The sequence below is a fragment of the Lithobates pipiens genome, unplaced genomic scaffold, assembly GCF_037356315.1.
Source record: "Lithobates pipiens isolate NorthernLeopardFrog02 unplaced genomic scaffold, aLitPip1_a1.2 Scaffold_27, whole genome shotgun sequence".
Taxonomy (NCBI): domain Eukaryota; kingdom Metazoa; phylum Chordata; class Amphibia; order Anura; family Ranidae; genus Lithobates; species Lithobates pipiens.
The window spans coordinates 11,646,881-11,718,969 of record NW_027507788.1 but is presented as its reverse complement, the minus strand read 5'-3'; the positions used below and the strand labels follow the sequence as shown (position 1 = coordinate 11,718,969).

General features: G+C 44.7%; 4 protein-coding genes across 4 annotated transcripts in view; 3 read left to right on the top strand and 1 right to left on the bottom strand.

Moving 5' to 3' along the window:
- Positions 1-17,651, bottom strand: part of LOC143933523 (venom peptide SjAPI-like) — a 19,997-nt gene extending 2,346 nt beyond the window's left edge. The window contains exons 1-3 of the mRNA XM_077456435.1: positions 17,536-17,651; positions 17,397-17,449; positions 11,211-11,237 (exon numbers count right to left, since the gene is read on the bottom strand). Of these exons, the coding sequence (XP_077312561.1) occupies positions 11,211-11,237; positions 17,397-17,449; positions 17,536-17,609 (154 nt within the window). The 5' untranslated portion in view covers positions 17,610-17,651. The remainder of the gene's footprint in view (positions 1-11,210; positions 11,238-17,396; positions 17,450-17,535) is intronic.
- A 5,186-nt stretch (positions 17,652-22,837) lies between these two features.
- LOC143933522 (E3 ubiquitin-protein ligase TRIM39-like) lies at positions 22,838-24,330 on the top strand. Its single transcript, XM_077456434.1, has one exon. It carries the CDS (start codon positions 22,859-22,861, stop codon positions 24,275-24,277), a length of 1,419 nt encoding a protein of 472 aa, XP_077312560.1. The 5' UTR covers positions 22,838-22,858; the 3' UTR covers positions 24,278-24,330.
- Positions 24,331-34,038: 9,708 nt separating this feature from the next.
- Positions 34,039-43,483, top strand: LOC143933521 (chymotrypsin inhibitor-like). Its single transcript, XM_077456433.1, has 4 exons — positions 34,039-34,181; positions 37,586-37,646; positions 39,360-39,392; positions 43,073-43,483. The coding sequence occupies exons 2-4, from the start codon at positions 37,610-37,612 to the stop codon at positions 43,273-43,275; spliced, it is 273 nt and encodes a 90-aa protein (XP_077312559.1). The 5' UTR covers positions 34,039-34,181; positions 37,586-37,609; the 3' UTR covers positions 43,276-43,483.
- Positions 43,484-60,708: 17,225 nt separating this feature from the next.
- Positions 60,709-67,966, top strand: LOC143933520 (serine protease inhibitor swm-1-like). The gene is made up of 4 exons (XM_077456432.1): positions 60,709-60,867; positions 64,057-64,117; positions 66,378-66,410; positions 67,297-67,966. The coding sequence occupies exons 1-4, from the start codon at positions 60,724-60,726 to the stop codon at positions 67,671-67,673; spliced, it is 615 nt and encodes a 204-aa protein (XP_077312558.1). The 5' UTR covers positions 60,709-60,723; the 3' UTR covers positions 67,674-67,966.
- Positions 67,967-72,089: the final 4,123 nt, after the last annotated feature.

The following is a 72,089-nucleotide window of genomic DNA, read 5'->3' as shown; positions in this document are numbered from 1 at the left end:
TAACATACGCCATTGGTTAATGCGACAAGTGCAATTGCAATAACAATTCGCTTGACTTTGAATTTGTAACGAATGAATTTGGATTGGACGGTGTGGAGTTACTGCGCAACTTTATTTATGAGCTGCATTACTCATTGTTTAGTTTATCAATTTGCAATTGTTACAAATCTGTTCTGTGGGTGATTTGCCGATTTGACCTTCACCTCGCTTGGAAGATGTGTGCAATTATTTAGTCAATTAGTAAAGACGCCATTGTTCACCTGGATCTCTTATTTGCTCTGCTGAACTGGTGATAGGTGTTCTTCCAGCCTCCCCCCCCCCTTTTTCTTACCTGAGCCCGAACGTTCCAGTGACGAGCTCAGCAGCCCCTGTCTCGGTTCCTCTCGGCTCCCGCTGCTGTCAATCAAATCCAGTGACACGGGATCCATGGGGGCGGGACCAAGTCCTGCTGTCTGCGTCAATGGACGCAGCAGCAGAACTCGGGAGCGTGCCTTCACAAGTGCCCCCCCTATGGAAAGCGGTTGTCCATGGGGGCACTCGAGAAGAGAAGGAACCAGAAGCGTCAACGGGGCGAGGGACCCCAGAAAAGGAGGATCGGGGGTTTCTCTGTGCAAAACCATTACACAGAGCAGGTAAGTATGACATGTTTGTTATTTTTAGAGGAATTTTTTTTTTGACTTTTTAATCACTTTAAGGCCTGTACACACGATAAGAAAATCAAAAGTGACATTTTGAACGAGGAGCGATCGGCCGATTATCTGATCGTTAGTAGAGTTTTTTTTTTCGATAGCCGAATTTGACTTTTCTGATGACAAAAACTGTAGGTGCAGGCTATAATTTTTTTTTTAAAGTACGCAAACGCAACGTCTGATTTTCATTCAACCACTTCCCGCTCCACCGTATAGCAATATGACGTCGGGGAAAGTGGTTCTGTTATCCTGACCGGACGTCGTATGACGTGATCGGGATAAAAAGCCGCCACGCGGGTCGCCGTGCAGCGCGGCGATCGCTGTTGTGGTGTGCGAGCCTGACACACCGCAACACCGTTTTCGGCAAAGAGGCTCTGACAGAGACTCTTCTTTACCGCGTGATCAGCCGCGTCCTATCACGGCTGATCATGTTGCAAACAGGAAGAGCCGGGTATCGGCTTTTCCTCGCTCGCGTCTGACAGACACAAGTAGAGGAGAGCCGATTGGCTGATCTCTTGACGGGTGGAGGAGGGGGGTCTGTGCTGATTTATTATCGGTGCAGCCCCCCCCTCAAGGATGCCCACCAGGGATGCCACCAGGACCACCAGGGATGGCCACCACTGATGACCTCCAGGTATGCCACCCATGGCCACCAAGGGATACCAACATACATATGATGCCAATGTGTGCCCACATTTGATGCCAATCAGTTCCCATCAGCAAAATACATGCCGGTGCCTCCATAGCAGTGATACCCATCAGTGCCATCTATTAGTGCCCATCAGTGCCACCCATAAGTACCCATCAGTGCAGCCTTTCAGTGCCCATTAGTGCCTCCTATAGGTACCTATCTGTGCAGGCTATGAGTGCCCATCAGTGCACTGGTGGGGGGGGGGGGGGTGTCTATGCCACAAGACAATACAGTACATGTTTTGAGCCCTTATGGCTACAGGAAAAGCAAGACCTCCTTAGCTGGAGATGTGTATAAGGTTTCATTAGAACAGAAACTGGTTTATATGGACAAATAATTATAATAATCAGTAATATCTTCCTAGATAAACGACTGAATACAATTAGTGATGGACGAACTTCCGACGGGACGTTTCGCGAACGCGAAACGCGAACGGGCACAAACGTTCGCGAAAACGACCGTTCGCCGCGGGCTCCATTGACTTCAATGGGAGGCGAATTTCGCAAACCTTTAGGTCGAATTTGCGGCCACGGGGTAATTATTAGGGGGTAGCACGTAGTCCCACCACCTGGACAATAGCATAATACATGTATGAGGTGAATTTGGGATCGATAACTACAAGCATTTTTTTTTTATTTGGGAAATTGTTCTGACAATTCAGGACTATGGAGCTAATGAAGGCAATGGAGGAGAGGGAAGGTCAGGGACCAGGGTAGGCAAACAAGAGGGTGCAGGAGATACAGAGCACTGACAGCAGCACCGTAATACAGAGCACTGACATCAGCACCGTGACATACAGCGCTGACAGCAGCTCCGTGACATACAGCGCTGACAGCAGCTCCGTGACATACAGCGCTGACAGCAGCTCCGTGACATACAGCGCTGACAGCAGCTCCGTGACATACAGCGCTGACAGCAGCTCCGTGACATACAGCGCTGACAGCAGCACCGTGACATACAGCGCTGACAGCAGCTCCGTGACATACAGCGCTGACAGCAGCTCCGTGACATACAGCGCTGACAGCAGCTCCGTGACATACAGCGCTGACAGCAGCTCCGTGACATACAGCGCTGACAGCAGCTCCGTGACATACAGCGCTGACAGCAGCACCGTGACATACAGCGCTGACAGCAGCTCCGTGACATACAGCGCTGACAGCAGCTCCGTGACATACAGCGCTGACAGCAGCTCCGTGACATACAGCGCTGACAGCAGCTCCGTGACATACAGCGCTGACAGCAGCTCCGTGACATACAGCGCTGACAGCAGCTCCGTGACATACAGCGCTGACAGCAGCTCCGTGACATACAGCGCTGACAGCAGCTCCGTGACATACAGCGCTGACAGCAGCTCCGTGACATACAGCGCTGACAGCAGCTCCGTGACATACAGCGCTGACAGCAGCTCCGTGACATACAGCGCTGACAGCAGCTCCGTGACATACAGCGCTGACAGCAGCACCGTAAGCAGCCCCAGGAGGAAGTCAGCACAGCACAGGGATGGTGTGATCCCCTCATAATAAGAACCCCCAGGAGGAAGTCAGCACAGCACAGGGATGGTGGGAGCCCCTCATAATAAGAACACCCAGGAGGAAGTCAGCACAGCACAGGGATGGTGGGAACCCCTCATAATAAGCAGCCCCAGTAGAAATATGACACCGCTCAACCTCTTCAAAGAGGAGGGTAGGGGCATATAGTACGGTGTGCTTTTTTGGGTCAGGGAAGTGAGCCAAATGAATTAAGAAGGTCTGTGTGCTTGATTCCAAAAATTGTTTATAGACATATACATGGTCTACTGATCACATGTGTTGAATTCCTCCGAGATCCATGCCTCATTCATTTTTAGAAATGTGAGGTAGTTAACACTGTGGTGAGCTAGGCGAGTACGCTTATCGGTCACAATCCCCCCTGCTGCGCTGAACGTCCTTTCGGACAGGACACTGGATGAGGGGCAAGCCAACAGTTCGATTGCAAATTGGGCAAGCTCTGGCCAGAGGTCAAGCCTGCCCACCCAGTAGTCTAGGGGTTCATCACTCCTCAGAGCGTCCACATCGGCCGTTAACCCAATGTAGTCGGACACCTGACGGTCTAGGCGTTCCCTGATGCTGGATCCGGATGACACCTGTCGATGGGTCGGCTGAAAGAATGACCTCATATCCGAAGTCACCAACACATCTTCAAACCGGCCTCTTCTTGCAGGCGCTGTTGGATTGGTACCCGCAAATCCTTCTCTGGGAGTGGGAATTGCTCCTCTGCCAGCGCACGCAAAAGCAGAATGCAGCATTTCTCGAAGCAAGGCCTGGAAGTGCTGCATTCTGACAGCCCTCTGCGACGGCGGTAACATTTCCGCCATTTTGTGTTTGTACCGGGGGTCTAAGTACGTTGCCACCCAGTACTGGTCCTTGACCCTCATGCTTTTTATACGGGGGTCCCTATTAAAACACTGGAGCATGAAGGCCCCCATTTGCACTAAAGTGGAAGCGGTGTGGTGGCCTGGCTCCTGCTCATCATCCAGGATAATGTCGTCCTCTTCATTCTCCTCTCCCCATCCTCGCACAACAGGGATCCCAGAAAGGTTTAAAGCATGCTCTTCTTGCTCCTGCTCATCCGCCCCGGCACCATCCTCCTCTGACTCCTCATCAGACTCCTGTTGTTGACTTGTCTCAGATAGAGTAGCCCCCCCTGGGAATTCATCCAGCATTGCGACTTCCTCATCTTCCCGCTCCTGCTCCTCCACAGCCTGATCAATGACACGACGCAATGCACGCTCCAGAAAGAAGGCATAAGGTACCATGTCACTGATGGCGCCATGGCTGCGACTGACCAGTTTGGTGATCTCCTCAAATGGCCGCAGAAGTCTGCATGTGTCGCGCATGAGCAGCCACTGGCGCGGTGAAAAAAAACCCAGCTCCCCAGAACCGTTTCTTTCGCAGAGTTCATACAGGTAGACGTTAACTGCACGTTTCTGCTGGAGCAGCCTATCAAGCATATAGAAGGTTGAGTTCCATCGCGTCGGGCAATCGCAAATAAGACGTCTGACCGGCAGATGGTGTCGCCGCTGAATGTCAGCAAGGCGAGCCATGGCCGTGTAAGATCTTCTGAAATGGGCCGAGATTTTCCTTGCCTGCCGCAAGATGTCCTGGACCCCAGGGTATTTGACAAGGAATCGCTGCACGACCAAGTTTAAGACGTGTGCCATGCACGGCACGTGCGTGATTTTGCCCTGTTTCAATGCGCTAAGCAGATTGGCACCGTTGTCACACACCACTTTACCAACTGTCAAATTGAGCGGTGTTAGCCACTCATCTGCCTGTGAACGCAAAGCTGAAAGGAGTGCCGGGCCAGTGTGGCTCTTTGCTTCCAGGCACAACAGACGCAGCACGGCATGGCAACGTCTCACCTGGCATGTGGAATAGGTTCTGGGGAGCTTGGGCGGTGCAGTGGAAGAGACGCTAGCAGCGGAAAAGGAGGAGGCAGCTGAGGAGGAGAGGGAGGAGGATGGAGTAGGAGGAGGAGAAGAAGAGTCAGGCCTGCATGCAATCCGTGGCGGTAAAACCAAATCTACACGGGTGCCACGGGTTACATGCTTGACGGCCGTCAGAAGGTTCACCCAGTGGGCAGTAAAACTGATATACCTTCCCTGCCCGTGTTTGCTAGACCACGTGTCTGTGGTCAGATGTATCTTGGCACCGACACTGTGTGCCAGAGATACATTCACTTGCCGCTGAACATGGCCATATAGCTCTGGGATGCCCTTCTCTGAGAAATACTTCCTTCCTGGGACCTTCCATTGTGGTGTTCCAATGGCCACAAATTTGCGAAAGGCCTCCGAGTCCACCAGTTTATATGGCAGTAGTTGGCGGGCTATGAGTTCTGACAAGCCAGCCGCCAACCGTTGGGCAAGAGGGTTATCCGGCGTCATCATTTTTTTACGCTCAAACATTAGGCCCACGGAAGCCTGCCTTTTTGCAGAAAAATGTGAGCTTGGCGTGATGGAAGGTGGAGTGGAGGACAATTGTGAGGAGAGAGGAGAAGGAGAAGTAGAAGACGAGGCTGGACGGTGAGAGCCTGCAGTGTGGCTTTGTGTGTTCCGTTGCTCCCACTGGGCTCGGTGATGGCTGCTCATGTGCCTTCTTAAGGCGGTCGTCCCTAGGTGAGTATTGGGCTTACCGCGACTAACGCGTTGACTGCAAAGATTGCAGATGGCAACGCTATTGTCAGCAGCGGACACGTTAAAAAAAGCCCACACTGCGGAGCCATGTGCCGGTGTCCTGGGAGCGCCAGATGTGACCGTACATGGTCGATGACTCGCTCCTGATACATTTGCAGTCTGCTTTGTCCCTGCTGTGCAATGTAAGTCATTGCTGCTTCTCCTCCCTATCTGCTGGTCCATATCTCCCTCTGAACTCCCCTCCTCTTCCTCTCTTGTGGGCACCCACGTGACATCACTAGACACGTCATCATCAACGTCACCTTCCCCACCGCTATAAGTAGAGTAGGCAGCAACACCGGGGACCAACCTCCTCCTTGGGCTGATCTGGGTACTGGCGTCAGACTGCTGAGTAGCGCTTGTTGCTACCTCCTCTTCCTGATCCAATACCAAGAGTGGCTGCGCATCAGAAATGTCCTCTTGATATGGATCGGAAAATAATTCCAGTGACTCAAGCGGAAGGTATGTGGTGGTGGTGGTGGTGGTCGTGTTGTTGGTGGTAGTGTCTTTGGGGGTGCACATAGCAGAGAGTGAAGAAGAGGGTGCAGATCGAGAGGATGAGGAGGGTGCAGAAGAGTAAGGCTGAGCGAGCCACTCAACCAAGTCTGGTGCATCCTTTAAAGTAATTGAACGCACCTTCTGCAACTTCCCACTTTGGCTCAAGCCTGTTGCTCCTGCCCTACCCCTACCACCCCTGCGGAAGGGCCTGCCTCTTCCTCTGCATGTCATTTTTTAAATGACCCTGTGACAAAACTCTTAGTCCCTATACCGCTGAAGGACTGCTGCAGTATAGGTGAGCGGTCAGCAGTGGTGCACGTCAACCCTATCTATTGTGGACCTATAGCGGTCCTTACAGAACAGCAGACTGTACCGCACTCAAGCCTATGTACCGTAGCACCCTATACCAAGTTACCAGTCCTTATAAGAACTTTTGTGGACCAAGCAGGTTGTGTATTAGTGTTTAGCAGACTGTACGTCAGTCCCTATACCGCTGAAGGACTGCTGCAGTATAGGGCAGCGGTCAGCAGTGGTGCACGTCAACCCTATCTATTGTGGACCGATAGCGGTCCTTACAGAACAGCAGACTGTACCGCACTCAAGCCTATGTACCGTAGCACCCTATACCAAGTTACCAGTCCTTATAAGAACTTTTGTGGACCAAGCAGGTTGTGTATTAGTGTTTAGCAGACTGTACGTCAGTCCCTATACCGCTGAAGGACTGCTGCAGTATAGGGCAGCGGTCAGCAGTGGTGCACGTCAACCCTATCTATTGTGGACCGATAGCGGTCCTTACAGAACAGCAGACTGTACCGCACTCAAGCCTATGTACCGTAGCACCCTATACCAAGTTACCAGTCCTTATAAGAACTTTTGTGGAACAAGCAGGTTGTGTGTTAGTGATTAGCAGACTGTACGTCAGTCCCTATACCAATGAAGGACTGCTGCAGTATAGGGCAGCGGTCAGCAGTAGTGCACGGCAACCCTATGTATTGTGGACCGATAGCGGTCCTTACAGAACAGCAGACTGTAACGCACTCAGGCCTATGTACCGTAGCACCCTATACCAAGTTACCAGTCCTTATAAGAACTTTTGTGGAACAAGCAGGTTGTGTGTTAGTGATTAGCAGACTGTACGTCAGTCCCTATACCAATGAAGGACTGCTGCAGTATAGGGCAGCGGTCAGCAGTAGTGCACGGCAACCCTATGTATTGTGGACCGATAGCGGTCCTTACAGAACAGCAGACTGTAACGCACTCAGGCCTATGTACCGTAGCACCCTATACCAAGTTACCAGTCCTTATAAGAACTTTTGTGGACCAAGCAGGTTGTGTGTTAGTGATTAGCAGACTGTACGTCAGTCCCTATACCAATGAAGGACTGCTGCAGTATAGGGCAGCGGTCAGCAGTAGTGCACGGCAACCCTATGTATTGTGGACCGATAGCGGTCCTTACAGAACAGCAGACTGTAACGCACTCAGGCCTATGTACCGTAGCACCCTATACCAAGTTACCAGTCCTTATAAGAACTTTTGTGGACCAAGCAGGTTGTGTGTTAGTGATTAGCAGACTGTACGTCAGTCCCTATACCAATGAAGGACTGCTGCAGTATAGGGCAGCGGTCAGCAGTAGTGCACGGCAACCCTATGTATTGTGGACCGATAGCGGTCCTTACAGAACAGCAGACTGTACTGCACTCAGGCCTATGTACCGTAGCACCCTATACCAAGTTACCAGTCCTTATAAAAACTTTTGTGGACCAAGCAGGTTGTGTGTTAGTGTTTAGCAGACTGTGCGTCAGTCCCTATACCGCTGAAGGACTGCTGCAGTATAGGGCAGCGGTCAGCAGTAGTGCACGGCAACCCTATGTATTGTGGACCGATAGCGGTCCTTACAGAACAGCAGACTGTAACGCACTCAGGCCTATGTACCGTAGCACCCTATACCAAGTTACCAGTCCTTATAAGAACTTTTGTGGACCAAGCAGGTTGTGTGTTAGTGATTAGCAGACTGTACGTCAGTCCCTATACCAATGAAGGACTGCTGCAGTATAGGGCAGCGGTCAGCAGTAGTGCACGGCAACCCTATGTATTGTGGACCGATAGCGGTCCTTACAGAACAGCAGACTGTAACGCACTCAGGCCTATGTACCGTAGCACCCTATACCAAGTTACCAGTCCTTATAAGAACTTTTGTGGACCAAGCAGGTTGTGTGTTAGTGATTAGCAGACTGTACGTCAGTCCCTATACCAATGAAGGACTGCTGCAGTATAGGGCAGCGGTCAGCAGTAGTGCACGGCAACCCTATGTATTGTGGACCGATAGCGGTCCTTACAGAACAGCAGACTGTAACGCACTCAGGCCTATGTACCGTAGCACCCTATACCAAGTTACCAGTCCTTATAAGAACTTTTGTGGACCAAGCAGGTTGTGTGTTAGTGATTAGCAGACTGTACGTCAGTCCCTATACCAATGAAGGACTGCTGCAGTATAGGGCAGCGGTCAGCAGTAGTGCACGGCAACCCTATGTATTGTGGACCGATAGCGGTCCTTACAGAACAGCAGACTGTACTGCACTCAGGCCTATGTACCGTAGCACCCTATACCAAGTTACCAGTCCTTATAAAAACTTTTGTGGACCAAGCAGGTTGTGTGTTAGTGTTTAGCAGACTGTGCGTCAGTCCCTATACCGCTGAAGGACTGCTGCAGTATAGGGCAGCGGTCAGCAGTAGTGCACGGCAACCCTATGTATTGTGGACCGATAGCGGTCCTTACAGAACAGCAGACTGTAACGCACTCAGGCCTATGTACCGTAGCACCCTATACCAAGTTACCAGTCCTTATAAGAACTTTTGTGGACCAAGCAGGTTGTGTGTTAGTGATTAGCAGACTGTACGTCAGTCCCTATACCAATGAAGGACTGCTGCAGTATAGGGCAGCGGTCAGCAGTAGTGCACGGCAACCCTATGTATTGTGGACCGATAGCGGTCCTTACAGAACAGCAGACTGTAACGCACTCAGGCCTATGTACCGTAGCACCCTATACCAAGTTACCAGTCCTTATAAGAACTTTTGTGGACCAAGCAGGTTGTGTGTTAGTGATTAGCAGACTGTACGTCAGTCCCTATACCAATGAAGGACTGCTGCAGTATAGGGCAGCGGTCAGCAGTAGTGCACGGCAACCCTATGTATTGTGGACCGATAGCGGTCCTTACAGAACAGCAGACTGTAACGCACTCAGGCCTATGTACCGTAGCACCCTATACCAAGTTACCAGTCCTTATAAGAACTTTTGTGGACCAAGCAGGTTGTGTGTTAGTGATTAGCAGACTGTACGTCAGTCCCTATACCAATGAAGGACTGCTGCAGTATAGGGCAGCGGTCAGCAGTAGTGCACGGCAACCCTATGTATTGTGGACCGATAGCGGTCCTTACAGAACAGCAGACTGTACTGCACTCAGGCCTATGTACCGTAGCACCCTATACCAAGTTACCAGTCCTTATAAAAACTTTTGTGGACCAAGCAGGTTGTGTGTTAGTGTTTAGCAGACTGTGCGTCAGTCCCTATACCGCTGAAGGACTGCTGCAGTATAGGGCAGCGGTCAGCAGTAGTGCACGGCAACCCTATGTATTGTGGACCGATAGCGGTCCTTACAGAACAGCAGACTGTAACGCACTCAGGCCTATGTACCGTAGCACCCTATACCAAGTTACCAGTCCTTATAAGAACTTTTGTGGACCAAGCAGGTTGTGTGTTAGTGATTAGCAGACTGTACGTCAGTCCCTATACCAATGAAGGACTGCTGCAGTATAGGGCAGCGGTCAGCAGTAGTGCACGGCAACCCTATGTATTGTGGACCGATAGCGGTCCTTACAGAACAGCAGACTGTACTGCACTCAGGCCTATGTACCGTAGCACCCTATACCAAGTTACCAGTCCTTATAAGAACTTTTGTGGACCAAGCAGGTTGTGTATTAGTGTTTAGCAGACTGTGCGTCAGTCCCTATACCGCTGAAGGACTGCTGCAGTATAGGGCAGCGGTCAGCAGTAGTGCACGGCAACCCTATGTATTGTGGACCGATAGCGGTCCTTACAGAACAGCAGACTGTACCGCACCCAAGCCTATGTACCGTAGCACCCTAGACAGACCAAGTTACCAGTCCTGATAAAGAGCTTTGTGGAACAAGTGAGTTGTGAATGATTAGCAGACTGCAGCAGAAGGGCAGCAGTCAAGTATAATATTCTTTCTATATTTGGAAGAAAGAATATTATACGTGTACAAGCCTATTACCGTACCACTGATACCAGTCCTGAAAAGAACCTTTGTGGAACTAATAGTAACAGCAAGTCTTTAAAATTATCCTCACTGCCTGACACACTGCTTCCTGCCTGTCCCTATACAAATTGGCAAAAAAGAGTAGGCTGGAACGATTAGCTGGAACAGCTCTTTTGTGGACCTGATAGTAACAGCTAATGATGATGATGATGATGATGATGAAGAAAGACTAATCTGGCTGAGCTGTCCCTAAAATAGCAGCATACAGCGCTCTGTCCCTTTATCTAAACTGACAAAAGAAACTCAGGCTGCTGACCTAACACCTATACCAGTCCTGAAAAGAACTTTTGTGTACCAAATAGCTAGCGTTTTCTCTGTCCCTACTCCACACAGGATCCTTTCCCTACAGTGACAGAAGAAAGAATGTAAAATGGCCACCGGATCGGGTGTATTTATAGGTTAGGGGGAATGTCCAAGTGTCCATGAGCTGTCATGTCTCAATTGGTTGTCCTGTAACACATGATAAACGTGTCACGAAAGGTTAAAGTTCTTGTATACATTAAACACGTAAGTCCGCCGGGGCGAACGACGGAAAAAGGCGTTCGAACCCGCGGACGGCGAAAGTCGGAAATTCGCCGCGAAACGACCGCCGGGCGAACCGTTCGGCCATCACTAAATACAATACTGTGACGGATTTCATAACGAAATGTGTCTATCAAAATGTATTATTTGTTTTGTTTTTATTTGATTTGTTAACACTTGAAAAATCGAATAAAAATTATTAAAAAAAAATAAAATAAATGAAAAAAAATAAAAATAAATAAAAACATTGTTGGAAACATACCTCTTCCAATGAATGATGTGCAGACCACTGTGAAAATAAGTAAGATTAAAAAATAAATTGGATGCAGGAAACCAAAACTACAATATATAATACAAAATTATAAGAGCTCACATTCATTTTGAAATGAGGCATCTACATTAGTGGGAGTTGCATTTTTTTTTTTATTAACAGTAAAGCTGGGACTCTTGAGGGATGGGTGGGAACTCGTCTGCCATGGAGTCCATCAGGAAAAGAAGACGAGTGCCCACCCATCTGTCAAGAGTTGGCCAGTTACAGAACGCAGTCTCTAGCGGTGAGATCAAATTTATGGGAGTGGGGGTCCTATAGCATTGGAGAAGGAGGCGGGGTTAACCCGCACGTAGTCTGCTATGGAGTCCATCAGGAAAGGAAAATTACGGTATTTGATAATACATTTTCCATTTTTTTTTCCATTAAATGTTCCTTCCTGTTTCTTGTCTGGTCATTAGCCTAGGCTTATGACATCATGCACAGCTCTAGGAAGGGAGGGAGGGGGGCGTGAGGCATAAGAGGGCCAATGAGAGCTGCAGAGCTGAAGGTTTGCCTCTGTGTGTATGTGTAAATCCAGGAAGTGAACAGGCAGGAGCTTCAGCTGCCCACAGTTAAAATGGCTGCCGCCAGATTCAGTGGAGGGACATTTCTGCAGCATATTTAGCAAGTACAGAATCACAGTATATATTGTATAAAATAATATGCAAAATGGTTGGAGGGAAGCTTCAGAATGGCAAAGATGTTTCTATTACAAATCATGTGAGCAGACCGCAGTTCCTCTTTAACCACTTGCCGCCCGCCCTATAACAGAAACACAGTGGCAAAGTGGTTTCAAAATCCTGACCGGACGTCATATGACGTGATCAGGATTTTGAGCCGCTGCGTGCCCCCGGGGGCGCGCATCGCAGCGATCGTTGTTGCAGGGTGTCAGTCTGACACCCCGCAACTACAATCTTGGTAAAGAGTCTCCGACGGAGACTCTTTACCACGTGATCAGCCGTGTCCAATCACGGCTGATCACAGTGTAAATAGGAAGAGCCAATGATCAGCTTTTCCTCACTCGCGTCTGTGCTCCTCTGACAGGGGGGGTCTGTGCTGATCGATTATCAGCACAGCCTCCTCGAGGATGCCCACACTGGACCACCAGGGATGCCACCAGACCACCAGGGATGCCCAGCACAAGGTATGCCAACCTAGACCACCAGGGATTCCAGTCAGTGCCCACAATGGATGCCAATCAGTGCCCTCAATGGATGCCAATCAGTGCCCACAATGGGCATCACTGATTGGCATGCATTATTGTTTGGCACTGATTGGCATCCATTAGTACAGTATAATACAATACAATGCTGCCCATCTGTGCCGCCTATCAGTGCCCATCCGTGCCACCTATCAGTGCCCATCTGTGCCACGTATCCATGCCCATCTGTACCGCCTATCCATGCCCATCTGTACCGCCTATCCATGCCCATCCATGCCGCCTATCCATGCCAATCCGTGCCAGCTATCAGTGCCAATTTGTGCCACCTATCAGTGCCCATCTGTGTCGCCCATCTGTGTCGCCCATCAGTGCCACCTATCAGTGCTCATCAGTGCCGCCTATCAGTGCCACATATCAGTGTCCATCAATGCCACCTCATCAGTGCCACTTCATTGGTGCCACCTCATTGGTGCTCATCAGTGTCGCCTTATCAATGCTCATCAGTGTAGCCCCATCAGTGTAGCCCCATCAGTGAAGGAGAAAACTTAGTTATTTACAAAGTTTTGAAACTGAAACAAAAAAAACATATTTTTTTTCAAAATTTTGGGGTATTTTTTTATTTGTTTAAAAAAAATAAAAACCGTAGAGGTGATCAAATGCCACCAAAAGAAAGCTCTATTTGTGGGAAAAAAATGATAAAAATTTCATTTGGGTACAGTGTAGCATGACCGCGCAATTGTCATTTAAAGTGCGACAGCGCTGAAAGCTCAAAATTGGTCTGGGCAGGTGCCCGGTATTGAAGTGGTTAAGTAGGAATAAACACCATGTTACACAGTCAGTCAAAAATATGAAGTATATCTTTTATATATATATATATATATATATATATATATATATATATATCTCTATTATTATTTTTTTTTTTTTAGGCTAGGTTCACACCTATGCAGGTTGCAGTTGATACCTTTTTTTTTTCTCTGTCCCTTTTTTTATTTTATTTTTTATTTTATTTTTTTCACATGCGTTTTGGATTTGAGTTTTGCAGGTTTTTAGGAGGTTTCTGTTGTCCTGCAGGAGAAACCAGCAAAAAACGCAGCGGAAATGCATCAAAAATGCAAACACTGTATTTTTTTATGCATTTCCATTGAGGTCTATAGAACAAAAAACGCAACCTGCTGTTGGCAACAAAATTCTGATCCTTTTCAAAAAATAAAAACATAAACGCACAGGTGGAAACGCAGACATGTGAATCTGACCTATAGGGAATCTTGTTAAATGGGCTGTAGTGCATTTCTAGAAAACTGAAAGAGCGCGGCAAAACACATTAGCCTAAGACAAAGAAGTGAAGGGTTGAAACCCCTGTCAAGCTTTATTGCCATCTCAATGGGGGGGGGGGGGGGGGGGGTTGGGATTTCTCCTTCACTTCCTGTCCCATAGACATGCAGATAACGAGAGGAAATTTTCACTTCAACAGTTGTCACTGCAACAAGTGTCTCCATTGGAGGTTTTCCCCTCTTTTCCCAGTAGACACCAGCAACATTTTGGATTTTCCCATCACATTCAGTCTCAGTGACAATGGTCATCCGGGGAAATAGAGAATGCAAATGTCACTTATGGGGAACACGGCTTCAATTAAACCTGTCATGGAGTTCTAAACCTTCTTCACCCTATCCAGAGCTAACAAAACGGGTTGCCTTTAGACCAGATTAGTGCAATTTGCTGTGTTCCAAATTAGTTTGTTGACAAATTTAGACAAATTCATTAATTCGAAAAACATCCAAATTAATGAAAACATTTAATTTGTAAAGTTGTAAATTTGAAAATGTGTAAATTAGTAAATTTTTTAATTTGTAAATTTTAAAATTTTAAAATTTGTAAATGAAAAATGTGAAAATGTGTAAATTTAAAAATTTGTAAATTTGAAAATTTGAAATCCCAAAATTCAAAAATCTGAAATAATGACTATTAAATTGAAAAGAAATTCCAATACCTATAAATTTTGCTGTTAGACCCCTTTCACACTGGAGTGTTTTGTTTTTTTCAGGCGCTTTTGGGCTAAAAATAGCTCCTGTAAAGCCCCTGAAAAACGCCTCCCCTGCAGCCCCAGTGTAAGAGCCCGAGTGCTTTCACACTGGAGGGGGGTGCGTTTGCAGGACGTTAGAAAAAAATCCTGCAAGCTGCATCTTGCGGTGGGGGAGCAGTGTATACACCGCTCCTCCACCTCCCCTGCCATTGGAATCAATGGGTACCGCTGCTGAAGCGCCTGCCAAGCGATTTGGCAGCGGCGCTTTTAACCCTTCATTTGGCCACTAGCAGGGTTAAAAGTGCCCCGCTAGCGGTCGAAAAGTGCCGCTATTACAGTGGCAAAGCACCACTAAAATTACCGCTTACGCCCACCGCCCCACCCCCCACCGCCCCAGTGTGAAAGTAGCCTTAGTGAATGTTAAGAATGTATCTGAAGTTACAAATTATCGCACATCGTAAATTCAAAAATGTATAATTTCATAAATTCATAAATTTGAAAATCCGAAAATAAGACAGAAAATTCGAAAATTCTAATGAACAAAAATCCAAATTTTAAATAATATCTAACTAATAACAAACTATTAAATTATAGGTATTGGAATTTCCTTTCAAATTTGGCTGTTAGTAAACGTAAACGTTACAAATGATCGCACATCGTAAATTCAAAAATTTATAATTTCATAAATGTAAAAATCGGAAAATAAGACAGAAAATTTGAAAATTCTAATGAACGAAAATCCAAATTTTAAATAATATCTAACTAATAACAAACTATTAAATTATAGGTATTGGAATTTCCTTTCAAATTTGTCTGTTAGTAAACGTAACGAATACGAATATATCTAAAATTACAAATTATGCAAAATACCGAATGTCGTATCTAAACGAATGGAACGTAACTAATTAATAATAATGACTAATAATAAAAACTTTTTATTATTATTCATTCGTTCCATTCCATTTGTTTAGATGCGGCATTCGTTCTTTTGGATAATTTGTAACTTTGGATAAATTCATATTCGTTATGTTCACTACCAGACAGATTTGAAAGGAAATTCTAACACCTATAATTTAATAGTTAGTTATTATTACTTAGATATTATTTCAAATTTTCGTTCTTTTGAAAATAAACTAACTAACTAATAATAACTAATAATAACTAACTATTAAATGATAGGTGTTAGAATTTCCTTTTAAATTTGTCTGTTAGTGAACGTAACAAATATGAATTTATCCAAAGTTACAAATTATCCAAAAGAACGAATGCCGCATCTAAACAAATGGAATGGAATAAAATTATTAATAATGGTAATAAAGTTTTTGTTATTGTTATTTATTATTATTAGTTACCAAATGTATCTAAGTGAATGGAATGTAACTAATTAATAATAATAAATAACAATAATAATAACAATAACAAAAACTTTATTACTATTAATAATTCATTCCATTCTATTTGTTTAGATGCTGCATTCATTATTTTGGATAATTTGTAACTTCGGATAAATTGATATTTGTTATGTTTACTAATAGACAAATTTGAAAGGAAATTCCAATACCTATAATTTAATAGTTAGTTATTATTAGTTAGATATTATTTCAAATTTTCGTTCTTTTGAAAATAAGAAAGAAAATCCGAAAGAACAAAAATTTGAAATAACTAACTAACTAATAATAACTAACTATTAAATGATAGGTGTTAGAATGTCCTTTCAAATTTGTCTTTTAGTGAACGTAACAAATATGAATTTATCCAAAGTTAGAAATTATCCAAAAGAACGAATGCCGCATCTAAACAAATGGAATGGAATAAAATTATTAAAAATAGTAACAACGTTTTTGTTATTGTTATTATTATTGTTATTTATTATTATTAGTTACCAAATGTCGTATCTAAGCGAATGGAATGTAACTAATTAATAATAATAAATAACAATAATAATAACAATAACAAAAACGTTATTACTATTAATAATTAATTTCATTCTATTTGTTTAGATGCCGCATTCGTTATTTTGGATAATTTGTAACTTTAGATAAATTCATATTCGTTACGTTCACTAACAGAAAAATTTGAAAGGAAATTCCAATACCTATAATTTAATAGTTAGTTATTATTAGTTAGATATTATTTCGAATTTTCGTTCTTTTGAAAATAAGAAAGAAAATCCGAAAGAACAAAAATTTGAAATAACGAACTAACTAATAAATTATAGGTGTTAGAATTTCCTTTCAAATCTGTCTGGTAGTGAACGTAACAAATATGAATTTATCCAAAGTTACAAATTATCCAAAAGAACGAATGCCGCATCTAAAGAAATGGAATGGAATAAAATTATTAATAATAGTAATAAAGTTTTTGTTATTGTTATTATTATTATTGTTATTTATTATTATTAGTTACCAAATGTTGTATCTAAGCGAATGGAATGTAACTAATTAATAATAATAAATAACAATAATAATAACAATAACAAAAACGTTATTACTATTAATAATTCATTCCATTCTATTTGTTTAGATGCCGCATTCGTTATTTTGGATAATTTGCAACTTTAGATAAATTCATATTCGTTACGTTCACTAACAGAAAAATTTGAAAGGAAAATCCAATACCTACAATTTAATAGTTAGTTAGTTGTTATTAGTTAGATATTATTTAAAATTTTCATTCTTTCAAATTTCTGAATTTACAAATCTTCAAATTTACGAATATACAACATTTTACATTTTTGAATTCACAAATTTACAATGTGCGGTCATAACGAATGACCTGAAAAAACAAAACGAAAAAACAAATGAAACAAAAAAACGAAACCGACCAAACTTTTTTCGGCAGTGCACATGTCTACTTTAGACACACTTTCCTATCAAAGGAAGGAAGTACCTGTTATTTTGTAATAATATTACATGTAGCAATAATAATAATAATAATAATAAATAATGCTTACCGAACCCACACAGCAGAAGAATTGCTCCGACCTTCATCTTCCTGTCCTCTAACCTAATAAAAAAAAATAAAAAATTGGAATCACCTTTCTATAAAAAGAGAATATAAATGAAGATGGGATCCGGAGGAGAGGAGCGTACCTTTCCCACGCTATGCTGTGTTTTGTATGTTTAGTTACACTCCATTCCTTTTTATTGGTCTGCTTTATGTACATTGGAAGCTGGTCACTTATTTGTTTAATGTTCTCTGAGCTCAGCTGGATTACTGGAGGGGATAATAAAAAAAAGTATGGAATGTACAATCGTGTGGTAAGATTTGGAGAAAGTTTGATGCCAGTTAATTAATCCTATTATTTATTTTAATGCAAATGTATGTGTCAACATCCAAGATAAACGTAACAAATATGTTACATTAGAACATCAGATTTCCCATCGCTATCCCTTCAAATGACACCGCTGAGGACGGATCATGACATTTCCTATTGATAAGAGCAACCTTAAAGAGGAGTTCCACCCAAAAATGGAACTTCCGCTTTAAGGGAAGGTGACCCCCTGACATGCCACATTTGGAATATCATTTTTTTTTTTTTTTTTGGAGGGGGAGGGGAGCGGATACCCTCATTTCAGAGGGTCCCAGCTTCCCCTTCCTCCCGGCGCACTGTGGCACTGGAAGGGAGATCACCCATCCCCCACACGTCACAGGTCCCAGATGATTGCCCAGCCAGTCACACCGTGTGGCACGGCTCTCGCAGGCATACTGTGAAAGCACAGCCGGGCACGCACACTTACCCTGTTTCCCCCGAAAATAAGACCTAGCGTGATTGTCGGTGATGGCTGCAATATAAGCCCTACCCCCCAAATAAGCCTTGTAGGTCTTATTTTTGAGGAAACAGGGTAGGGCTTAATTAGGGGGGGTAGGGCTTATATTGCAGCCATCACCGACAATCACGCTAGGTCTTATTTTCGGGGGAAACAGGGTATAATTCCAGCGCTGGAGAGAGGAGGGAGAGACGAATGGGGCTTCGTTCCCCCCACATCGCTGGACCCTGGGACAGGTAAGTGTCCGAATATTAAAAGTCAGCAGCTGCAGTATTTGTAGCTGCTGACTTTAATTTTTTTATTTTTTATATGTGTGTTCACATACGTGTATTTTATGAATCATAGTCTGTCATTTTCATGTACTTCTTTCATCTGATGTACCTGGTTGGTCCTACCAGTCACTTTTTTTTTTTTTTTTTTTTAACCACTTCAGTCCCGGAAAGGTTTTACATTTCCTGACCAGGCTGTTTTTTTTGCGATATGGCACTGCGTTACTTAAACTGACAATTGAGCGGTTGTGCGACTCTGTACCCAAATAAAATGTATGTCCTACGCCCTCCCCCCCCCCCCCCCCCCGCAAATCTTCTTTTTGTGTATTATGCATTTTTTTTTTTTTGCGCTATAAACAAAAAAAGACTGACAATTTTGAAAAAATAAAACAATATTTTTTACTCAGCCCTTTCCTGACCAGAGCACTTTTTGCCCTTCAGCACTGCGTTGCTTTAACTGACAATTGCGCGGTCGTGTGACGTTGCACCAAAAAAAAATTGATGTCCTCCCCCCCCCCACACAAATAGAGCTTTATTTTGGTGGTATTTGATCGCCTCTGTGGTTTTTATTTTTTGCACTATAAACAAAAAAAAGAGCTACAATTTAAAAAAAAAAAAAAGCATTATTTTGTACTTTTTGCTATAATAAATATCCCCCCCCCCCCTTTTTAAAAAAAAAAAAGCTAATTTTTCCTCTATTTAGGCTGATAAAGGGGTTAACACTAGGGGGCGGTGAAGGGTTTAACTGTGTTCCCTGGGAGGTGATTCTAACTGAAGGGGGAGGAGGCTGACTAGAGGAAGTGACAGATCGGGGTTCCTCGCTAATAGGAACACACGATCTCTCACTCCTGTCAGAACAGGGAGGAGAGTGTGTTTGGTCTTGGCTGGCGGTCATCGTGAACGTGATGACGGCTCGCGCAGGGGAGCAACCTGCTGCAGTATAACTGCGGTGGTTAGTCAGGAAGCGGTTAAACTATGGGATATATTTATGGAACTTTTATTGTTTTTACTAGTAATAGCAGCGATTTTTAGCTGGACTGGGACATTGCGGCAGACAAATCTGATACTAAGTGACACTTTTTGGGGAGCAGTGACACCAGTACAGCGATCAGGGCTAAAAAAAATGCACTGCCACTGTATAAATGACACTGGCAGGAAAGGGGTTAACATCGGGGCGATCAAAGGGTTAAGTGAGTTTCTATAGAGTGTTTTCTCACTGTGGGGGGAATGCTGTGACTGGAGGAAAACAGAGATCCGCGTTTCTGCTTTGCAGAAACACAAGATATCTATCTTCCTCCTGCACAGAACGGCGGTCTGCCTGGTTTACATAGGCATATCACGGTTCTGCCTCTCCTGTGAATGATCGTTGGGTCCCGGTGGCTGCTGGACCCGCTGATTGGCTCCCGCTGTGTCCAATCACATTGGGAGTGGGGCCCCTGGCGGCGCGCGTGACCCAGAGCCGGAAGAAAGAAATCACGTACAAGTATACTTTATCCACACCCAATCTGATCACCCCCATGTATATTCTCCTTATAGTATACCAGTGCCAACTTGTAAGTACAATCTTAACTCCCTTATACGTCTAACATACCGCTAACTACTATTTACTCACAGAGGCGTAACTAGAAACCTCAGGGCCCCGATGCAAGAAATCAGGAAGGGCCCCCCCCCCCCCGAAAAGCAGGATTTTGATACTATATTTTTTTCCACTGTAGAACAAAGTAAAACATTTCTGTGCAGCCTGTGTCCCGAGTGAAACCTGTGTCACCAGTGCAGTGGTGGTACTGGAGGGGGGTGGTGGTCCTGGAGAGGGGTGGCAGTGGTACTGGAGGTGGTGGCAGTGGTACTGGAGGTGGGTGGTGGTGGTGGTACTGGAGGGGGGCTGGTGGTGGCACTGGAGGTGGGTGGCGGTGGTGGTACTGGAGGGGGATAGTGGTCCTGGAGAGGGGTGGCGGTGGTACTGGAGGGGGATGCTGGTCCTGGAGAGGGGTGGCGGTGGTACTGGAGGTGAGTGGCGGTGGTGGTACTGAAGGGGGGGTGGCGGTCCTGGAGAGGGGTGGCGGTGGTACCGGAGGTGGGTGGCGGTGGTACTGGAGGGTGGGTGGTGGTACTGAAGGAGGGTGGCGATGGTACTGGAGAGGCATGGTGGTCCTGGAGAGGGGTGGCGGTGGTACTGGAGGTGGGTGGCATGGTGGTGGTACTGGAGAGGGGGTGGCGGTGGTACTGGAGGTGGGTGGTGGTGGTACTGGAGGTGGGTGGCGGTGGTGGTACTGAAGGGGGGTGGCGGTCCTGGAAAGGGGTGGCGGTGATAACGGAGGTGGGTGGCGGTGGTACTGGAGGAGGGTGGCGATGGTACTGGAGAGGCATGGTGGTCCTGGAGAGGGGTGGCGGTGGTACTGGAGGTGGGTGGCATGGTGGTGGTACTGGAGAGGGGGTGGCGGTGGTACTGGAGGGGGGGTGGCAGTGGTCCTGGAGGTGGGTGGTGGTGGTACTAAAGGTGGGGGGCATGGTGGTGGTACTGGAGAGGGGTGGTGGTGGTCCTGGAGGTGGGTGGTGGTGGTACTGAAGGTGGGTGTCACGGTGGTGGTGGTGGTACTGGAGGAGGGGTGGCGGTGGTACTGGACATCAAGGTTCACAGAGGGCCCCCTTGCTTAAGGGATCCCCAGATACCCCCCCCTTACATCAGGGTCCCCAGAGAGCCCCCCTTACTTTAGGGTCCCTAGACAGTCACCCCCCCTTAAAGAGGTTTCTCTGTACCTTGCTGGACTCCGATGTGCACCTTGGCCCCCAGAAGATCTCTGTAACCCCCCCCTACCCTGCACCTGTGGGGAGGCAACGATCAGCAGCTCTATGGATGTTGATGGGCGGCGGGATCTTCCTGAGTCTCTGCACACACTGGAGAGGGGTCAGCATGGCTGTGAGTGGAGAGCGTGTCTGTCATTTAACAGCAGCGCAGAGCCAGAGACACCGGGACTGACGTTTAATTTTCCCTCATTCTCTCTCCCAGGGAACACTGGCACAGCTGATCTGCTCCCCCTTCGGCCCCCCCTCCCCTCCTCTCCTCTCCTGTGTTCTCCGCGGGAAATGTGAGCTTGTTAGCTTCACACCTGAATGCCCGCGGAGAACACAGGAGAGGAGAGGAGGGGAGGGGGGGCCGAAGGGGGAGCAGATCAGCTGTGCCAGTGTTCCCTGGGAGAGAGAACGAGGGAAAATTAAACGTCAGTCCCGGTGTCTCTGGCTCTGCGCTGCATTTAAATGACAGACACGCTCTCCATTTACAGCCCCATGGATAGCAACCACGCCGGGCCCCCCCCCCCCACAGTGATGGAATTCCAGGGCCCAGTCGCAACTGCGACTGTTGCGACCCTGATAATTCCGCCACTGTTTACTCATTCAGCAGTGTTCTATCAATTTGTGGTTTACCACTCTCAAACACCTTTACCTAACAAGCCAACCTTAATGCCCTGTACACACAGTCGGACATTCCGATGACAAAATCCGTCTGACTTTTTCCAAAAGATTTTGGCCCAAACTCATCTTGCATACAAACGGTCGCACAAAGTTGTCGGAAAATCGCGATCGCGGTGACGTAAACCGCGTATGACGGGACTATAAAGGGGCGGTAGCCAATAGCTGTCATCTCGTAATTTATTCTGAGCATGCGTGGCACTTTGTGCGTCGGAATTATATACAATTTAAACATTCAGATTTTGTTGTCGGAAAATTTTAGATCCAGATCTCAGTGAGGGAATCAGGAAGTGAAGCGTTGCGGCTTCACTTCCCTACTGCGCATGCGCGAGTCACGCAGCTCAATAGGAATGGTCCGCGCTGTCTCTGGGACCCGTGTGTGTCCCAGCAGACAGCGCGCCGGGACAGGAAGAAGCATAGACTCCCGTGGGAGTCTATGCCCGGAAGTGGGTGCAGATACCTGTCTTAGACAGGTATCTGCACCCCCCCCCCCAAAAGGTGCCAACTGTGACACCGGAGCGGGGGGCAGGGTTCCGATAACTGGAAGTTCCACTTTAGGGTGGAACCCCGCTTTAAGTAGGCAGGACTGACGAGCTGGATATGAACAACAGTTGAGTAACTGTGGAGAGAGATGGGAGCTGGCCATTAGCTGACAGCTGAGCGGCCAGCTCAGAGAAGGAAGGGCTGAGCCCAGCCCTGATACATGTGCATTGTTTAATAGTACAATACACTGTTTTTGGTGAAAGGTGACATTAATAACCTGTGGCAATAACCTTCGGTTAGTGATTAACTTGGGCTCCTAAAGGTTTTTAATAGTCATGTACAGCATCCAAAGTCCATTGTCTGACTATGTTGGCACACCCTTATAGTTATAGAACATATTTGGCTTAACTTCTATTTTATTTCAAATGATGGCAGTCGCAGGAGTGAGAGGTGAGCTGGACTGCACCATTTGTCTATGCATCTACAACAATCCGGTCACCCTATCATGCGGACATACCTTTTGCCACGACTGCATCGACAAGATCTGGCAGGGCAAGCACAAAGGAGACTACGAATGTCCCGAGTGTCGAAAGAAATTTGATGCAAGACCTGAACTCAACAAGAACATTGCTCTATCTAACATAGTGGCCAGCATCTGTTCCTCCTCTTGCAGCCAAGAAAAGCCTTTGAACTGGAAGTGTACCATTCACAACAAAACTATGGAGTTCTACTGCTTCAATGACTCAGCCTGTGTTTGCGTCTCATGCTTTGTCATAGGAGAACACAAGGGTCATCAAGTGGAACCTTTGGCTGAAGCTTCTGAGAAGATGAAAAAGGAAATAAAGGATGTTCTTGAAAAACTAACCTTAAAGGACCAACAGGTTGAGAAACGAGTTATAAATCTGGAAGCCTACAAGACAAAAGTGGAGAAACAGGCCGATAATGTCAAAGAACGTATTGACTCCATGTTTCACAAAATCAAGGCACAGCTGGATCATCTACAGAAGCAATTTAAGGATGAGATGACCCACCAGGAAGGACAACGGACACAGCCAGTGTTGGAACAAATACAAAAGCGGGTAGAATTGAGAGATGACATGTCAAAGAGGATCAAAAGAATTGAGGGGCTTGAAAACGTGACAGCACCCTTGCAGTTCCTCCTGGAATGTTCTACTTGCAAAAAGGACATTGGCGATGATCAAGATCCACCTCTATTGGGTGACCTGGATGAAGTGCAGATAATCATGACGCTACAGAGTAGAATTCCGGGTTTTTTGGCTGCTATAAAAGCCCAGAAATTGTTTTATCTCCAGCCAATCACAGACATAGTATTGGATACGAACACATCTGGTACTTATGTCTCCATCTCACCGGACTTGAAGACCGCCACTGCTCTGGGCCACATACGTCAACCGGATTCCCCACACCGCTTTCAGTACAGTCAAGTTTTAAGCACTGCCAAGTTTTGTTCAGGGCGGCATTACTGGGAAGTGGCCACCAGTCTCACTGGAAGGTGGAGAGTTGGCATTGCTTATAACAGCATAGACCGGAGAGGCGATGGCCATTTGCTTGGCAACAACAGTAAATCGTGGTGCATGGACATGTGCAATAACGTTCATTTAATGATTCATAACCATCAAGTTACCCATGTTGGACTGTCCACTCCCAACCCAAAGTTAGGAATATACTTGGATTACGAGGCCGGGCGGTTGTCCTTCTTTGAACTGGACCAGCAGGCCAAGCATGTGCACACGTTCACCACGAAATTCACTGAACCTGTTTATGCTGCTTTTGGTGTTTATGTTTCGCAGGCCTCGGTGACTATTTTAAGTGCATATAATTAAATTGGGCTCTCTATTGGTACCTCATCATCCAAAATAAACATATAGAAGAGAAATCAACCCGTCTACCAAATTTGAATTACCTTTTTATCGGCTAGTTCAAAAATACTGGCTTAAATTTTGTCTATTTTGAGTTTTGTCCTCAGATTGTTTTTTTTTTTTATGTCTCTATCAATTGGTACAGATATATAAACTCATGCAAAGTCAATAGAAGTCACCATAGGTGTTGGCTATGATGAATACTACTGATTCTAAATCCATGATTTCATATATTGGACGTTACAGGCTTTGTGTTTTTTTTTGTTTTGTTTTGTTTTTTCGGTGAAGTAAATATTTGAAGATAGTGGTCTTTCTGCAATATTTATCCTCCCTCTAGTGCAGGGTTTCTCAACTAGGATTCCTCCAGAGGTTACTAGGGGTTCCTTGAGAAATGAGAATTTCTGCCTCTCAGATAAGTTCCCACTGACTAGACATGTGCATTTCGTTTCATTCCGATTCGAAAATTCAGACGAATTCTCATTATTCGGACATTATTCGGACATTCGGATGCATCCGAATTACCGAATTACAATGCTAATGAATTCAACCGAATTCGGCTGAAATTCGGCTCAATACCGGATTCGAAATGATTTCAACATGATTCGACATTATTTCAACCGCATTCAAAATGATTTCAACATGATTCGACATTATTTCAACCGCATTAGAAAATATTTTGTGACCCCGAATTTAGGGCCATGTATCTTGGGGTCACTTGAGGGTGCTAGAAACTCCCAATTTAGATATCTTGTAGTGCTAGTTTCTAGCACCAAGTGATCCCGAGATACGTGGCCCCAAATTCGGGTCACAAAATGTCAAGCACTTTTCTGCAGCAGAGAATTACATTTTGCGACCTGAATTTGGGGCCACATATCTCGGGGTCACTTGGTGCTAGAAACTCCAAATTTGGTATACAAACACAATAGCACTAAAACATATCCAAATTTGGAGTTTCTAGCACCAAGTGACCCTGAGATACATGGCCCTAATTCGGGCCACAAAATATTTTCGAATGCGGTTGAAATAATGTCGAATCATGTTGAAATCATTTCGAATGCGGTTGAAATAATGTCGAATCATGTTGAAATCATTTCGAATGCGGTTAAAATAATTTCGAATCATGTTGAAATCATTTCGAATGCGGTTGAAATAATGTCGAATCATGTTGAAATCATTTCGAATGCGGTTGAAATAATGTCGAATCATGTTGAAATCATTTCGAATGCGGTTGAAATAATGTCGAATCATGTTGAAATAATTTCGAATGCGGTTGAAATAATTTCGAATCATGTTGAAACCATTTCGAATGCGGTTGAAATAATGTTGAATCATGTTGAAATCATTTTGAATGCGGTTGAAATAATTTCCAATCATGTTGAAACCATTTCGAATGCGGTTGAAATAATGTCGAATCATGTTGAAACCATTTTGAATGCGGTTGAAATAATGTCGAATCATGTTGAAAACTAAACGAAATCCGAAAACGAATTTAAGGAAGTTAACGAATATAACTAAACGAAATTAATGAATTAACGAATTAAAACGAAACGAAACCAAACAAATTTTTCCTTTTGCACATGTCTACCACTGACACCATTGATCTTTTTAGCTATCTGTAAGGGGATAATTCTTCTCAGTGACCACAAGTGTAAGGAGCATTCTTCCCACCGACCATCACACTAATGTATCATGAGGTGTAGACTTAGTCATTTTTTAGCAGGGGGTTCCCTGAGACTTGAAAGTTATTTCAAGGGTTCCTCTGTGTTGAAAAGGTTGAGGAAGGCTGATCTAGTGAATGGAGTTCACGTTCTGAGTGAGTAATTACACTCGGGGGTTATCTGATTTTTGAATATGGCTTTTAGCCTTGACGAGACAACCCCCCTAAACTACGTTCCTTTATATTAGTCACGGTCCTAGTGCACCCCGACATATGGTTCCAACAAATCTTTGAGACCTACCACAACTATAGGATGCATGGTACATCATTGGCTCCTGCACACTCTGACTGGCTCCTGTAAGTGACCCTTTCTTTTTGGAATCTCTTGCCACATTAGCAAAGAAATGTTTTTTTCTAGTATATATGTATGACCTATGTTATTCTCAATGAGCATTCATCTCATGTTTTAAAGCGGGGCTCCACTGCCTTAGATGTTTTTTTTTTTTTTGTGACATTTAAAAACAAATTATTGAAATTAATAACCTAATGCTCATGGAGGAAATGCAAGCCAAGGTATAATCAGGCAAACTTCTCCTTCACCTGGAGTATATGGAGGCATTACTCTACTTCAGATCAAATAAAACATAGAATCTCAGCATTTAAAACAACCTCAGAAATTGAACAAATCTCACTTGACGACCTTGGGTCTTGGATAACGAAACTCTCAGTTCGTACGAGGCTCGCTGTCTCTTTGCCCTGCCCCTCTCCCCCTCCCGTCCTTTCTTCCCCCCCCTCTACCATTCTCCCCACTACTTTCCCCCACCCACAGGCATTCTCTTCCTGTATTCTGTGACGTGCATCTCCCAGAATGCAACGCCCGTTCTATCGTAGATCTCGCGCATGTGCAGTAATGTTCTTCAGGCTTCTAAATCGCGCGATAACGCGCGCCAGGCCGCCGCACAGACTCCTGGGAACAAGGAAAAAGGATCCCAGGAGACAGTGCAGCACAAAGGAAGTGTCGACCTAGCCGCAGCAACCCCGCACCATATCCGCAGCAACCCCGCACCATATCCGCAGCAACCCCGCCCATATCTGCAGCAACCCCACCCATATCCGCAGCAACCCCGCCCATATCCGCAGCAACCCCGCAACATATCCACAGCAACCCCGCCCATATCCGCATCAACCCCGCCCATATCCGCAGCAACCCCGCACCATATCCGCAGCAACCCCGCAACATATCCACAGCAACCCCGCCCATATCCGCAGCAACCCCGCCCATATCCGCAGCAACCCCGCAACATATCCACAGCAACCCCGCCCATATCCGCAGCAACCCCGCAACATATCCACAGCAACCCCGCCCATATCCGCAGCAACCCCGCCCATATCCGCAGCAACCCCGCAACATATCCACAGCAACCCCGCCCATATCCACAGCAACCCCGCCCATATCCGCAGCAACCCCGCAACATATCCACAGCAACCCCGCCCATATCCGCAGCAACCCCGCACCATATCCGCAGCAACCCCGCCCATATCCGCAGCAACCCCCCGCCCATATCCGCAGCAACCCCCGCCCATATCCGCAATCCCCCGTACCCGTAAATGGCCGGTAACTCAAGGATAAAAATGGTACATTAAACTGCATTATATATAACATGCCTGCATTATATATAACAGAGAAAAATAATATTAGGGAGCTATTTTTTATAAATTGGGTGGAGCTCCGCTTGAGGCTGGGTTCACACCGCTGCGGCTACGAGAACCGGATGTGATTCGCACCGCACTGCAGTGCAAATCACATCCGATCTCTGTGCGATGCGAGTTCAGCCATACAGATAGTATGGCTGAATTTCGCATCGCACCCGCCCCAAACTCGCGCAGGACCCTTTTTTTTGGTCCGCAGCAGAATCGGATCGCATGGGTGTTCACACCATGTGATCCGATTCCTGTCCGAGTTTGCAGATCGCACTGCGATATGCAAACTGATCTGGGGGTGTCATTAACATTTCACTGACACTCCCAGCAGTCCGCATAGGGCAGTGTGAACTGCCAGCGGGAGGCATGCAATGCATCGCTGCAGTGTGAACCCAGCCTTAATCAGCAATATGTTGAAAATATTTTAATTCTAATCGCCTTTCTATAAAAAGAGAATATAAATGAAGATGGGATCCGGAGGAGAGGAGCGTACCTTTCCCACGCTATGCTGTGTTTTGTATGTTTAGTTACACTCCATTCCTTTTTATTGGTCTGCTTTATGTACATTGGAAGCTGGTCACTTATTTGTTTAATTTGCTCTGAGCTCAGCTGGCGATAAAAACAAGTATGGAATGTACAATTGTGTGGTAAGGTTTGGAGAAAGGATTACTTAACTGCTATCAAGAACCTATTATTTATTTTTCATGCAATGCGGGTATGTGTCAACATCCAAGACAAACATATAACAAATATATATTACATTAGAACATCAGATTTCCCATTACTTCAAATGACCCCGCTGAGGACGGATCATGACATTTCCTATTCATGAGGGCAACCTTAAAGGGGTTGTAAAGGTTGGTTTTTTTAATTTTCTAAATAGGTTTCTTTAAGCTAGTGCATTGTTGGTTCACTTACCTTTTCCTTCGATTTCCCTTCTAAATGTTTTTTTTTTTCTTTGTCTGAATTTCTCACTTCCTGTTTCTCTTCAGTAAACTCCACACTATCATCTGAGCGGTGTTTAGTCAGCCAGAACAGCTTACTGAGGAGGAACAGGAAGTGAGAAATTCAGACAAAGAAAAAAAAAACATTTAGAAGGGAAATCGAAGGAAAAGGTAAGTGAACCAACAATGCACTAGCTTAAAGGAACCTATTTAGAAAATAAAAAATGAACCTTTACAACCCCTTTAACCACTTGATTACTGGACACTTAACCCCCCCCCCCCTCCTGCCCAGACCAATTTTCAGCTTTCAGCGCTTCTTTTGGTGGTATTTATTCACCACTTGGGTTTTCATTTTTTGCTAAACAAACATAAAAAGATCGAAATTTTTGAAAAAAAATTAATAAATCATGTTTCATAGTCTGTTATAAAATTTTGAAAAAGGGTAATTTTTCTCCTTCATTGATATTCGCTGATGAGGCTGCACTGACTGGCACTGATGGGCTGCACTGAGGGGCACTGATGAGGCTGCACCGATGGGCACTGATGAGGCTGCACCGATGGGCACTGATGAGGCTGCACCGATGGGCACTGATGAGGCTGCACTGACGGGCACTGATGAGGCTGCAGTGACAGGCACTGATGGGCTGCACTGACGGGCACTGATGGGCTGCATTAATGGGCACAGGTGGATCCACCGTGGATCTTAACCACTTCGCATCCAGGCCAATTCTGACATTTCTCTCCTACATGTAAAATTCCTAATTTTTTTGCTAGAAAATTACATAGAACCCCCAAACATTACATATGTTTTTTTAGCAAAGACCCTAGAGAATACAATGGCGGTCGTTGCAACTTTTTGTCTCGCACGGTATTTGCGCAGCAATTTTTCAAACACGTTTTTTTCAGAAAAAAACTGTTTCATGCTTAAAAAAAAAAAAAAAAAACAGTAAAGTTAGCCCAATTTTTTTGCATAATGTGAAAGAGGAGGATACGCCGAGTAAATAGATACCCAACATGTCACGCTTCAAAATTGCACGCGCTCGTGGAATGGCGCCAAACTTTGGTATTTAAAAATCCCCATAGGCGACGCTTTAAATTTTTTTTACTGGTTACATGTTTTGGGTTACAGAGGAGGACTAGAGCTAGAATTATTGCTCTCGCTCTAACGTTCGCGGCGATACCTCACATGTGTGGTTTGAACACCGTTTTCATATGTGGGCGGGACTTATGTATGCGTTCGCTTCTGTGTACGAGCTCACGGGGACAGGGGCGCTTTACATTTTTTTTTTTATTGTTAATTTTATTTTAATTTTTTTAGTTTGACACTTAAAAAAAATACTTTTATTCCTATTACAAGGAATGTAAACATCCCTTGTAATAGGAATATGGCACGATCGGACATATTTACAGTGAGATATGGGGGGTCAATAAGACCCCATATCTCACCTCTAGGCTGGGAAGAATAAAATATAAAAAAAAAAAAACGATCCTGGCTTCCTAGCCAGATCGGCGCCATTAATTTGAATGCAGAGGCCGGGCGTGACGTCATAACATCGCGCCCGGCCTCCGAACGATCATAGAGACTCCGGGGACGATCTGGTCCACCGGAAATCTCTATGGTAACTTGCGGGGGCCGGTGGATCCTGTGACCGACTCACCGATGGAAGCGGTGAGTCGGTACAAGCAACGGAGGGTGGCGGGAGGGGGGTGGGGCGTCCCCTCCCACCGCCCGTAAGAACGATCAAGCGGCGGAACAGCCGCTGTGATCATTCTTATGGTGCAGGGAATCGCCGGCTGAAAACGGCAATATCTGAATGATGTCTGTGGCCTCAGGCATCATTCAGATTTAACCACCGAAAACCCATGACGTCAATAGACGTAGTGTGGGTGCCAAGTGGTTAAAATACCGCACAATTTTTATTTTTATGCAGTAAGTACCACAAATAAGACGGGTTACACCTCCGGATTTTCCAGCAGGTCCCCAAACCTGAAAGATCACTTTGTTCACTTCACACCTTGCTGTGTCTTTAACGGTTGATTTGCGTTTACTGCGCTTTTGAACAATGTGTTCCGACTTGAGAATGGGAAGGAATGACATATAAAAATGACAACATCTCTCTGAAACTCAAACAAATAATTGCAAAATCTTTTGCCAAATACAGGATTTTTATTTTATTTTATTTTTTTGGGCATAGCTTGACAGATGTACAAGAAGTAATCCCTTCTATGTGTGGTCTATGTATAAAAAACTTTGCTGTATGAATGTGGGAAACATTTGCCGTATTTTGTGTAATAGGCCGGGTTCACACTGCTGCGGGGGGAGACCCGGATGTGATTCGCACCGCACTGCAGTGCAAATCACATCCGATCTCCGTAGCGATGCGAGTTCAGCCATACAGATAGTATGGCTGAATTCGCATCGCTCCCGCAGCAAACTCGCACGGGACCCTTTTTTTGGTCCGCAACAGAATCGGATCGCATGGGTGTTCATACCATGCGATCCGATTCCTGTGCGAGTCGGCAGATCGCACTGCGATATGCGGACGGATCTGGGGGTGTCATTAACATATCATTGACACTCCCAGCCGTCCGCATAGGGCAGTGTGAACTGCCGGCGGGAGGTATGCGATGCGGGAAAACGCCGCGGATTCGCGGCGTTCCCGCATCGCTATAGTGTGAACCTGGCCATAAAATGATCTCCTATCACCAGTGGAGTAGCGGTGGGTTGTCAGCACCCGGGGCAAGGCAAGTAATTTGCGCCCCCCTAACCTGCGGACTTTTAGCACTCCCCGAGTCCCTTCCACTAATACAATAGTACTGATCCACCTGATTCCTTCACTGACCTACCTGATTCCTTCACTGACCTACCTGATTCCTACACTGACCTACCTGATTCCTTCACTGACCTACCTGATTCCTACACTGACCTACCTGATTCCTTCACTGACCTACCTGATTCCTTCACTGACCTACCTGATTCCTACACTGACCTACCTGATTCCTTCACTGACCTACCTGATTCCTACACTGACCTACCTGATTCCTTCACTGACCTACCTGATTCCTTCACTGACCTACCTGATTCCTACACTGACCTACCTGATTCCTTCACTGACCTACCTGATTCCTACACTGACCTACCTGATTCCTTCACTGACCTACCTGATTCCTACACTGACCTACCTGATTCCTTCACTGACCTACCTGATTCCTTCACTGACCTACCTGATTCCTACACTGACCTACCTGATTCCTTCACTGACCTACCTGATTCCTACACTGACCTACCTGATTCCTTCACTGACCTACCTGATTCCTTCACTGACCTACCTGATTCCTACACTGACCTACCTGATTCCTTCACTGACCTACCTGATTCCTACACTGACCTACCTGATTCCTACACTGACCTACCTGATTCCTTCACTGACCTACCTGATTCCTACACTGACCTACCTGATTCCTTCACTGACCTACCTGATTCCTACACTGACCTACCTGATTCATTCACTGACCTACCTGATTCCTTCACTGACCTACCTGATTCCTACACTGACCTACCTGATTCCTTCACTGACCTACCTGATTCCTACACTGACCTACCTGATTCCTACACTGACCTACCTGATTCCTTCACTGACCTACCTGATTCCTACACTGACCTACCTGATTCCTTCACTGACCTACCTGATTCCTACACTGACCTACCTGATTCCTTCACTGACCTACCTGATTCCTACACTGACCTACCTGATTCCTTCACTGACCACTACACTAATCTACCTAATTCCTACACTGACTGCTACACTAACCTACCTGATTCATACACTGACCACTACACTAACCTACCTGTCCACTACACTGACCCACCTGATTCATACAGTGACCAATACACTAACCTACCTGATTCCTACACTGACCAATACACTAACCTACCTGATTCCTACAGTGACCAACCTGATTCCTACAATGACTACTACACTAACCTACCTAATTCCTACACTGACCAACCTGATCCCTACACTGGCATACCTGATTCCTACACTGCCCCACCTAATTCCTACACTGACCACTACACTAACCTACCTGACCACTAAACAAACCTATCTGATTCCTACACTGACCTACCTGATGCAGTAGCGGTGTGTTCATTAGGGTCGCTCGGGTGCCGCTCCCTCTCTCCAGCCACACCCTCTGTGTACTATGGATAGATTCATGCATAGCATGAATCTATCCATGGCCGCTGTAGCCACCCCCATTCAGGCATCCAGCCCCTTTTCGGGCACCTGAATCATGGCGGGGGGGGGGGGGTGGTTTTGAAGCACCTGATTAGAGCCATAGGCTCTATTTTTGTGTGTGGGGGGGGGGGGAAATTATATAAATATCATTTGGGTACAGTGTTGCATGACCGTGCAACTGCCAGTTAAAATAGCGCAGTATTGAATAGCAAAAAATGCCTTTGTCATGACGAACGGAGGTGAAATGGTTACTTAGCATGCTGCACTTAGGAAAAAAATAATTATCTGATGGGAGACGGTGTTAAAAATGGCATTTGACTAAAATGCCGTTTTAGCCGTATTTTCATTTTTTTTAACTAAAATATGTATTTTTGTCATATCAATTGTTTTAGTCATATTTAGTCAACTAATATAGTAAGCATTTAGTCAATGAAAATATTATAGTCAATTAAATTAACACTGATGGGAGGTCCACTTTAACTTGGGGTATTAACACTGCTAAAGCCCCATACGCCCCATCAGATTTTCTACTGTTTTTTTTTTTTTTTTTTTTCAGATTTACCAAAACCATGTAGTAGAAGGGCCTGCCTGATTGCATACAAATTTAAACTCTTAAGGTTTGACCTCCATATTATTATATGGTTTTGGTAAATCTGAAGGAAAAAATCAGCAGAAAATCTGATGATTTCCTATTTATTGCACTTTACAAAAAAAAAAAAAAAAAAAACAGAAAAAGCAAAAAAATAAATAAAAAAAAACACCAAAAAAAGTTTTATTTTCCCTTTTCTTCAACTTTGATGCTTTTGGTACATATAGAAACCCCATTCACTCTCCCTGAGAACATTTCTACACAGTACAAATACCCCAAAAAATGCAAAAATTACCCCTTAGATACTGAAGGTGATCACTTTTTTTTTTTTTTTTTTACACAATTTTTTAATCGGTGTTACTGTTAGAACGTTGAGGATGTGGAACTCCCTTCCACGGTTGGTGGTGTTAGTGGGGAAATGTAGATAAATGAAAGAATAGAAAACTTTTAGATGTGTTTCTTAGAATGTACAGGGATATGGAAAATCGGAGTCACACACAGACACGCACACAGGCTCAGGTGGAACTGGATTGGACGGCTGTTTTTATTCAACCGTATCAACTATGTAGTTGTACAGCAACATTCTAAAGTAAACCTTCTTCCCGTCTGTGTACCCCCCTCCCCCCCCCTGGTCTATATAAAGCAGGCAGTGTGTCTTTCCTTTACGATCACCAGAAAGGAGATACACACCGAACAACGCGTGCGAATCCCCCCGGACTGATCCATCCAATCGCCCTCTGTGAGTACTTGCTAGAAGTTGTACTTCTGTCACTATTGTGTTGTTGTGCACCATTAAGGGCTGCTGGGATTTGTAGTTCTGTGTTGGCTGTGTGCTGCTTTCTGAGCACTGGGAGTGGTGGGATTTGTAGAGATTCTTGGCTGCTATGTGGACACTGGGAAATGGTGCTGCTCTAGACATTGTGAGGGACTTAGAATTATGTACTATGCACAAAGGGGGTCTGTTTATTTAAAAAATAAAAATAAAAAATAAAATAAAACTAAAGCAGAGCCATTTGTCCATTACATTCATTCTGTGCAAATAGAACGTTCAGTAGACTATTTTCTATTCTGAGTACAAATGTACTTTTCTTATTAGCTGTGATTAAATACCACATTATGGCCACTAGATGGAGCTGAGGAGCATAGGAAATACACATGTCTTTATAAGAAGAGAAACACTTTAATAAAATAAATAAATAGGCAGAGTCATTTGACCATTACATCCGTTCTGTGCAAATAGAAAGAATGTTCAGTAGACTATTTTCTATTCTGAGGACAAATGTACTTTTTTTTTTTTTAGAAAAAAAGGTTTTCGTATCAGTGGTGCTGTGGATATGACACACTAATAATTAATTCCACGTCCCAATAATTGAGGTCATTAGAGATTTTTTTTTTTTGAATAATGGACTTTATAGGCATAACACAAAAGAAGTTTTTTTTTTTTTTTTATAATTTTTCAGTATTTATTACAAAAATAAAACTCAAACACATACATAGACTTACATAATTTCACAGATATTACCTAAGAGCATGTTAACTACACTATCTACATAATCAATTTTTAAGTACTGAAAAAAATTCAGATAATTTAATTTTCCAATGATATCAAATTCGGAAGAGACAAGAGACAGTGTAACATAAAAAAAAATAAATAAAAAAAACTAAAAAAAAAAAAAACTTCCTTTTTGTGTTATGCCTATAAAGTCCAATATAAAAAAAAAAAAAAAACAATTCTCCAATGACCTACTTTTTTTATAAGCTGTGATTAAATACCACATTATGGCCACTAGATGGAGCTGAGGAGCATAGGAAATATACATGTCTTTATAAGAAAAGAAACACTTTAATAAAATAAATAAATAGGCAGAGTCATTTGACCATTACATCCGTTCTGTGCAAATAGAAAAAATGTTCAGTAGACTATTTTCTATTCTGAGTACAAATGTACTTTTTTTTTTTTTTTTTTTTTAAAAAAGGTTTTCGTATCACCACAGAGTGGTGCTGTGGATATGACACACTAATAATTAATGCCACGTCCCAATAATTGAGGTCATTGGAGATTTTTTTTTTTGAATAATGGACTTTATAGGCATAACACAAAAGAAGTTTTTTTTTTTTTTTTATAATTTTTCAGTATTTATTACAAAAATAAAACTCAAACACATACATAGGCTTACATAATTTCACAGATATTACCTAAGAGCATGTTAATTACACCATCTACATAATAAATTTTTAAGTACTGAAAAAATTCGGATAATTCAATTTTCCAATGATATCAAATTCTGAAGAGACAGTGTAACATAAAAAAAAAAAAAAAACTTCCTTTTTGTGTTATGCCTATAAAGTCCAATATTAAAAAAAAATAAAAATTCTCCAATGACCTACTTTTTTTTATAAGCTGTGATTAAATACCACATTATGGCCACTAGATGGAGCTGATGAGCATAGGAAATACACATGTCTTTTTAAGAAGAGAAACACTTTAATAAAATAAATAAATAAATAGGCAGAGTCATTTGACCATTACCTCCGTTCTGTGCAAATAGAAAGAATGTTCAGTAGACTATTTTCTATTCTGAGTACAAATGTACTTTTTTTTTTGAAAAAAAGGTTTTCGTATCAGTGGTGCTGTGGATATGACACACTAATAATTAATGCCACGTCCCAATAATTAAAGTCATTGGAGATTTTTTTTTTTTGAATAATGGACTTTATAGGCATAACACAAAAGAAGTTTTTTTTTTTTTTTTTTATAATTTTTCGGTATTTATTACAAAAATAAAACTCAAACACATACATAGACTTACATAATTTCACAGATATTACCTAAGAGCATGTTAATTACACCATCTACATAATCAATTTTTAAGTACTGAAAAAATTCTGATAATTTAATTTTTCAATGATATCAAATTCTAAAGAGACAGTGTAACATAAAAAAAACAAACAACAAAAAAAAAAAAACTTCCTTTTTGTGTTATGCATATAAAGTCCAATATTAAAGAAAAAAAACAATTCTCCAATGACCTACTTTTTTTATAAGCTGTGATTAAATACCACATTATGGCCACTAGATGGTGCTGAGGAGCATAGGAAATACATACGTTTTTACAAGAAAAGATAAAATGTAACAAAAAATATTAACGAGCAGGTCCATTTGGCCATTACTTCCATTCTGTGCAAATAGAAAGGTTTGTAAACTATTTTCTCGTTTTGAGAGAGTACAAATGTACTTTTATTATAAGCTGTGATAAAATACCACATTTTGGCCACTAGATGGAGCAGAGGAGCAAAGGAAATACATACGTCTTGATAAGAAGAAGTTCAATCTAAAAAAAAAAAAAAAAAGTCAGAGCCATTTGGCCATTACATCCAATTAGTGCAAATAGAAAAAAAGTTCTGTAAACTATTTTCTCTTCTGCCGAACGTTCGTCTGATTTATTTCATAGTGTATACGGGTCTTAAAGCGGAGGTCCCCCCTAAAGTGGAGCTTCCGCTCATTGGAACCCTCCCCCCCCCCCCTCCGGCGCCACAATTGGCACCTTTCAGGGGGGAGGGGGGTGCAGATACCTGTACAGTACAGGTATCTGCACCCACTTCCGACGTAGATTCTGCAGAAGGTACGCCCCTTTCCGCAGAATCTACGCCCCTTTCCGAAAGTCCCCCGCTGCCTGCTGGGAAACACATTATTTTAAAAGTCAGCAGCTGCAGTATTTGTAGCTGCTGGCTTTAAAAAAAAAAAAAAAAAAAAAAACGCGGACTCCCGCTTTAAGAATGTACTTTTCTGATGAGCTGTGATAAAATACCACATTATGGCCACTAGATGGAGCTGAAGATCACAGCAAAATATACAGTATATGTCTTTTGTAAGAAGAGATGAAATATAATAAATCTAGAGAACGCTAGAGGGAGTTAGCGAATAAATGTAAGCATTGGATGGATGGCTATGCAAATTATTATCCTATAGTGAGCTGATAACCCCCTCAAACATCCCACCCATCGGGACCTGTGTGCCCAGCCTCCCCGTTCTCTTTCTCTCTCTACAATCCTAGTTTATCAGAAGTGTGGTTATTTTAATATAAATGTTTAAATATCTTTGTGTATCTCATCTGTAGTGCTTGTCCTTTCTCTTTGTTTCAGGAAACGAATAAACACTTGTTAGTCATGGGGCCATCCTCTGGATTCCTGCTGATACTGATTGGTGAGTCATAATTTTATAATGTCGGGTGTCAGAGGGTATAATAAAAGCCCCCCCCCCTTCCAGCATTGGAATTAGTAGGTTTAATTAAAGCCCCACCCCCAAGATCCGGTGTTAATTGGAGTATTAAAGATCGCTCTCCACCTTGGGATTATTAGGAATAATAATGACCCCCCCCACCCTTCTCCTGGATTTGAGGTCAATGATGGTAATAAAAGACCCCCCCCCCCTCCTGACATTAGTGTCGTTGGGGGTAATAAAAGACCCTGCCATCGGGGTCAGTGATACTAATAACAAAAAAAAATCTCCCTCCTTATAAAAAAAAAAAGACCACACGACATTGGAGTAATTGGACATAATCAGGCCCCCCCCCCAGAATTGGGGTCATTGGATGAAATCAAAGACCCCCCAGAATTGGGTTCATTGGTGTAATACAAGCCCTCCCAGCATTGCGGTCATTGGGTCGAATAAAAGACCCCCTAGCATTGGGGTCAGTGGGTGTAATAAAAGACCTTCCAGCATTGCGGTCATTGGATGTAATAAAAGTCCCCCAGCATTGAGGTAATTTAATGTAATAAAAGCCCCCCCCCCAGCATTGGGGTCATTGGATGTAATAAAAGACTCCCCCCCCCCCCCAGCATTGGGGTCATTGCATTTATTAACCCCCCCCCAGCATTTGGATCATTGCATTTATTAACCCCCCCCCCCAGCATTGAGGTAATTTAATGTAATAAAAGACTCCCCCCCCCCCCCCCCAGCATTGGGGTCATTGCATTTATTAACCCCCCCCCAGCATTGAGGTCATTATTGGTCATATAACAGTGGGATACAACAACACACCCCCCCCCCTTCCTACAGCATTGTTGTCAATGGATGTAATTAAATGCTCCTTACTATGGCATTAGTGTCAGTGGAAGTAATAAATGACTGTGAGTTGGTGTTGAGAGGTCACTTACCTCCTTATAGACTCCATATTCCGCTCTGCTCCCTGTTGTGACATCACAGCTGGGAATATACCACCTGTAATAGAGTGCCAGGGTGCTGAACACTCTACACACGGGTTTCTTGGCATAGAATAAGAAAGCTCACTTACTTTGGGCTTAACTATGCATTATAGAGACATCACACTGCCGATATGTGCTAGAAATAGGAAGTGGCTTCAGCTCCTACCGACGCGTTTCACCCCACCCCCGGGCTTACTTATTGCGCTATAACTAAGACCTGTGGGCAGGGCAAAATGCGTCGGTGATGAGGCTTGGGAGGAGCAGAGGCTGAGGTCACTTCCTATTTCTATCACATATCAGGCTGTTGGGAGTGCGGCGTCTCTTATACTGCATGGGCAACCACAACTTCTGGATGAGCATTTCAGATGCCGGCCCCGGCACTAGCGCCGATCATCATTATTTACTTTGCAGTATTTACTTTGGGGGCCACAAACGGCCCCTGGTTGAAGTCTAGGTATCCACCCCCCCCCCCCCTTTAGCATTCGCACCATAACTTTTTTTCTAGCTTACAACAGAGAAGGTTTCATTGAAAAAAAAAGACTTTTCATTTTAAATATACCTAAAATGTGTTGTTTATTTTTTTTCTTGTGTTTTTTTTTTTTTTTTGCAATATCTTTAGGTAGAATAATGAATTAAAATATTGATTTATTTAATTTATTTATTTTTTATTTGATTTATTTAATTGATCCATAAATTTATTTATGTTTTCCAGGAGTCTCCTTCATACTAACGCATGCTGGACCAGGTATGTATAAACACGAGTTCTCTCTATAGAAGGGGACTTTGGTGTAACTAGGGGCAGAGGGCAGACATACCATGGTGCGGACTGTGCAGCTGCACAAGGGCCCTCTGTGACTTTGGGGGGGAGGGCCCATTTTATACTAAACTAGGGTCAGGTGGCTGGGAGCTCACTTCTGTCTAGGTGTCATAGTTACACAGGGAATAAGTGTAAAGAAACAGCAGAGGGTGCCAACTAAGTGCAGTATATAAGAAAAGACTTTATTAAAAACCACAAGTGGCAACTTACAAGATACATAAATATAAGAGCATGCAATCCACCCAGTGCGATTTGTTGTTGAGCCTCGGTGTGCCTTTAGGAGACAGGAAGCTGTGTAGGACACCAGAATTGGATTGCATGCATGCTCTTATCTTTCTGCATCTTGTACGTTTTTTTTGTTTTGTTTTTTTAATAAGGGCTTTTCTTATATACTGCACTTAGTTGGCGCCCTTCTGTTTTTTCCTTTATATATTGCAGAGATTACTCCAGTCTCACGGAGGAGCTGCCATGAATATCTACATCCCCACAGTACATTCACATGCATGATTATGTTGTAGTTTAGCTGTATAGCTACCTTCCATCATCAGTGGCAAAGACAGACACCTGGGGCAAAGAATCAATTCAGTTCCTCTGGTCCCCCTGTGCTCCTCTGTCCCCCCCTGTGTTCCTCTGGCCCCCCTGTGTTCCTCTGATCCCCCCTGTGCTCCTCTGTGCCCCCCTGTGTTCCTCTGGCCCCCCTGTGTTCCTCTGGCCCCCCTGTGTTCCTCTGGTCCCCCCTGTGTTCCTCTGGTCCCCCCTGTGCTCCTATGTGCCCCCTGTGTTCCTCTGGCCCCCCTGTGTTCCTCTGGTCCCCCCTGTGCTCCTATGTCCCCCCTGTGTTCCTCTGTGCCCCCCTGTGTTCCTCTGTGCCCCCCTGTGTTCCTCTGGTCCCCCTGTGCTCCTCTGTGCCCCCTGTGTTCCTCTGGCCCCCCTGTGTTCCTCTGGTCCCCCCTGTGCTCCTATGTGCCCCCTGTGTTCCTCTGGTCCCCCTGTGCTCCTCTGGTCCCCCCTGTGTTCCTTTGGTCTCCCATGCTCCACTGATGAAGTCACGTGACCGTGACGAACACGCGTCGGGACGAGCTACCGGAAGTGACGCAAATCGAGCTCGATGCTCGTTTATACACTGTTTCAAACATCTCCTTTGTTTGTGAGTACCTTATTGTTTACCTAAATAAAAAATGTTATGGTCAAAAACTACTACACTATGGGCTTCCTTCCTCCACATCTTTTTAACCCTATATATACACACCAATTTCTGAGGCACCCCCACGGTGAATGCCGCTGAGTTACCACTTAAAGGGACCAACACAGCGCAATAGGCAGGATACTGACGCCAGGATCTGGGACACCACAGCAGGACCTCAAAAGACAAAGAGCACCAGGGACCCCCGAGGATACACATATTATACGCTGTTACCTTACAGCTGTAAGGTAAGGGGACACCCATACCCTGACCACACAGGACCACGAGGGATATATCCACCATCACTACTACCACCACCAATTACATTGTTTTTTTAAATATAGTGCACATGTATTTAAACACTAGCACTTTATGCGATTTTTGATATAATCGCCACCGGTTTTGCACAAGTGTAACAGACATTTTCCGATATATTATTTTTTTCACCTTGATATTCTGCATAGTTTTAATACTGTTTGAGGCATTGTGCATAGCTTTATATTGTTTTAGAGGGATTTTGCATTTATTCCCTCAGCACCGACACTTTATGTGTTTTATTTTAATTTTATAATTGTCACTTTCTGCACAGTTGAATGATCAATTTGCTCACTGCTTCATTTATATTGTTTTAATCAATTTTATGGTGTAGAGGAATTTTGCACAGATTTATTAGTTTATTTTTTGGCACTGGCACTTTATGCGATTTTGACAGCTACAACAAATCGCATTGGGAATCACTTGTTTTAAATATTGTGATTGTGTGTTTTTTTCGTATATTCTTGCATCTACACTTGATCTTACCTTGGATGCTGCTACGTTATAGTGTTGAGGGTCCCTCACTATCCCCTCATAAAAAACGCACATTGTTTTATACATATCTTTTGCCTTATGTGACGACATATATATTACCTAACATCTTTATACTGTTCTAGTGCCCATAGAGCTTACTAGCCTCCAGGCTAAACTTCCTGTCACAGTACAGCGCACCACTACTCCTGTTTTTCATGCTCCTCTGGTCCCCCTGTGTTCCTCTGGTCCCCCTGCTCCTCTAGTCCCCTCCCCTGCTCCTCTGGTTCCCTCCTGCACCTCTGGTTCCCCCTGCTCCTCTGGTTCCCCCTGCTCCTCTGGTTCCCCCCCTGCTCCTCTGGATCCCCTGCTCCTCTGGATCCCCCTGCTCCTCTGGTCCCCCTGCTCCTCTGGATCCTCCCTGCTCCTCTGGTCCTCCCTGCTCCTCTGGATCCCCCCTGCTCCTCTGGTCCACCCCTGCTCCTCTGGTTCCCCCCTGTGCTCCTCTGCCCCCTCCTCTGGTCTCCCCACAGCACTCTCCTCCTCTCCCTGGCTGGCTGTGCAGTAAGCTGGTGGGCTGAATAAATCCTCAGCATGGAGAAATTTATCATACGATTGGGAAGACAGCCACCCACAATTGTAACAATACCTTCCCCGGCACTCGTTTTCCTGGTCTTCCCTTCCCTCGTTCTCCATCCTGTCTGCTGGGAGAGATCTAGAGAGCAGGGGCAAGGGAAAGACCCGAGAACGAGTGCCGGAGGAAGGTTATTGATACAACTGTGTGTGGCTGTCTTCCCAATCGTATGATAACTTTCTCCATGCTGCGGATTTTATTTCAGCCACAGCTTACTGCACCGCAAGCCAGGGAGAGGAGGCTGGGGGGTGGGCGTCAGCTGAAGAAGAGGCAGGAATGGGAGTTGCAGCTGGGTCGGCTTTTACAGGTACTGATCCCTGTATTTTCCTCCTGCAGCAGCTGAATACTAGCAGGAGGTAGAGCAGGAGAAGCGGCCTTTCAGCTGCTGCCAGATGATCAGTAACCAGCTGCGGCACCTCCCCTCAATGCCGTGCCCGGGGCAGGCTCCCCCTTGCCCACCCCCCCCGTTTCAGCCCTGTCCATCATTCTTGATCATTTACAGGGAATAAGAGTTCCTACTTGGCCAATACTTGAATGGGGACTCAAGTAATTGGTTAACTACAGGGGTCCCCTTGGTGATTGTGTCTGTACAAGGGCCCTCAGTGACTTTGGGGGCCCATATATACTAGATGTGGTTCAGTTGGGTGGAAGCTCACATTAGTCTACAAGTTGTAGATGTCGGTAGGTACACAGGGAATGAGTGTTCTTACTTGGCCAGCAGTTGAATGGGGGGCAAGAATTAGTCTTTGTACAGGGGCCCCTCGATGTCTGCTGCTGGCCGACACGTTAATGAAATACCCGCTAGGTCTAGAAAAGCTCATACAGCAGGTAAGCTGATCTGTGAATGCCGAGGTAGAGATCCAACCACCGACATTCACCGAAATTCACCCCGGGGACAGGAAGTCTCTCCTCTGTGTAAGTGCAGGTCAAAGTGCAGCTTTATCTTGCTGGTCTAAAAAAAAAAATCATTAATAAGACCTTTTATTTTTTGTTTGACCCTTTCAGTTGCTGACACTGAGTGCCCGCCAAATCAAGAGTACCAACAGTGTGGGACCGCCTGCCCTCTTACATGCAGCAATGTGAACAAACTCCAGATGTGCACCCTGCAATGCGTTCCTGGCTGTTTCTGTAAGAGCGCATATATACTTCTGGAGGGGGGTAATAATCCCACTTGTGTCCTTCCCCGGGATTGCCCATCTAGTAAATAAACATCCAGCCTCGGGCCTTACAGGGTAAAAGGCTTCCTGTGAAATATTTCCCTCCCTCTCAGAATGCAGAAGATTACAGCAAGCTAAAATAAAGACAGGCTCTGGTACTTATACTAGTTGCATATATATGTTTTTATATATTATATATGTGTTAAGTGGTGTTGCGCTCCACTAATAATATAAATAAAATAAATAAATATGAATATAAGTGTCAGTATACAATGTGCAAAATAATTTTCAGCAGTAAGTGGATGCTCCTTCAAGAACTTAAATCCAAACGCATATAGACTATCATAACATCCATCTATCACAAAAGTGCATCTAGTGACAATAAACAGTAAAGTGCATTAAGTGCCAAATAAATATTACATATAATATTGAATATAAAATATAAATCAATCCATAGTGCACAGATTTCAGTGGTATCCAGAGTCTGATGCGTGACCAAAACAATAAATAATTCAATGTCCAATAAAGTGCAACAAAATAAAAGTGAAAGTGTCTAATTCTATAGACAAAAGAAAAAAGAAGAAAAAATTCACAGTCCGTATCAAAGCATGCACTTAATATATCCACTCTGTGTCATAGATATATGATGATTCCGTGAATAAGCAGTAATTCCACCGGTGATCACGTGCAAAGGTGTCCACACACTGGGTGCAATGGCTACCTTACCTTAGGCCGCGTACACACGGGCGGACTGTTCGTCCAACTTTGTCCGCTGAACAGTGTTTCGGCGGACAGTCCGCTCGTGTGTGGGCTTTCAGCGGACAGTTTCAGCGGACAGTTTGACGAACAAGGTTTTACGGAATTTCCGAAAAACTGTCCGCTGAAACCTTGTTTCAGCGAACAGTCCGCTCGTGTGTAGGCTTGTTCGTCAAACTAAGTTCCGCGCATGCTCAGAAAGGATTTACACGCCGAAAGTTATAATGCAGTGTATAGGACGTCGTATTTTTCGTCCCGTCGTACGTGCCGTTCACGTCATCGCGCACGGTTTCAGCAAACTGTTCGTCCGTCGTGTGTGGCCATGTCCGTCCATGCTAAGTTTGAGCGGACTGTTTGCCGAAACTGTTTGACGGACAAAGTTGGGCGAACAGTCCCCGCGTGTGTACGCGGCCTTACTGCTGTAAGGTAAACAGCAAATATTCCTTTAGGCAGGCAGTTGGTATAAGCAGCATGGGTGGCCCCCTCTAGGTCCTCAGTCCCAAAACAGTATACACATCCATAGGAGAAAGAAAACTCCAATAGTGAAGTATGTAATAAAATTCAAGCTTTATTCTAAAAAGGACACAGTCCTGGGTACTCACATTTAGCATGAAACATATAGGCAAACTATACAGAAGGCAACAGCATCAGACGAACGAACAGCACGTTCGTACTACAGACGTCACTTCCGGTATCCTCCTAGTCCAATCCTACGCGTATCGTCACTTTGACATGTGACTTCATCAGGGATATTTATTTTATTGTGGCGCGAGGATAATCTATAAATATGTTTTTATATATGTTTTAACCACTTCAGCCCCGGGGCCATTTGGTTGGCCAAAGACCAGATTGCTTTTTGCGATTCGGCACCGCGTCGCTTTAACCGACAATTACGCGGTCGTGGCGGCGTGGCTCCCAAACAAAACCGACGTCCTTTTTTCTCCACAAATAGAGCTTTCTTTTGGTGGTATTTGATCACCTCTGCAGTTTTTATTTTTTGCGCAACAAAAAAAGAGCGACCATTTTGAAAAAAAAAACGCATTCGCTTTTACTTTTTGCTATAATAAATATCCCCCCAAAAATATATAAAAAAAACGTTTTTTTTTGCTCAGTTAAGGCTCCGTTCACACAGGGGGCGACACGAGGCGACACGACTTGCCTCGCCGCGACCTGACAAGTCGCCCCCGTTCTGTACTACGGAACCGTTCTGAGAGGAGTGACTCGAGTCGCTCCGACTTAGAAAAAAGGTTCCTGTACTACTTTTGGCCGACCTCGGGGCGACTTGCATTGACTTCTATACAGAAGTCATTTGCAAGTCGCCGCTGAGGTCGCGGCAGGTCGCGGCGCGGCAAGTCGTGACGCCTCGCATCGCCCCCTGTGTGAACCGACACTTAGGCTGATATGTATTCTTCTACATATCTTTTTGTTAAAAAAAAAAAAAATTGCAACAAGCATTTTATTGCTTTGTGCAAAAGTTATAGTGTTTACAAAATAGGGGACAGTTTTATGGCATTTTTATTAATATTTTTTTTTTTTTTTTTTTACTAGTAATGGTGGCAATCAGCGATTTTTATTTATTTTTTAATTATTATTTTTTTATCATGACTGCGGCATTGTGGCGGACACATCAGACAGTTTTCACACATTTTTGGAACCATTGTCATTTATACAGTGATCAGCGCGATTAAAAATACATTGATTACTGTGTAAATGTGACTGGAAGTGAAAAGGTTAACACTAGGTGGCACTGTAGGGGTTAAGTGTGTCCTAGTATAAAGATTGAATTTTTAACATATACATGCTTAAAGGGGTAATAAACCCAAAACTAAAAATGTAATATATTGCAGCTTAACATTCATTAGATGTGGTGGCTGCATTCGTTTTATTTTTTAGGCTTTTTTACCTTTGTTTTCACCTGGTGATCTGGCCAGTAATATACCTCCTGTATTACAGCGCCTCCAGTCTGAAGCACAGGGGACACCTTTGGACAGCGGCATTGTCAGTCTGGGGGGGGGGGGGGAGTGTTAGACATACTAGCAAGTTTAGATGCACTAGCAAGTTGAAGGCAAACTCCAGCTCACACTTTATCAGCAGTTACAGCAAACAGTTTTTTTTTTCCTTTTGGGATAAAGGTTTTACATGAATAAATAATAGCTGAGCATTGTAAGCACCCCTGCCTGTGTTAAGCGATTTATCTCATCCATGTAAATGGATACATTCTGATAGAGAGCTTATGCGTTTGAAAAAACAACAGATTTGCTGGCCAGATCATCAAATAAAAATAGAAGAAAGAAAGCCTAAAAGAAGGAGACTAATGCAGCCACCGCATCTAAGAATCGGTAACCTGCAATATAACAAAATGTTTGCTATTGGGTTTAACACCGCTTAAAGGTTTTTGTATTGCTAAATTAGTTTACTGAGTTTTAAAGTCAGTCATCACTGAATGAAATGTGATTATGTTTCTTATCATTCTTTATCAAAATAGATTGTGCGCTTTAAAGACAAATGGCTCTGTATTGTCCAAAAATTGATCATGTTCTAGGAAATCTAATTATACTGTAAAATATTGCAGTGCTGTGAAACAGCAGGGGGCGACATAGCTATATAAAATCATTGATGTTGTATCACTGTGATTGAACAGCAGGGGGCGACAGAGATATTGGACACTATTAGGTACAAAGTAGCAAATAATCAGATACAAATTGCCCTGTCATTGTTTAGCATATGAAAACATTCATCTGGTTGGTCCGGGAAGTCGTTTGTCTTGTTAATAAAACCTGATATTCTCAATCACACATCTCTGTGTCACTTTATTATCGAGATCATTGCTATAACAGGGTAATAGGAAAACACGAATGTTTGTAGGGCTGCACTGAAAGTGCCGGGGGGGGGGGGGGGGGGAGGGGGCTGCATGAGAGCCCCCCCCGGGCCGCAGGATGGTCATTAATTGGATCTCAAGGAAAACTTTTAGTGATAAAAAAGGTGGATATTTTTAGAAAAATGTTGCAGCTTATTGTTTCATGTCGGGAAATTATTGATGGAGTCTTGTAGAATGGAGGATGACAGCGGAATATCAGCTGCGTTCCTGAAGGCACGCTTTGGGCTCATTTACATTTGTGTCAACTTTAACAAGTGCCTACCGCTTTAACACGCTTTTTTGAGGCTTTAAAGCGGAGGTCCACCCTAAAGTGGACCTTCCGCTCATCGGAACCCTCCCCCCCTCCGTCGCCACAATTGGCACCTTTCAGGGGGCAGGGGGGTGCAGATACCTGTACAGTACAGGTATCTGTACCCACTTCCGGCATAGCGATCTGCGGAAAGGGGCGTATATTACGCCCCTTTCCGCAAGTGCCCGCCCCTTCCCGCAAGTGCCCCGCTGCCTGCTGGGAAAACACACAGCTCCCAGAGGCAGCGGGGTCCATCCTTATTGCGCAGCGCGGCTCGCGCATGCGCAGTAGGGAACCGGGAAATGAAGCCGAAAGGCTCCATTTCCTGATTCCCATACACAAGATGGCGGCGGCAGCACCCGAGATACGATCTACAGATCGGCTTCGGGTGCCGACATCGCGGGCGCGCTGGGCGGGTAAGTGTCACTATTTTAAAAGTCAGCAGCTGCAGTATTTGTAGCTGCTGGCTTTAAAAAAAAAAAAAAAAAACGCGGAGTCCCGGTGGACTCCCGCTTTAATGAAGCTTGGCAAATGCCGTCTGTGTTGGTTTTCTAATTGTTTTAAAGGGCTCAGTAGTGCCCAGACTCAGCAGATCCCCCGCTCATTAGTACCCCTGTTAAGCAAATCCCCGGCTTATTAGTACCCTTGTTTAGTAGTAACCCCCAGCTCTGCTGATTCCCCACTCAGTAATAACCCCCAGCTCTGCTGATCTCCCACTCAGTAGTAACCCCCCAGCTCTGCTGATTCTCCATTAATAGTAATCCCCCGACTCTGCTGATTCCCCACTCAGTAGTAACCCCCAGCTCTGCTGATCTCCCACTCAGTAGTAACCCCCAGCTCTGCTGATCTCCCACTCAGTAGTAACCCCCCAGCTCCGCTGATCTCCCACTCAGTAGTAACCCCCCAGCTCTGCTGATCTCCCACTCAGTAGTAACCCCCCAGCTCTGCTGATCTCCCACTCAGTAGTAACCCCCAGCTCTGCTGATCTCCACTCAGTAGTGACCCCCAGCTCTGCTGATCTCCCACTCAATTGTAACCCCAAGCTCTGCTGATCCCCCACTCAGTCGTAACCCCCAGCTCTGCTTAGCCCCCACTCAGTAGTAACCCCCAGCTCTGCTGATTCCCCACTCAGTAGTAACCCCCAGCTCTGCTGATCCCCCACTCAGTAGTAACCCCCAGCTCTGCTGATCCCCCACTCAGTAGTAACCTCCAGTTCTGCTGATTCCCCACTCAGTCGTAACCCCCAGCTCTGCTTAGCCCCCACTCAGTAGTAACCCCCAGCTCTGCTGATTCCCCACTCAGTAGTAACCTCCAGTTCTGCTGATTCCCCACTCAGTAGTAACCCCCAGCTCTGCTTAGCCCCCACTTAGTAGTAACCCCCAGCTCTGCTGATTCCCCACTCAGTAGTAACCCCCAGTTCTGCTGATTCCCCACTCAGTAGTAACCCCCAGCTCTGCTTAGCCCCCACTCAGTAGTAACCCCCAGCTCTACTGTTTCCCCACTCAGTAGTAACCCCCAGCTCTACTGTTTCCCCACTCAGTAGTAACCCCCAGCTTTGCTGATTCCCCACTCAGTGGTAACCTCCAGCTTCACTGATTCCCTGCTAAGTAGTAACCCCCAGCTCCACTGTTTCCCCACTCAGTAGTACCCACAGCCCTGCTGATTCCCCACTCAGTAGTACCCCCAGCTCTGCTAAACCTCTGGATTGCTGATCATGTGACGTTGCTAGTTTCTCCTGCTCCGATCCCCCACTTTTTCTAATCCTCTGCCACTCAGTCCTCTCTCTCTGGTCCCCACTCACCTTCTGCTGTAGCGTTCCCATGTTGCACACCACATAGCTGCTTCTCTTCTGTCCGGACCCCGGTCACCTTCCTGCTGCTCCACGCTGCACACCAGATGTGACGTCTGCACCAAACACTCCCAGAATATATACACATCAACTGGAAGTGACTGCTGATGACATCTTCCCAGTTCGCTTGTTGGTTTCCCGGTGCATCCTGGGATATCTCATACCTGCAATAACTCCAAAACAAAGTAAACAAAACTGTGAATAACAGCCCCTCAAAAGCTTCAGGTGCTGTAAGCGAGCGTTGTCATAGCCTTCTATGGAGGCTTTGAAGATGCTTTTAAGCACCAAGAAAGCGACATGGGGGATCATTTTTGAAACGCAGCAAACAGTGTGACCAGGACTCTAATGGAAACCATATATTATATATTTAGTGATAGGAGCTTTGATTGTAAACAGCTACATTTACCTGGCAACAATAGTAAGAAGAGCCGGCAACGCTGTAATCCTTAAAGTGTCGTTTATTGGTACATCAGAGTGACAGTAAAACAATAAAGCTGACGCGTTTCGGCAAAAGCCTTAGTCGTAGCTCAGCTATGACTAAGGCTTTTGCCGAAACGCGTCAGTTTGTTTTACTGTCACTCTGATGTACCAATAAACGACACTTCAAGGATTACAGCGTTGCTGGCTCTTCTTACTATTGTTGCATTGGAGTGTGTTGGGACACATTGAGCCTTGGCACCTGTGAGTGGACCTGGTGTATGGATTGAGTTGTCCCTGCAGAGAGCGCTGTTACTTTTCTGCTTTTCCATACATTTACCTGGCACAGCAACTGCAGCTACACTGGTTAGAGTGAGACAAGCAAAATGTACCCAACAAACCCGAGCCACCGCTAAATCGAACCTCCCCTTTGACATTACCGCAACTTCTGTGATTTTGACGCAATTTCACAGAATTCCCGAGGTCTATGGATCTCAACTCGCATCAAAGTCGTACAAAAGTAGTACAGGGACTACTTTGAAGTCGCACATATATGGATGGTACTCATTGGAAATCATGGGGTAGGACTTGTCATGCGACTTTGCAGCCCCAAGTCACAGGACAAGTCGCACAAGTGTGAAAGGGGCCTAATCCTGGCACCTATCTAGGAGGGTGCTACACAATTATAGAGCTGAGTGTTCAGTGCTCTGCGCTTCCTCCTCAGCATTGTATATCTGTAACTTTGATGACAAAGGGATGTCATGTATGTCTTACAATGGAAATCCTGAAAAAACGAGATCTGAGAACTAATGACTGCGCCCCGCCCATCTCCTGTATTGTCACATCCCCCACCCCTCATCCTATATAATCCCGAGTGTGGCCATACCTGATACAGGACCCGCCGACTACCACACCACACAGGTCAGTGTCACAGCCAGATATTCTGCATTTTCCTAACTCCTTACCAAACACTTCACTCTTCAACTTATTATTTCCGAGATATGTTTTTTAAATGCTATTTTACAGCTTTCTTTGTATCATAATGAGTATTTTTTAGGCTTAAACATGTTACTGCGTGCTTTGCAATAGCAAAAGTAAGTTTCCGTAACCTTAAATCTGCAGATTTTATTAAAGCAATCCCTGGTGATCCTGGGTCCTTGTTCAGGCACTTCTTGTTATAGGGTGACAATGCTTTTGTCCCTGTGCTCCTGCGTTGTCACCCTGTCACATGGGCTTCTGATGGGGACTACAAATGTGAATTCATTCTGTGCAATTCAAATGTGTGAATGAGGAAAATACTGCATTATGGCCACTAGACGGCGCTGACCATCATAAGAAATAAGTATGTTTCTTATGCCGCGTACACACGATCGAATTGTCTGGCGTACTTAGTCCGACGCACAATCCGACAGATAATCCGGCGGACTTTCTATCGAACGGACTTGGCCACACACGGACACACAGAAAGTCCGGCGTTTGCTAGCGTGATGACGTACAGCACGTACGTCGGGACTAGAAAAGGGAAGTTCAATAGCCAGTAGCCAATAGCTTCCTTTTTCGTACTTGCTTCTGAACATGCGTCATTCTTAGTCTGCCGTACTAGCATACTGACGAACGTATTGTCCGCTGAAACCCAAGTCCGACGGGAAGATTGGAGTGCAAAACTACTTTCTTAGTCCGCCGGACTTTACGCTGGAGAAGTCCGCTGAAGCCCACACACGATCGAATTGTCTGCTAAAATGTGTTTCGGCGGACTAAGTACGCCGGACAATCTGATTGTGTGTATGCAGCATTAGCGTCATCTAGTGGCCATAATGTGGTATTTTCCCCATTCACACATTTGAGTTTCAGGGCCACTAGATGGCATTAACTATCATAAGAAATACATTTCTTTGTGTCCTCTAGTGGCCATAATGTGGTATGTTCCCCATTCACAAAGATGAATTGCAGGGCCACTAGACAGCGCTAACTATCATAAAAAATAAGTATGTTTCTTAGCTCCAATTAGTGGCCATATTGCGGTATTTCTCCTAAGGTATTTTCCCCATTCACACATCTGAGTTGCAGGGCCACTAGGTGGCACTAACTATCATAAGAAATAAGTATATTTCTTAGCACTATTTTGTGACCATATTGCAGTATTTTCTCCATTTACACATTTGAGTTGCAGGGCCACTAGATGGCGCTAACTATCATAGGAAATAAGTATGTTTCTTAGTGCCAATTAGTGGCCATATTGTGGACTCCCCAGCATTGGGGTCAGTGGGTGTAATAACACCCCCCCAGCATTGGGGTCAGTGGGTGTAATAAGCCCCCTCCAGCATTGGGGTCAGTGGGTGTGGGCATTACACCCACTGACCCCAATGCTGGGGGGTTATTACACTTATTGACCCCAATGTTGGAGGATTATTACACCCACTGACCTCAATGTTGGGGGGATTATTTCACTCACTCAGTGAGTGTAATAATCCCTCCAACAATGGGGTCAATGAGTGTAATAACCCCACAGCACTGGGGTCAGTGGGTATATATACCCCCCACCCAGCATTGGGGTCAGTGGGTGCAATAATCCTCCCAAACATTGGGGTCAGTGGGTGTAATAATCCCCCCCCCCCCCTTTCCCCATATTGCCACCTAGGATCCCATTGTAAAGATCCATCCTCTCTTTGTTTCACAGTGGTCCATATAAAAAAAAAAAGTGTTTTAACTTTAGATTTACTTAAAATGTGTTTTAAACTTTTTTCTTTTAATATTTTATGGTTAAAAATTGGAATTAAAATATAAACTTAATTATGAATTATTTTTGTTTTCCAGATGTCTCCTTCATACTAATATATGCTGGACCGGGCATGTATAAAAATGAAGTCCCTCTATAGAAGGGGATGATGGTGTAACCAGGGGGGGACATACCACTGGGCAGCTGTACAAGGGCCCTCTGTGACTTTGGGGGCCCATTTATACTAGATATGGGTCAGGTGGGTGGGAGATCACTTCTGTCTAGATCAGGGGTCTCAAACTGGTGGCCCTCCAGCTGTTGTGGAACTACAAGTCCCATCATGCCTGTGCCTAAAGGGAGTCATGCTTGTAACTGCCAAGTCTTGCAATGCATAATGGGACTTGTAGTTTTGCAAAAGCTGAAGGGCCGCCAGTTTGAGACCCCTGGTCTAGATGTCAATAGATACACAGGAGATGAGCAGTTAAATGGGTGGGGGGGGGGGGGGGCGGTTTGGGGCAAAAATTGGCCTTGTATAGGGTCCGCCACTGCATGTACCTTCATGAAATACCCAACAGGGCCACCTGAGCTTATTTAGCACACAGGCAGACCTGTGAATGCCGAGGTAAAGTTCCAGCCACCAACATTCACCAAAATTAAAACTGCTCCGGGTTGAATAATTTTCATTCATGCAGAGTGAATCAGGAAAATACTGCATTATGGCCTCTAGATGGAGCTGCCGATCATAGCAAATAAATATTTATTCCAGTAGCCATAATGCAGTATTTTCCTGATTCACTCTTGTTTATGAATGGATTACATGCAACCAAGAGAGTGAATATGGAAAAACAGAAGGTGGAGCTGCAACGCAAGAATCAATGGAAGCACAAGTCATTTATTTAAAATAATTATAAAAAAAACTCACATCTAGGTAGGCAGATAGCTGTGGCTGTCTGGCTGGCAGAACCGGCTCCTTCGGCGGCTTCGGCAATCCATGCATGGCAACCGGTTCTGACAGCCACAGAAGCTTTCTCACCTAACACCGCCATCTGCTTACCTAGATGTGAGTTTTTATTACTGTCCTAACCACTTCAGCTCCAGGAGATTTGGATGAATGCATTCTCAGGGGGAGTGCTGTCTTCTTTTGGTACATGCAGAAATCAGCGATGGCTGGTGCTCCGTCTCAATATATTGGGATCAGAGGCCTCCTTACATTAGGAGGCAAATGGTAGGGCTGATGTTTTTTCACTCCGGGGGCCTTTGCTTCTCCTCCCGGCCGAACAGGAAGTGGGTCCTGAAACTCGATTGCCCGGGAGTCCTAAGATTCCCTGGCCAATCGGGTCTCAGGATCCACTTCCTGATTGGCTGGGAGGAGAATCAGGAAGACAATAGCGAATATTAATTCGCTATTGTCACACAAGTGGCTGGGCTCGGGGTACAATACCTCCGGCTCTAATCACGTGCTTAAAAAAAAATAAAAAAATTGATTGCAATCCATGCGTCCGGCACCCTGCATGGAGATTAGGGGACGGGCGCATGGATTAGGGAAGCGGCGCCCCTGCGCCCCGTATGGACGGCCGCCACTGAGAAGAAACCCCATTCAGCCTTCTGAAAACATTTCTGTCCATACAAATCTGACTCACAGCATCCAATAGCGATGAACTTTTACACCCTGAATTTCCAAATGTATATGTGCCAATACCATGTGAACATTTAAGTGCCACATTACCATATAACATGGGGCGGTCACCCAATTTCTTCACTTTTTAAAACACAAAATAAACATGTAACAATGGTATTAAGCAATGTGTTGTGACACTCATTTAATGTAAGCATCAGTGAAGTCAGATGATAGTAGGTTGGGTCATATAGGTGACTCTGGAAGGATTACAATGATATCCCGAGTCTATACCCTTCACTCACATAACACTGAGGGGGTCTGTGTATAAAACGTTCGTTGAGCGCATTTGTGACAAGCATTTGCACTATCAGGGCGAATGTTGCCGTACTTCCTGCACTATATGCAATTCCTGTATCATCAGCGCCATCTGGTGGGCAGAATACCTTCTGTTCCTGATTAACGTATTTCTGGGAGAAAGAAAACGAATGCAGCCGCCACCTCAAGGACTAACGAGCTTCAATACTTTTTTTTTTGTTTTTAAATTTAGATATCTTTTAATGCTAAACTCCAGCCAGATGGCTTTGACGCAAAAAAAACAAAACAATTAAGAATGTCACTTTCCTGACCCCTCAAACCTTTGATTGGACTATGAGGAAGCAACAGCATTTTTGTAAGTTAGCTACTCTGCCGTTTCCTCCTGTCAGCAAGTCCCCTGCGAGCATTTGTGCATGCAGCTCAGCCTGATTGGCTCCATGTGCTTTCCTCTCCTTCTTTGAATGAATGCGGGGTCCCTTTGGGCTACTTGGCAGAGTGTTCCTTCTCCAGCCGCAGCTCAGCTCTCCCTGCTTGATGGACAATGCAGGGAGAGGAGAGCGGAGAGGAGAGCACGGAAGAGGATTAGGCTTTTCTGGTTCTGCAACCAAAGGACCAGACCCGCCCCTGGCAACAGGGCAAGGACGACTTTTTTTATTGGTCAGTGGGGCCTGAAACAATTTGATGGGTAATCCCTGAGTGAGTAACCCTGGCCCACCACCCAATTAGCAGAGTGCTGCCAGAAGCCATGCAGGGTGAGGGGTTCCAGTTGGAAAGGGGTAAACCGACTGACCAGGATTGGTAAGTCCTCCTTGTATGGGATCTGGAATTCAGGGGATCCAACCCCCCCGGGTACAGGGATACCGAGAAAGTAGACATGTGCCATTCAAATTTATGGACTGTGTGTGTTTACCTTGCTGAAGAAAACAGTTTTTGTTTGCTTGATTTTAAGAGAACAATATAGAAGAAGGCTTACTTTTTGTCAGAAACCATGAAATCAGACCGAGACGGAAGTACAGTTGAATCACACTTGTTTAATAATAAATGTAAAAAAGAACAAACGTAGTCAAAACATAGACAGAGTTCAGTAACTGGAACGGATAGTCAGCCAAGCCAGAAGTCAGGGATCAATGTAGTGGAACAGCAAGCAGGATCTGGAGCCAGAAGTGGTGTCAGCAAAGCCAGTCTTTAAACGGGAACGCAGGAGATAGTTTCTTGTGATGATGACCGAGGTGAAGGCAGAGATCCTCTGGACTGGACGGCTTAAAGGGGGTGTAAAGGTAAAAATGTTTTAAGCTATTACCACTCTCTGTTACATACTGATTTGTAATAATTATATGATTTCCTCCAAAAATATTTTATTACCTGTTAAATTTGTAGCTAATAATCGTCCTCCTGCTATCCTCCAGCGATTCTTTCCTCTACTTCTAGGTTTTTGCGGTGTGCGTGTATGAAAGCGACGCCACGGCAACCACGGAACTAAATTTCCCATTATGCTTAGCGGCATCGCGCATGAGCAGTGACATTTTTTTCTATATTTTATCTAATGAGAAGGAGCAACGTTCTCGTTCACACGCCGCCCAAATTAGACGCCCAGTCCCGCCTCCCCAGCACGCATATATTAAGTAAATGGTAATGTGTAAAATGTTCTATTGTTCAATGAATCTATTCATTTATGTAAAAAATATTTTAATTAGGAATCCAAGTCTGAAAGCAGCAAGGGGGCGGAGTCAAGGCGGGGCAGTGAAGATTAGTGCAAGTTACAAATAAGGCGCGGGACATGTCCACTAACCACCAGCCCCTGTGTCTCTGTGATACGTAGAGAGTGCCTCCATGCAGGGCTGTAGTCCTAGGGAGGGGGGCGATCACTCACCACCAGGCAAACTGGCTCAACTGACGGTGACAAGCTCCATGAAAACAAACAGGAAGTGAGGATTCAAACAAAGATTAGCTTAAAGGAAGCTAGTTAGCAAAAAAAAAATCTACCTTTACAACCCCTTTAAGTAGGCAGGACTGACGAGCAGGATATCATCAACAGCTGAGTAACTGTGGAGAGAGGTGGGAGCTGGCAATCAGCCGACAGCTGAGCGGCCAGCTCAGAGAAGGAATGGCTGAGCCCGACCCTGACACTTTTACAAGCGGCTGACTGATGATCCCGATTTCCCCATATTATACTTCATTTGTTCTGCTGTTATAGATCTGTCTAACCCACCTTTCCTTTTTAGGGCTTTAAAGTGGCCAATCGGGTCTCAGGATCCACTTCCTGATTGGCTGGGAGGAGAATCAGGAAGAGAATAGCGAATATTAATTCGCTATTGTCACACAAGTGGCTGGGCTCGGGGTACAATACTCTGCGCCCCAAGCCCACACTAGAGCCTCTGGCTCTAATCATGTGCTTGAAAAATAAATAAAAAAATTGACTGCAATCCATGCGTCCGGCACCCTGCATGGAGATTAGGGGACGGGCGCATGGATTAGGGAAGCGGCGCCCCTGCGCCCCGTATGGACGGGCCGCCACTGAGAGAAACCCCATTCAGCCTTCTGAAAACATTTCTGTCCATACAAATCTGACTCTCAGCATCCAATAGCGATGAACTTTTACACCCTGAATTTCCAAATGTATATGTGCCAACACCATGTCAACATTAAGTGCCACATTACCATATAACATGGGGCGGTCACCCAATTTCTTCACTTTTAAAACACAAAATAAACATGTAACAATGGTATTAAGCAATGTGTTGTGACACTCATTTAATGTAAGCATCAGTAAAGTCAGATGATAATAGGTTGGGTCATATAGGTGACTCTGGAAGCATTACAATGATATCCCGAGTCTATACCCTTCACTCACATAACACTGAGGGGTCTGTGTATAAGACATTCGTTGAGCGCATGTGACAAGCATTTGCACTATCAGGGCGAATGTTGCCGTACTTCCTGCACTATATGCAATTCCTGTATCATCAGCGCCATCTGGTGGGCAGAATACCTTCTGTTCCTGATTAACGTATTTCTGGGAGAAAGAAAACGAATGCAGCCGCCACCTCAAGGACTAACGAGCTTCAATACTTTTTTTTTTGTTTTTAAATTCAGATATCTTTTAATGCTAAACTCCAGCCAGATGGCTTTGACGCAGTTGAAAAAAAAAAAAAACAATTAAGAATGTCACTTTCCTGACCCCTCAAACCTTTGATTGGACTATGAGGAAGCAACAGCATTTTTGTAAGTTAGCTACTCTGCCGTTTCCTCCTGTCAGCAAGTCCCCTGCGAGCATTTGTGCATGCAGCTCAGCCTGATTTGCTCCATGTGCTTTTCTCTCCTTCTTTGAATGAATGCGGGGTCCCTTTGGGCTACTTGGCAGAGTGTTCCTTCTCCAGCCGCAGCTCAGCTCTCCCTGCTTGATGGACAATGCAGGGAGAGGAGAGCGGAGAGGAGAGCACGCAAGAGGATTAGGCTTTTCTGGTGCTGCAACCAAAGGACCAGACCCGCCCCTGGCAACAGGGCAAGGACGACTTTTTTTATTGGTCAGTGGGGCCTGAAACAATTTGATGGGTAATCCCTGAGTGAGTAACCCTGGCCCACCACCCAATTAGCAGAGTGCTGCCAGAAGCCATGCAGGGTGAGGGGTTCCAGTTGGAAAGGGGTAAACTGACTGACCAAGATTGGTAAGTCCTCCTTATATGGGATCTGGAATTCAGGGGATCCAACCCCCCCGGGTACAGGGATACCGAGAAAGTAGACATGTGCCATTCAAATTTATGGACTGTGTGCGTTTACCTTGCTGAAGAAAACAGTTTTTGTTTGCTTGATTTTAAGAGAACAATATAGAAGAAGGCTTACTTTTTGTCAGAAACCATAAAATCAGACCGAGACGGAAGTACAGTTGAATCACACTTGTTTAATAATAAATGTAAAAAAGAACAAACGTAGTCAAAACATAGACAGAGTTCAGTAACCGGAACGGATAGTCAGCCAAGCCAGAAGTCAGGGATCAATGTAGTGGAACAGCAAGCAGGATCTGGAGCCAGAAGGGATGTTAGCAAAGCAAGTCTTTAAACTGGAATGCAGGAGATAGTTTCTTGTGATGATGACCGAGGTGAAGGCAGAGACCCTCTGGACTGGACGGCTTAAAGGGGTTGTAAAGGTAAAAATGTTTTAAGCTATTACCACTCTCTGTTACATACTGATTTGTAATAATTATATGATTTCCTCCAAAAATATTTTATTACCTGTTAAATTTGTAGGTCCTCCTGCTATCCTCCAGCGATTCTTTCCTCTACTTCCGGGTTTTTGCAGTGTGCGTGTATGAAAGCGAAGCCGCGGCAACCACGGAACTAAATTTCCCATTATGTTTAGCGGCATCGCGCATGAGCAGTGCCATTTTTTCTATATTTCATCTAATAAGAACGAGCAACGTTCTCGTTCACACGCCGCCCAAATTAGACGCCCAGTCCCGCCTCCCCAGCACGCATATATTAAGTAAATGGTAAAGTGTAAAATGTTCTATTGTTCAATGAATCTATTAATTTATGTAAAAAAAATTTAATTAGGAATCCAAGTCTGAAAGCAGCAAGGGGGTGGAGTCAAGGCGGGGCAGTGAAGATTAGTGCAAGTTACAAATAAGGCACGGGACATGTCCACTAACCACCAGCCCCTGTGTCTCTGTGATACGTAGAGAGCGCCTCCACACAGGGCTGTAGTCCTAGGGAGGGGGGTGATCACTCACCACCAGGCAACAACGGCTCGACTGACGGTGACAAGCTCCATGAAAACAAACAGGAAGTGAGGATTTCAAACAAAGATTAGTGACATTTAGAAGAGAAATCGAAGGGACAGGTAAGTGAACTAGTACTGCATTAGCTTAAAGGAAGCTAGTTAGCAAAAAAAAATCTACCTTTGCAACCCCTTTAAGTAGGCAGGACTGACGAGCAGGATATCATCAACAGCTGAGTAACTGTGGAGAGAGATGGGAATCTGCAGAGTTCCCCTTTTACATCGGAATCTGCAGAGTTCCCCTTTTACATCTGAATCCGTAGAGTTTCCCTTTTACATCGGAATCCACAGAGTTCCCCTTTTACATCGGAATCCGCAGAGCTCCCCTTTTACATCGGAATCCGCAGAGTTCCCCTTTTACATCGGAATCCGCAGAGTTCCCCTTTTACATCGGAATCCGCAGAGTTCCCCTTTTACATCGGAATCCGCAGAGTTCCCCTTTTACATCGGAATCCGCAGAGTTCCCCTTTTACATCGAAATCCGCAGCGTTCCCTTTTACATGGGAATCAGCAGAGTTCACCTTTGCCCTCTCTCCTCTCCCGTCTGTGTGTGTTTGGGGGGGGGGGATTGTTAGTGCTAGCTTTGGTCTTTTTGAGAGAGGGTGTAACAGAAAACGACGTGACTTGTGAATCCTCAATAAAATTTGATGGTAGTGCAAACAATATAAGACTGGCTGTGAAGCTGTTGAAACAAAGAAATCTTCTGTGAAAGGAATGTGGTTGGGTACTCTTACCAGATAAGGTGGACCCACTTACCGGCGGTAGTGGATCAATCAGGCTTATGAGGCCAAATGCCTCAGGGTTAAGAGTTGACAGGAATATGATCACTCCAAACGAGGTAGTTGCTCAGCAGCAGTAGGGACCAAGGCAAAGTTCCAGAGGTTCAGATAGCTCTCCAAAAAAGCATGCAACCTTCACCAGAATGGGGGAGCTCTCTGGAGGCCGATGGTGGATGCAGGATAGGCTCATTCAAACCGGAATAGGAATAAGAAAAAATTGAGAAGCTCCATATGGTGTAGTTTAAAAACAGAGAGGTTTATTAAAAAGTACAATAAATCATTGTAGATAAGTACAAAATACTGGTGACCACGAGTTGTAAAAATATAAAAAACCATGTGGGAAGCAAGTGAAAGATACAACAGACACACAACAGGATATAGTCAAAGATACCATGGAGATAATATAAGAAATTGTCAGAGACTATGGACATGATACAAGAGATAGCCAGAGACTGCACACATGATACATGAGATGGCCAGAGACTTCAGACATAATACGAGATATTCAGAGACTGTAGACATGATACAGGAGATGGAGAGAGACTGCAGATATGATACAAGAGATGGTCAGAGACTGCAGACATAATACAGGAGATGGTCAGAGACTGCAGACATGATACATGAGATGGCCAGAGACTTCAGACATAATACGAGATATTCAGAGACTGTAGACATGATACATGAGATGGTCAGAGACTGCAGATATGATACAGGAGATGGTCAGAGACTGAAGACATGATACATGAGATGGTTCGAGACTTCAGACATGATACAGGAGATGATTAGAGGGAAGCTATTAATAATAAAAGGTGAATATTTTTGAAAAATGATCCTGTTGCAGCTTATTATTTCATGGTGGGAAATTATTCCTGTAAATTGTAAAGCTAGGATGGAATGGAGGATGACAGCGGAATATCAGCTGAACTCCCAAAGGGCACACTTTGGATTAATAGAGGAACAAGGAAGATGCCAATTAAATGACACTGCAACACTATAGCGTGCCAATCTACCAATTATAGAGCTGAGTGTTCGGTGCCCACTGCCCAGTACTTCCTCATTTTATATCTGTAACTCTGACGACAAAGTGGTGTAATGTACATGTCACAACAATGGAAATCCTGAATATACAAGAACTAAAGACTAATTACTGTGATGCACCCTGTATGGTACGGCCACACCTCCACCCCTCACCCTATATAATCCTGAACCCGGCCATACCTGATACAAGACCCGCAGACTACTACACCCCACAGGTCAGTGTCACAGACAGATTTTCCGGCACTTTTCAAAATTGCTTACCAAACGCTTTTCTCATCAACTTATTGTTTCTAAAATATATTCATTTAAATGTTATTTTACAGCATTGCTTGTAACTTATCTTAATATAACGTTCTTTTTTTAAGCTTTAACAAGTCCATGCATGTTTTTTTTTTTGTTAGAGGCAGTATGTATAGGAGAGGAATGTGGAGGGTATGATGATTCAGTATATACAGGAGAGGAGTGTGTAGGGCATGACAGTGGGCAGTATGTACAGGAGATGAGTGTGAAGGATATGATACTGAGCAGTATGTACAGGAGAGGAGTGTGTAGGGTATGACAGTGGGCAGTATCTACAGGAGATAAGTGTGGAGGGTATGATAGCTGGCACTATGTACAGTAGAGGAGTTTATGAAAGTAGGCAGTATGTACAGAAGAGGAGTGTGGATGGTATGATACCAAGCAGTATGTACAGGAGAGGAGTGTCCATGGTATGACAGCGGGCAGTATGTACAGGAGATAAGTGTGGAGGGTATGACAGTGAGCAGTATGTACAGGAGAGGAGTGTGGAGGGTATGACAGTGGGCAGTATGTACAGGAGATAAGTGTGGAGCGTATGATAGCTGGCACTATGTACAGAAGAGGAGTTTATGAAAGTAGGCAGTATGTACAGAAGAGGAGTGTGGATGGTATGATACCGAGCAGTATGTACAGGAGAGGAGTGTGCAGGGTATGACAGCGGGCAGTATGTACAGGAGATAAGTGTGGAGGGTATGACAGTGAGCAGTATGTACAGGAGAGGAGTGTGGAGGGTATGACAGTGAGCAGTATGTACAGGAGATAAGTGTGGAGGGTATGACAGCTGGCACTATGTACAGTAGAGGAGTTTATGAAAGTGGGCAGTATGTACAGGAGAGGAGTGTGGATGGTATGATACCGAGCAGTATGTATAGGAGAGGAGTGTGGAGGGTATGACAGTGGGCAGTATGTACAGGAGAGGAGTGTGAACGGTATGACGGTGAGCAGTATGTACAGGAGAGGAGTGTGGAGGGTATGACAGTGAGCAGTATGTACAGGAGAGAAGTGTAAAGGGTATGACAGTGGGCAGTATGTACAGGAGAGGAGTGTGTAGGGCATGACAGTGAGCAGTATGTACAGGAGAGAAGTGTAAAGGGTATGACAGTGGGCAGTATGTACAGGAGAGAAGTGTAAAGGGTTTGACAGTGGGCAGTATGTACAGGAGAGAAGTGTAAAGGGTATGACAGTGGGCAGTATGTAAAGGAGAGAAGTGTAAAGGGTATAACAGTGGGCAGTATGTACAGGAGAGAAGTGTAAAGGGTATAACAGTGGGCAGTATGTACAGGAGAGAAGTGTAAAGGGTATGACAGTGAGCAGTATGTACAGGAGAGAAGTGTAAAGGGTATGACAGTGAGCAGTATGTACAGGACAGAAGTGTAAAGGGTAGGTGGAGGCGGAGGCTGCCTATTCTCACTTCATGCACATAGATACTTCAACACCATAAAGCAGAACTCTGTGCATGAAGTGAGAATAGGCAGCCTCCGCCTTCTATTCCAGCCCGGCCATGCCCCCTATGTGTCTTGCTTGGCCCCATTGGAGCTTAATCATGGGGATGCTCCAAAGGGCCGAATGAGACACATTGGGGGCGTGGCCTAGGGCTGAGGCTGACGTTCATCTCACTTTACGCACATGGTGTGTGGCTTATGGATCTTTTCCTTTATCATAAGAAATAAATATGTTTCTTAGTGCCATCTAGTGGCCATAATGGAGTAATATTCAGATCCAACTCCTAGAGATAGAAAGACTCATGAACACCATTTCATAATTTTCCTTCAAGATTATGAAAGTATTCAGAATCTGAGTCTGAATTTCAGAGATATATTTATCACAGCTTTGTACTATGTTCTCTGTGCTTAAAGTTATTATCACAATAATTGATTTTATTTTATTTTTTCTAGTTTTAACATGTTAATGTAATTGCAAAACCAAATTTAAATTTTTTTCTAATCAGCTGATTTTTATTAAAATAATTCCTGGTGATCCTGCCATGAAAGTCCTTGTTCAGGCATCTATATAAGGTGACAACACTCTGTCTCTGTCTCCCCACTGTGCCCCTGTGTTGTCACCCTATGGCATGAATTTCTGACGGAGGCGAGAAGTGGACATTTTTATCACACATTACACAGGCATGGTCCACGGTTGTCACCATCAGGACCCCTCCTAGCCATGTAGCCATCACTGGTGCCCATGTGAACGGAAAGTGGCTGCAAAGCAGCTGAAGGAGATCAGCAGCACTGAGCTGTAACTAAGGATGAAAAAAAAAGGCTTTGTTTTAATAAAAACAAAAAAATGCAGGTGTTTATGGTGCATAGTGCTTTAGCTAATGTCAAACACTGACGGAAGCTTTGTTTTCACTTCCTGTCCTGGAAACAAAACAGGAAGGAAGATGAAATCTGCTAACAGGTATCCCAATGTCATGTGTAAAATTTGGATTTTAGGTCCGAAAATAATATTAGAAAATAATCAGCAGGACAGAGCGGATGATGGACTTCCCCGTATAGGACACAGAGGTGTCTATTCATAAATAATTAGCAAAAATTGACTGTCCTTTAGGCTATTTTATCTTTTGAACTAATGTTCTTTTTTTTTATTTTTATGAACAGCAGTAAAATACCACTTTATGTCCACTAGATGGAGCGGAGGAGCATTGTAAGAGATACAATGTAATTACTGTAGAAAATAGTAGAGATAATTAGAAAAGAAGTGTAACCAATAGTTAACAATGTTTACATTTTTTTTTTTGCTAATTCCCTCTAGCGTTCTCTAGAATTGTTACACTGTATCTCTTGTTACAAAGACCTATGTATTTCTGTTCTGCTCAGCTCCATCTAGTGGCCATCAGGTGGTATTTTACTACTGCTACTACTAATAAAATAACATTTCTGTCTGACCAAGTACACAGAAACAATGTAGATGCAGATTCACTGGGTGAATAGTTAATTTTCGTTTTATAAACTGACCCCAGTGGGCGAGATTGTATTTTTAAGTAGCAAAGCTCAGTAATGACAGTTTGAAGAGTGTGATCACAATCATGTTGTAATATTAATGTGTATATATATATCTTTCTGTGTCTCACCTGCAGGGCTCGTGCTTTCTCTTTGTTTCAGGAAGCTGATAAAGTCTTGGTAATCATGGGACCATCCTCTGCATTCCTGCTGGCACTAATTGGTGAGTAAAAAGTCAGAGTCAGAGGGTGTTATAATAACCCTTCCCCCCCAGAACTGGTGTCAATGGGAGTAATAAAAGACCATCCTCCACCTTGGGGTCATTGGGAATAATTACAGCCTCCCCTTCCTTCTCATTGGTGAGTAGAAATCAGGGGTCAGGCTTGGAAATTTCAGTATATCTTCACCTTGAGATTCAAGATGGCGGCAATCATTCATGGTTAAGCATGTAATATGACCCAATGTTCCTATATGTGTGATGAGGGTTATCTATGATGTTGTAGTCTTTGGACCAGGGGCCCCAAACTTAAACAAAGGGCCACTTCACTGTTTGGGCGCTGGACTGTGGTCAGTTGGACTATAAGGAAAGTAGGAGTAAAAATGACAATGTGTCCTTGGTCAGAATGGTGCCCCAGGATTGATGTAATAACCCCACAGCATTGGGGTCAGTGGGTATAAATTCTCTCCCCAACATTGGGGTCAGTGGGTGTAATAACCCCACAGCACTTGAGTAAGTGGGTGCAAATATCCTCCCCAACATTGCAGTCAGTGGGTGTAATAACCATCCCTAACATTGGGCTCAGTGGGTGTTAATACGCTCCCCAACATTGGGGCCAGTGGGTGTAATAACCATTCCTAACATTGGGGTCAGTGGGTGCAAATACCCTCCCCAACATTGGAGTCATTGGGTGTAAATACTCTCCCCAACATTGGAGTCAGTGGGTGTAATAACCATTCCTAACATTGGAGTCAGTGGGTGTAAATACCCTCCCCAACATTGGGGTCAGTGGGTGTAAATACCCTCCCCAACATTGGAGTCAGTGGGTGGAAATAACCATTCCTAACATTGGGATCAGTGGGTGTAAATACCCTGCCCAACATTGGGCGCAGTGGGTGTAAATACCCTCCCAAAGATTGGAGTCAGTGGGTGTAATAACCATTCCCAACATTGGGGTCAGTGGGTGTAATAACACACAGCACTGGAGTCAGTGGATATAATAACCCCCCAGCATTGGGGTCAGTGAAAGTAAAAAAAGGAACCCCCTCCCCCAGGATTTGGACCAATGCAGTACTAAAAGACCCCCTCCAACTTATTTTGGGTCAGTAAGAGCAATAATAGACCCACTTCCCTGGCAATGGGTCAGCAGGACTAATAAAGCCCCCATCCCCTCATTGGAATCAGTGGGAGTAATAGTAAACTCACTCCCCCGGTGAGTATATTAACCTCCACTCATCTCTTTTGGCATTGGGGTCAGTCGGAGTAAAAAAGGACCCCCTCCCCAGCCTTGGCGTTACTAAGAGTAATAAAAGACCCCCCCCCCCCCAGTATTGGGACCAATGGAGTAAAAAAAGCCCTCTCCATTATTTGGGTTAGTGGTAGCAATAACACACCCCCCTCCCCTGGCAATGGGGTCAGTGGGAGTAAAAAGACAACCTTATTTTGGAAACATTTACTCACAATTCCTGTTCTATTTCCTTTATAGGAAGTGAAAGGAAATCTCCCCAATGGGACCAAAAATAGAACCTTAAAGTATTCTTCCCCTACACACTATTAGTGGCGGCTGGTGTTTTTTTTATTTATTTTTGGGCAGTCAGTCGGGTCGCCTGAACACCCCCCCCCCCCCCACCTGTGGCCTGTTGGTCTGTGGGTCACCCAGCCCTGCACTTACCCCATCTAGGTCACATACCAGCAGCGCTCCTACAGCGGTGGGTGGCGGCTTCCATCGTGTCTCCTCTGCATCATGGCGCCTTCCGTCATATGTCTCCTCCCTCCCCCTCCTAGTTGTCCAATAGGATTGCCTGTCCTTTCAGCCAATCAGGTGACGGGTTTCCAGACCAGCTTCCTGATTGGCTGGGAGGAGAATCCGTGTGACAATAGCGAATATTCATTTGCTATTGTCACACAAGTGGGTGTGCTCGGGGTGCAGTGACCCTTTTTTTGAAGCCTCAGGCTCTAATCGCGTGCTTAAAAAATAAATAAAACCCCATTGGAGTCCATGCGTCCAGCGCCCCACATGTAGATTAGGGGGCCGGATGCATGGACGGGGTGGGGGGAGGCGGTGCCCCTTATAGACGGGCCGCTACTGCTTCATATGAAATATAAAAGCAATTGAACTTTTACTTAAAATGTATTTTAAACTTTTTTTTATTTCTGGGGGAGGGGGTTCCTGGAGGGGGGGGGGGTTCCTTTTTTTTATTATTTTACACTTACAAAAAAGGAATTAAAAAATGAATTTAATTAATAATCACTTTTTGTTTTCCAGGTGTCTCCTTCATATTAATATATGCTGGACCAGGTATGTACAAAAATGAAATCTCTCCATAGAAGGGGATAATGGTGTAACAGCTCGGGGGAGGCACTTGCAATGGGGCAGACTGGGCAGCTGTACAAGGGCCCTCTATGACTTTGGGGCCCCATTTATAATAGATGTGGGTCAGATGGGTGGGAGTTCACCTCTGTCTAGATGCCAATAGATACACAGGGGATGGGTGTTTTTACTTGCCCAGCAGTTAAATGTAGGGCCCAAAAACTGGCCTTGTACAGGGGCCCCATTAAGTCCGCCACTGAGTGTAACATTAATGAAATGCCTGCCGGGGCCACAAAACCCCACTCAGCATGTAGGCAGACCTGTGAAAGGTAGAGATTCAGCCACCAACATTCACAAAAATTCACAGACTTTTACCAAAAATGTAAATATTAGTTTTGTGAAAGCTTGGTGCTCCAGGTCGAATAATATTAATGAAAATGCCACTAGATGGAGCTGCCAATCATAGGAAATAAATATGATCCTATGGTCGTCAGCCCCGTCTAGTGGCCATAATGCATTTTTTTCCTGATTCACTCAGCTCCATCTAGTGGCCATAATGCATTTTTTTCCTGATTCACTCAGCTCCATCTAGTGGCCATAATGCATTTTTGCCTGATTAACTCCTCTTTATGAATGGATAACACTTGGCCTAGAGAATAAATAGCCCAATAACACTTGATTTTGCCCTAATTCACCCAAATGTACATGCAGTTTTGCAGGATTAGTAGCTCTGAGAATTTATTTTTATACATTAGTGTGAGTTCTTAAAAAAACCCCAGGGACGGAAAGGCTTATGGAGGAGTATGTTGTATTTTCAAATGCAGGTTTGTCTTACAATTATGTAATCATTTTTTTTTTTTTTTGACATTTTCAGTCGCTTACCCTGAATGCCCAGAAAATCAAGAATACAATTATTGTGGGTCTGCCTGCCCAGCAAACTGCAGCCACCCTGACCCCCCTCCATGCATTAAGATATGTAAGGAGGGATGTTTCTGCAAGAAGGGCTACCTGGATGACGGAATAGGGGGCTGCGTCAAACAAGAGGAATGCAGAGCTTGTACAGAGGACAGAACGTACAATGGCTGCGGGACCGCCTGTCCTGATACCTGCAGCAACTGGAACCAAATGCGGATCTGCACCCTGCAATGCGTCAGTGGCTGTTTCTGTAAACCTGGACTTGTGATCCTGAGTGAGGGGGGTGAGACCCGCTGTGTCCTTCCCAGGGATTGCCCCCCTGTTAAAAAACAATGAAACTCAAGCCTTATGCAGGATTACAGGATGCTAATATAAAAAAAAAGACTAATAAAAAGACTCTGGTACTTATATTAGCTGTGTGTATCCAGGGGTCAAGTCCTGGGGAAAAAAGTGTGGGAACTCCCACCCAAGATCCCCTCCCCCACCAAAAAATAAATAAATGATACGCTCATATGCACGAACGCTTCAAAAGTGGTATTTTTCATCCAATTTTCGTATTGTGTGTATGAAGCTTAACTGTTATTACATAAAAAAAAATAAACAATCCTCAATAAACATAAATACGGTAATTCTCTGAATAATCAGCATTCATTCCATTGTGCTTCCATACAAATGTGAACATCATGTTGTGATCTTTATTGGGGATGTTATTTTGTATATAGAGTGTTTATGTGGTGAGTTTACACTTTTCATTGAACAGAGTTTGGATAACACAGGGTTAAACGGAAAGGTCATAAATGAACTGCACATTATCTGGACAGAATGCTTGGGGCGATAGTGATGTGTTCCTGCTTAGGAGATGTATGTTAGCTTGGGGGGGGGGGGGCTGCAAACTCTGCAGGGGCTCCAACACACACTCGCTGCTATTCCAACCCTTCACATATTTCCACATAAACTTCCCTCCTGGCATTAAACTTTGCCGGGTATTGTGCCCAGCTTACCACCCCAAACTGATGTTCCTCCCTCAGCTCACCTCTCTGCCTGCATGTCCTGTGAGCAGAATAGCTGATCTACCCGTCAGCTAGACCTGATCTACCCATCAGCTAGCTGTGATTGGCAGGTAGTTCAAAGCGGAAGCTGTCATAGGGCCCCCTACTGGTAATGCATCAATGGCCTAATAATAATAATTCGTCACTTAAAGCGGTAGTAAACCCGCATTTTTTTTTTTTTTTTTTTAAAAACCTGCAAAGCAAAAGGCATAATGAGCTAGTATGCACCGCATACTAGCTCATTATGAAATACTTACCTTAGAACGAGGCCCCGACATCTCGCCCGATCCACGCCGAGGAAGCCGACATGCTCCCTCGGCGTCTCTTCCGGGTATCGCGGCTCCGGCGCTGTGAGTGGCCGGAGCCGCGATATCGTCACTCCCGCGCATGCGCGCGGGAGATTTAAATCCGGCCGGACGAGCGCTGCCGGATTTTCGCGGAGAGAACCCCCTTGTGCGCATGCGCCGCTGCAGTCAGCGGCGCATACCGAGGGGAATATCTCCTAAACCGTACAGGTTTAGGAGATATTTTTTTTACCTACAGGTAAGCCTTATTATAGGCTTTCCTGTAGGTAAAAGTTAAAAAAGTGGGTTTACTTCCACTTTAAACTAAGATTTTCATCTGACACACATTTATGCTATGTACTGAATATATATTCATATCTTATTTTATATATATATACATACACACACACACATATATATATATCTTTGTGTCACTTTTGTCTCAGTAAACACACCTTCTGGTTTACCACAGTTGTGTTTCCTCTCTACTGCTGTGTTTCGCACTAATATTGCCGAGTAGGTGTGCCAGAGGTGTTGGGACTATTCTTGGGGTTGAGTACAGAACCAAATATACATTAAGCGGCTCCTTCCGGGGGTAGCGCTACATAAGTATTTGACCCCTTTGCAAAACATGACTTAGTACTTGTTGGCAATCACAGAGGTCAAACGTTTCTTGCAGTTGGCCACCAGGTTTTGCATACATCCCAGGAGGGATTTTGTCCCATTCGTCTTTGTAGATCCTCTCCAAGTCATTAAGGTTTCCAGGCTGACGTTTGGTAGCTCGAACCTTCAGCTCCCTCCACATATTTTCTACAGGATTAAGGACTGGAGACTGGCTAGGCCACTCCAGGACCTTACTGTGCTTCTTCTTGAGCCACTCCTTTGTTGCCTTGTGTTTTGACGGTACGTGGCCCCGTTCATCGTCCCTTTGATACAGTCAAGTTGTCTTATCCCTTTAGCAGAAAAACACCCCCACCCCCCCAAAGTATTATGTTTCCACCTCCATGTATGATGGTAGGGGATGGTGTTCTTGGGGTCACAGACAGCATTCCTCCTCCTCCAAACGCAGCAAATTGAGGTTGATGCCAAAGAGGTTGATTTTGGTCTCATCTGACCACAGCACTTTCACCCAGTTCTCGTCTGAATCAGTCAGATGTTCATTAGAAAACTTCAGACGGTCCTGTACATGTGCCTTCTTGAGCAGGGGGACCTTGTGGGGGCGCTGCAGGATTTCAGTCCTTCACGGCGTAGTGTGTTACCAATTGTTTTCTTGGTGACTATGATCCCATCTGCCTTGAGATCATTGACAAGATCCTCCCGTGTAGTTCTGGGGTGATTCCTCACCGTTCTCATTTTCACTGAAACTCCACGAGGTGAGATCTTGCATGGCGCCCCCAGACCGAGGGAGATTGACAGTTATTTTGTGTTTCTTCCATTTGTATTATTTTGAATAATCGCACCAACTGTTGTCACCCTCTCACCAAGCTGCTTGGCGATGGTCTTGTAGCCCGTTACAGCCTTGTGTAGGTTTACAATCTTGTTCCTGACATCCTTGGACAGCTCTGTGGTCTCGGCCATGAAGGAGCGATCAGAATCTGATTGATTGCTTCTGAGGACAGGTGTCTTTTATACAGGTAACAAGCTGCGATTAGGAGCACTCCCTTTAACCACTAGAGATCCGCGCTATAGCCAAATGACGGCTACAGCGCGGACCTCCTTTGCCGGGACTACGTCTATTGACGACGTCCCGTGCATGAGCGGCGTGCTCTGTGATCGGCGAGTCTATGAGACTCGCCTGATCATGGATCCGAGCAAGGGGTCGATCCCGACCCCTTACCACGTGATCAGCCGTCAGCCAATGACAGCGGATCATGTGATACAACGGAGCCGGTAATCGGCTATTATTCATCCTCGCGCTGACAGCGTGAGGAGAAAAAAAAAGAGCCGATCACGGCCACCCCCTGCCAGTGCCACCTCATTAATAAATAAGTGCCCCCCGTCAGTGCCACTCATCAGTACCCATAGTGCCACCCAGCAGTGCCCATAGTGCCACCCAGCAGTGCCCACAGTGCCACCCATCAGTGCCCACAATCTGCCTCAACAACGGTGCTGCACCCCAGTGCCACATATCCGTGCCCATCAGTGTCATCTACCAGTGCCCATCAGTGCCGCCCAGCAGTGCCACCTATCAGAGCCACCTATCAGTGCCACCTATCAGTGCCCATCAGTCCCATCTATCAGTGGTACCTATCAGTGCCACCCATCCGTGCCACCCATCCGTGCCTTCTTATCTGTGCCCATCTTTGCCCATCAGTGCCGCCTTATCTGTGCCCATCAGTACTGCCTTATCTGTGCCTATCGGTGCCACCTTATCTGTGCCTATTAGTGCCGTCTTAACTATGCCTATCAGTGCCCACCAGTGCAGCCTATCAGTGCCGCCTCATCAGCGCACTTCAATGAAGGAGAAAAATGACCTGTTTGCAAAATTTTATAACAAACTATTAAACATGATCTTTTTTTGTTTGTTTAGCAAAAAATAAAACTCCCAGCTGTAATTAAATACCACCAAAAGAAAGCTCTATTTGTGGGAAAAAAAAGAATAAAAATTTCATTTGGGTACAGTGTTGTATGCCCGCGCAATTGTCATTCAAAGTGCATCAGCGCTGAAAGCTGAAAATTGGTCTGGGCAGGAGGGGGGTTTAAGTGCCCAGTAAGCAAGTGGTTAAGAGAGTGCTCCTAATCTCAGCTCGTTACCTGTATAGAAGACACCTGGGAGCCAGAAATCTTGATGATTAATAGGGGATCAGATACTTATTTCACTCATTAGGTCCGGTTCACACTGCTGCGGGTGGGAGATCCGGATGTGATTCGCACCGCACTGCAGTGCAAATCACATCCGATCTCCGTAGCGATGCGAGTTCAGCCATACAGATAGAATGGCTGAATTCGCATCGCTTCCGCAGCAAACTTGCACGGGACCCTTTTTTTGGTCCGCAGCAGAATCGGATCGCATGGGTGTTCATACCATGCGATCCGATTCCTGTGCGAGTGTGCAGATCGCACTGCGATATGCGGACGGATCTGGGGGTGTCATTAACATTTCATTGACACTCCCAGCAGTCCGCATAGGGCAGTGTGAACTGCCGGCGGGAGGCATGCGATGCGAGAAAACGCCGCGGATTCGGTGTGAACTCAGCCTTAAAATCAATTTATAGCTTTTCTGAAATGCGTTTTTCTGGATATTTTTGTTGTTATTCTGTCTCTCACTGGTAAAATAAACCGACCATTAAAATGATAGACTGATCATTTCACTGAATAAATCCTATCCAATTAGATTGTGATTGTGCTTTATAAAGACTGTTGAGGGATACAAACTCCTAGGTGATTGGTCCTTTGAGCATTTATTTTGTGTGATTTAA

Excerpts from the sequence above, each read along its gene's own strand:
- LOC143933521 (XM_077456433.1), top strand. The coding sequence starts at position 37,610 with ATGGGGCCATCCTCTGGATTCCTGCTGATACTGATTG. Across the intron at positions 37,647-39,359 it reads ATTCCTGCTGATACTGATTG|GAGTCTCCTTCATACTAACG; the intron begins GTGAGTCATAAT and ends TATGTTTTCCAG. Across the intron at positions 39,393-43,072 it reads ACTAACGCATGCTGGACCAG|TTGCTGACACTGAGTGCCCG; the intron begins GTATGTATAAAC and ends TGACCCTTTCAG.
- LOC143933522 (XM_077456434.1), top strand. The coding sequence starts at position 22,859 with ATGATGGCAGTCGCAGGAGTGAGAGGTGAGCTGGACTGCACCATTTGT.
- LOC143933520 (XM_077456432.1), top strand. The coding sequence starts at position 60,724 with ATGGAAATCCTGAATATACAAGAACTAAAGACTAATTACTGTGATGCA. Across the intron at positions 64,118-66,377 it reads ATTCCTGCTGGCACTAATTG|GTGTCTCCTTCATATTAATA; the intron begins GTGAGTAAAAAG and ends TTTGTTTTCCAG. Across the intron at positions 66,411-67,296 it reads ATTAATATATGCTGGACCAG|TCGCTTACCCTGAATGCCCA; the intron begins GTATGTACAAAA and ends TGACATTTTCAG.